Source organism: Phacochoerus africanus, chromosome 15, assembly GCF_016906955.1.
Source record: "Phacochoerus africanus isolate WHEZ1 chromosome 15, ROS_Pafr_v1, whole genome shotgun sequence".
Classification (NCBI taxonomy): Eukaryota; Metazoa; Chordata; class Mammalia; order Artiodactyla; family Suidae; genus Phacochoerus; species Phacochoerus africanus.
In genome coordinates this window covers 128,364,946-128,437,034 of record NC_062558.1, presented here as the reverse complement: position 1 = coordinate 128,437,034, position 72,089 = coordinate 128,364,946, and the positions used below count along the sequence as shown (strand labels likewise).

Here is a 72,089-nt window from a genome sequence, read left to right as displayed (position 1 = left end):
TTTTTTTAATAGGTATTAATGCTAATGCTGGGAGGTGATTTGAAAGCTTTCTACTCTAGAGAATATTAGCAATTATAATTTGCAGTCATTATTAGTCTAACAATTGAAAAAAAATCTACAAACATTAATGGAATATAGCGATAAATACTTGGAGTAATAAGTGCTTCGATCAAACAACATCTACATTGCAAGAGCTTACATTTAGTGATTTTGAACGCTTTATTTCATTTGAGCTGAGATGTAAAATACGTTTTTGTTTCTAAATGAAACTTGACCCTGAAATTTGAATCACAACCAGAAGTCTTCACTGTCTGTATTTTAATGTTTTGTATGTCAATCATCATTTTCTGCCTACCAACAGCCTGGTCCAAAAGAATTGGCCCCACCCACATCCCTAATAAAGGGGACATCCTCTACAGACTGTGGGGCCCCAGGTCTCTCCCTGCACCCCACCGGAACCCCAGGGGTGCTGTCAGAGCTACTGTGACATGCTCTGCCTTGAGAAAAGTTGAGTTGGGCCTCTGAGACACTTTCTCAGCCTTGAAGGTAAGTGCCAGCAAGGAGAAGGAGCATTAAGATGAGGAGGCAGAACCTGAAGAGGTAAAAGCTGTGAGGCAGAGACAAGGCGCAGAGTCCAGGTGATTGAGTGGGTAGCGACCCAGAAGCAGAGAGCCTGAGCAGAGAGGCATGTCACTAGTGGATCACTGATACAATGCACAAACTCCTGCATCGGAGAATCCCAAACCTCCCAAACTCCATCTCCCATCTCTAGGACCCCTATTCCAGAACAGGCTCCTTGGCATAAATGGCCGGGGAATTCCACATCTCTAATTTTGCTCCCCATGTACCAGTGTAACAAAACCATCCTAAATAAGTGAACTAGTATGAGTCTCAGGTTCCTGAAGCCCCAAACCCCTACAAATTATATGCATATGTATAAAATCACATATAGATTATTTATAGCCATAAATAATATAATTATTGTATAATATTTTATGCAATTATACATTTTATATTTATATATAGTATAACATAACATTTGTCTGTTTTTAATAATATCTGATACCAAACGTATAATAATCACATTTATATGTTATATATTATATATCATGTAACATTGTGGCTTCTTAAACACATCGCCAAACTAGAAAAAGGTCTTGGGTTGCAGAAATTTTATGCCTGAAGGGCCAAGCTCCCAGTTCCTTGTTAGAGCAACCAAATAAGAATTCTCTTTAGTGATTGTGCTTTTTAGAGAAGCACTTAGTATAAGCTACTTGATAACTTTTATAGTGGGAGCAGTGAGTGGATATAAAACATATTTTAAATATGATTGAAAAAATACACTAAATGAGCACAGGAAACTAGCTCTTGGTTTATCTTTTCATTGCTAAGCTTCAAATATCACAATGACATTGAACTATATACACCGAGCACTACAACAGAGGAGGCCATCTCTCTGAATCTTGGGGTTCTTCTAAGATGTCTTTGCTTCCTAAACTTGAATATCAGTTTTCCCTAAGGAATGAAGGCTAGAAGTGATTCACTGTATCAAATGTTGTCAATCAACCAATAAGATGAAGACTGAACATCGACCCTGGTGCCACATGTAGGTGTGGAGTGGAGAGGACAGAAATCTGATTGGCGCATGGGAGAGAGAAAATGGGAGAGAGAGAGCAAGTCTTAACTAATCTTTCAGAAACTTTCGCTCTAAAAAGAAATAGAAAAGGGGGGTGGGTGGTATCTGGAGGGGACTCGGGTCAAATGAGTTGTTGTAACATGAGAAATATTAGAACCTATGTCTGTTGATGAGACTTGGCCCTGTAGAGAAGAAAACACTGAGATGCAGGAGGGAGAAGGGATTGTGGAAGATGTAAAGCCTTGAGAAGACAAGGGATGAGACCCATTACCTGATTTTTAGGATCAACTTCACTGACATTACTTCAGGTTCATACACTTGTAGTTTCTATTACACATGTTAATGAATTTTAATGTTTAGTCCTAATGTACCACCATAATCTGATAGAAGAGTGGATCCAACACAACCCCATAAAGTCATGGAGGGGCCCCTCAAGTTCATGGGCTTTGGCAATCACTTCACTTTGCTTACAGTGTATTATACTTTGAAGGGAGGATAATATTTCAGGTCACAGACTCAGGTGCTATGTAAGAAATCTAACTATTCCCCTATTATTCAACGTAATCTCTATTGCGATTCTCCCATTTCTATTCCTGTCAAAATTTATCCAGAAAACTGGAATGAATGTAATCATCTCAGGCTTTTAACTCAGGTAGTAAAATCGGCCTCCCCATTCTTCTCCCTGGGCAGAACTGAAGTTTAAGGGCTGAACTGAATCTGAGGCCCCAGAGGAGAAGCCAGGGTGAGTCCATGGCTATCAAATGGCTATCAGAATCTGTTCCCACCAGCATCTCTCTGCGTACTGAAAGATGTGTAGGTACCATCCCTGGTCCTCGATCCATGTACTTCCCAGTCCTAACTTGGAAGATCATTTAGGTCCAACTAGTGGTTTCTTAGTCATTTGCACAGCTCTCTGGGGAAGGAGAATGTCCCAGAGCTTTTCTGGTGCCTCTCTGAGGACAGGAGGCTCGGGATTACTTTGGATCCTCTCTGCCTAGATTTCCTCTGTCCTGATGGTCTGCTGCCCCTGCTGCTGCTCCAAGCAGCATGGTGCAAGGGGTTGGGGGCTCTAGAAACTTGCTCACTTTCAAAGACCCTCCTGGAAAACAAGACACAAGTGGTAACTGCTTTTGGTCTGGAGGCTCTAGCAACAGTGTCCCTGATTTCCATGCCTGACAAGGGCGGGAAGAGAAATGTCCTGGAGACATTCAAAAATATCCAACAAGCTTGACCTTCTCTTCCAGTCTCCTTCCCCCCATCCTTCTCCCTGACAAGTTAAATCTATGTCAAGTCTATCAATGTTTATCATTTGCATTCTTCCAAAATTCTTTATTTATTACATGAATTTGGCTCTTGTTACTTCTTCCCCTACTGGTTGGTTACTTTGAAATGTCAAAGCTGATACTGGACCCTGGCACAGTAGTCTGCTCCTGGCTGCTGCATTATTAACATAGCATCAATCTTCTAACCACATGAGCTTATTAAGAAGGCACTGGGTTTTTCATTCATAATACATTTAAATTTAGTCTGTCTAAATATAGTATATTCTGTTAATATATTTGACCCATCATACATATTTAGGTGTCTACCAAGTTCTTATTTACTACTTTACAAAGTTGATTGAGTTGAACTTAGTCTGAATGATGGTAAACTAGAATTTTCTTGCTTTTAAATCTGTTCAACTCTTGCCCTTTCTAAGCAACTACTGATGCCAGAGAAAATGTGTGCGTACTAATAAGTAAGCATTTAATAGATCCAAGCCTAAAAACTACGATAAAATTTCATGTCTGTAAAACTCTTTACAGTTTCCAGAATGCTTTTGCATACATTACTGTATTTCACTCCCCAGCAAATGTCTAATAAATACAATTAGTAGGTTGAGGTGGTGTGTGAGCCTTGGTCTCCTGAAGGAAAAACCCAACAATTTCCCAACATTTGGTGATGAAAGCAGAAGAATTCAATGATATCAGAAGTGACTTTTATTCCCCCCAGTGGACAGGATTCACTAATACACTTCAATCCCTCTGCAGTTTCTGGAGGCCAAATACCATAGTACAGGCTGCTGCTTCTGGAGTATGCCATGAGTTGCCAAATAAATCAATTGTCTTTTGCTTGTCTCTGCACTTTCACTAAAGCAGTGCTAGGCTCTGGGATTGTGTCAAGGATGCCACGATAATGCTTAAAGGCAATTGAAGTACAAGAGTTGTTCAAAGGATATGAAAGATTTGGTGTCTAAGTTCCCTGCCTCATCCTGATGTAAGCAATGCCTAAAAAGCATCCAGCACACTACCTTCCTTCTTCTTCGGGATGGGATAGGAAAAAACAATGGTCATGTGTTGGCTGCAGCTTTAACGCTTTCAAATTGAGTGAGAATATGATGTTACAGAATTTAGCGCACGGTGAGCAATCGGCAAATATTAGCTATTATTATTATTAATATAGACATTCCATGTTTAAATTAGAGTGGTACAGGGAAGTTTGAAAACACTCATTAGTCGCTCGATGCTTATGTTAGTAGGTGTCCCAAAGGCTGTCATACTTTTGTTTTTAAGTTAATCACAATTCTAGGTAAAAATCTAGTATATTAAAGCATTACCTGGTATGTGATCTATAACTTAAAATTTCTAATTCAGCTACTTGTAATGATAGAAGGTACATAATTTAGGGAATCTTCATTATTTTTCTGCAACTCAAGAATAGGTTTAATTAGGTTGGTAGAATGATACTTATTTTTTGTGGGGGGGGGCAGGCACACCTGCAGCATATGGTAGTTCCCAGGCTAGGGACTGAATCAGAGCTGTAGTCTATGGCCTATGCCACAGCCACAGCAACACCAGATCTGAGCCATGTCTTCAACCTCCGCCATAGCTCACCACAATACCGGATCCTTAATCCACTGAGCAAGGCCAGGGATTGAACCCACATTCTCGTGGATCCTAGTCCAGTTGGCTACTGCCAATTCATGACAGGAACTCCCTAGAATGAAACTTTTAAAATTCAATATTAAACATTAAATGAAGGTCTGAAATATTGAGTTGTTTTATTTCTATATAAAATAACATTGGGTTTGGCTTGAAAGTCAAGTAAGCCAGGGATTCTACTTGTGGGCTCTCACCTGCTGCAGCTCCAGAGCCTTTACTCCTTGGTGAAGAAGAGCCCAGAACAACCGTGCTGCTAGCCGTGGCCTTGAGATATGAGGAAAGCCCTTGCAAAGAGAAGTGGAATTGGACCACCAACCCAACAGCAAGGAACATTTTTTGAGCGCTTCCTATGTGCCTGGCCCTCCCTGCCCCTTAGGTGATGCCTCATTTCATCCTCCCAACAATCCATTTTGCAGATGAGCAAATATAAATTTAGAAAGTTTACATAATTTTCCTCAGGTCACAGTGGTAGTTGGTACTCAATGGACAAAACCTTCCCTGGGATCAACATGCAATTGAAATTGAGTGAACAGTTTCTATTTGAATTTCTGTATCCCCTGAACTTTGGAGAAAATCAAAATCTCATTTTAGAAAATGTTGCAAGCTCTTGAACCCCGAGGTGCCTAGTTTGCTCCATTCTTTTCCAATGTCCAAATGTATACAGAAAAGGAAAACCCAAACCCTTGAAATTACAAAGATCATTTAGTCGAAACTGCAGCTCGGAAAAAACTTCCTTAATTTTTCTTAAGACCTCAGGTTACAAGAGCACAGTTACAGGCACAGAGTATACAGTCTAAATACCTATCCTCCTGCATAAGCCTGAGAAACAACTACAGTCAAACACAGTTGCTCCTTGGTGTGAGTCTATTAGGAAGCAGTTCTAGGTAATCTCAGATCCAATTTTGGAGGCGGAGGAAATTTACAAGTTGCTCTTTCACTAAAGAAGTGTTTAAGTTGCTCAAGGTCATACAGGCTGTTGGTTGGCTCAGCCAGATGACCTCTCGTTCAAGGTTGCTTCCATTATCACTTAACTCTCTGGAAGCAAGCATTGCTTTTAGGTCTTCATTATTCAATGGTTAATTTTGGCTCTGTAGATGGTCAAAGATCATTTCAATAACTGGAAAAATGATTATAATAGAGTTTTGAAACTGTTCTTCCCTATACCAGAACCTATAAGGTCTCTGAAGTTGACCTAATCCAGACTATGCAATCCTGAAAGATAAGCAACCAGTTTTAAGCCAAAACTATTTATATTATCAGACTTTCACATGGAATAAAACATTGTTCAGGCCGATTGAAAACTACTTAACAAAAATGGTGTATAGTCTGATCTTGGAAGAAGAAAAATTGGGTTTACCCTTCAAAATGCAATGCTTTTCCTTGGGCTTTCTATCAAACACACAAAATATAACACATACTTTAAAGTCCCTTACTTTGTTTTGCATAGATTAAATAAATAGAAAGGGAGAGAGCACTAGATCTTACGCAGGGGGAGAAAAACATCCCGCCAAATGTTTTTGCCAGCTGCTCACCAGTTTAATGCTCTCCAAATGAACATATATATTACTTCCAGAAATATTATAATTCTAATCTTATTATTTGTTTTAAAAAATCCTCCATCTTGGATTTTTAACTGGTCATGAAAAAATATTAACAGATGGTTACAAAGTACAAGGATGATAAGTTTATGTAACTCTGATAAACATTCCTTTCAGTCATAATCAAAGTTATCCATAAATCCATAAAAGTAGCCACGTTCTGAAAGACTTCAATAAGACAGTACGATGAGACCATCACAACTTGAAATGAATACCTGTATATTTGCAAAATCTTTTCCCAATAGCAATAATCTCTGCCTTTCAGTAATTTTTTACTGAAATAAAACTTATTTTAACTTTAAGTTTATTTTATGTTGAATATATACACACATAGAAACAAATCATATATATTAACATAAATTGTATTATATATATCTAAAACATAATATAAAAATTTTACATATAATACATGATATATAATACCTGGTAATATGTAGTATATACTATGTAAAATTTATAATATATGTCTAGTAATATATGTCATATATAATATGTAAATACATATATGTTTATTATTCTATCTATCTATCTACCTATCCATCTATATCTGTCTATCTATTTAACTAACTTTGAGAATTTGGGGGTGGAAGGGGCCTCGGAGGTACAGAAAGATTATGACTTGTCAAGTCTACAACTCCTTAGTTGCAGAACCAGAATTAGAGTTCAAGTCTTCCGATGCTCAGGCCCAAAGCGTTGGCCTCACTATCATTTTCAAACTCATAGTAATTTCTCAGCTGTCAAAAAGAGGTATGATTTAAAAAAAAAAAAAACCCTGCACAACATAATAGTATGATACCATGAAGAGGAAATTAAAAAACATTAAACCACATATATTTATGCACAAATATGTACTCTGGTCCACAGATTCTTACTCTTCACAGCATATCTTCATAGTCTGAAAAACCTACAAGTAATATGAGTGGAAGTTTTGTTTATTACTACAAGTGAAAAGTTTAAGAGTTTTCAAAATCCTTTACACTTATATGTAATTTCTTCTAAATCTTGAGCTGTTAGTGTCAATTTCCTCATGCAGATCTATTAATAAAAGTTACGTTTACTTTCTTTCTGTGATGATCATTTTCAATTTAGGAGAGAAAACTCTTATTTTGAAGACCTTTCTTCTCATGAATTAGGAGATCCTTCATCATAAATTACATAAAAAGGGAATCTGCTTTTAGTATGTTGGCAAAATTCAATTAGATAATTATAATGCAATTTGCTTCTTTGTGTTATGGATGTACTACTTAGAATTATTAAGCGATAGGGAATGCTTTAGTGGTTCCTATTATAAACTCTTACTTTACAAATGAATAAACAGAGATCCGAAGAAGGAAAATTACTTCCCTAAAGATATGTGGTTTAATAGGCAGACCTGGGATTGAGACCCAGGCTGCTGACTAAAGCTCTTTAAACTCCACACCACATTGCTTCTCCTGCATCACAAACTGTCCATACCCTGCCCAATTCCAGAGACAAATTAATTCGTGAAGAAAACAGAACAGTCACCAAAACCCCTCAATACTAGTTTATCATGATTATTTCAAATCAGCTGACCAAGTTTCCTTTTCATTATGTGGAGATTAATCTATGTATGTATTTCCACATAACTCTGAGTTTTGCCATATGCATATGTGTATAAATTTTATATACATTTGAGTTATGTATATAAATCTGCAGCTTGTGTGTGTGTGTATCTGAAATCTGAAGATTGTAATGGTACATTTGAAAAGCTTCTTGTTGCCCTCTGTCTCTGAAGTCCCATCTAGAAAATAATATCTGGCACATAATGTCAGTGTTTTGTAATATAATGTATATGTGGGCTATTTAAATACTAAGAGTGCTATGACTGCCCCACTATTGATTTGAAAGCCTCAATTTTAAAATGCTGATGCCCAAAGAGGGAAAAAAAATCTTTCATGATGCTTGGAATAAGTCTCCTTATAGGATTTTATTAAAGGTGCGGCACTTAGTAAATATCATTATCTGTTAAATCCTCCACTATTGGAGAATATATATTATTTTTACTTTTTGGCTAAATCGTTCTTAGTCATCACAGCAGTCTTGTTAACAGTTAGAAACCTCAGCATTTTCCTCCTTTAGGATACATTATTTTCCCGGCCGTTGATTTTGGAATAACACCAAATATTTCTGGACATATCATTAGTCATAGGATAATTTTAAAAAGTGATTCTCTTCAATTCTGGTATGTTTTCCTTATGAACGCAATTCTTTTTCTCGGTTTAAATCATTGTCCATGTATATCTTAAAATTAGTAAAAGGAATCTTTAAAATTGTAAGACAATAAACATTTTTGCACAACTACTTTGATCCCAGATCTTATGTAATTGCCATTATATTTCACTACAAGCCAACCGTATATTTGACCCAACTGACATGTTTTTACTCTTAATACAAATAATCAAAAAAGGGGGAAAAAAAAACCACTTTCTTGCAGGAAATCATTTTACAATGCAATTCAAGGTTCTATTTAGTTCATTTTGATTTGCTTATTTGCTTCCCAAGGAACAAAAAAATATACTATTTTCTTATTTTGGTTTGGAACATTAAGTCATAATTTCAGATTTTGCCAATTTCATCTTGAGCCAGGTTTTGGGAAGACTCAAAAGAAATTTAGGTTCAACAGGAAGAGGTTAGTAATTCCAGTTGTTCAGTTCTTGCCTTTACAGCATTCCCTGAACTGTGTTGGAGTCTGTTACTGCACTGCTGTGAACTACTGCTGCCAATTTCCACCCTAGAGATGGCTATATTTCAGAGATGAATGAAATGATACTTGTAAACAAGTTTACAATCATTAAGAAAGACTACCAAACAATTTAAGCTCTGTAGAAACACACATTCGCTCATGTAATTAGTTGCTTATTGCTTACTTAATTATAACCTTTAATAAAGACATGAAGACTTGTAAAAATGTAATTTATTAAAGTTGCAAACTTGAAAGTTTATTTTCATGATGTTTATTTTGTTATTATAAGTTTCCAGTGTCAACTGATTTCTCCCTGGAGATCTTGGTTGAAATCCCACCATTGACTATTCCAATGCACTCTTTTAAAATTCCTAAGAATATTTTTCTTTAAGCTTGACAACTGCTCACTCTGGGATCCAGATGCTATATTCATCTCAGAGATGGAAAATTCTCTTTTTTTTTTTTTTTTACATGTTATAGTAAATGTTCATCAGAATGACCTGAAACCAGGTCTTTTCATTCTAGATGGTGTCCAGCTCAAGATTATTCAAGATTCATCTCTAGTTTGTCTCCCTGAATATCTTGGTGGTAAATTAATCTTAGGCCTCTTTTTAGAGTGCCTATTTCATGCAGAGCTCACACTAGCCACTGTGTGCAGCAGCACTAAAAAACTGGGATTTCTCAATAAATGAAATCTAAAGACACTAGCAAGTGTTAGTGGGTCCCTGAAAGAATGTGCTGGAATCTGAGTAGTCTTTGGGGTTTGTGGTATTATCCATTAGCGTGAGGGGAGTATCTTCTTTCCATAAGATTAATACATAGTGTCATCCTCTCTTTCTCTTTTTCAACTCTCTTGCTGCTCTTTTAACACAAATATATTGGGCCCTCCCACACCTTCATTCAAAAGACACTTAATGAAAAGACTGTTTCTTGAGAGTTCTAAGTGCTGCAACTAGTATCCATGGGGGTTAGGGGGAGAGACTATCCAGGCACACAATGCAATGTTCTTCTCAAAGGGGAAACTTTTCAACCTTGCCTGAAAATAATAAACACAGTCCCTCACACTTTTATAATCATTTTAAGTTGGAAAAGTGTATGCACATCTATCATATGGTTTTACTCTCAAAATTAGTCTTGTAAAGGGAGAAAGGCATTAAGCCATTGGATCAGTGAGTGTCTATTGCCTGCTAAGCACTGTGAAAGGAAGAGCCACCACACACAAGGCAATTCAAAGAGCTAAGACCTTCCTTAGGAAGACATGAACAGAAACAAGTACAATAAACTCTAACAGAGAAATGGAGGGGCAAAAGAAGTTAGAATTATGTTCTGTAATTTGCTAGGAAATGCACATGTATTATCCTGTAATACCCCTCCCAATTCTGTAATAGCAATTTTACCAACAGTTTAGGGACCGGGAAATCTAGGCTCCCAGGAATCCAGGAAGCTAAATTCCTTGCCTCAGGAAGCTAGGTGCCCATCGAGAGCTTTGTACTGAATTTCCGGCAGTCAGGACCTCAAGCATGGCTCCTGACTCTTCATCAGCCATTACCCATACTTTTCCCACTGGATTAGGCTGGTTTCAGAAACTCTGCAGTCTTAACACATCCCAATTTTCTTCACTTAACAGAGTCCATCCGTCTTCGCCCTCAGGGTAAGTAAGGAATTTGTCAGTCGCCCTTGGTGAAGGAGGCTGTTTGTTTTCTTAGTTGACTTAGTTTTTAATACTTGCAAATTCACCACTGGGTTTGGCTTCTGAAGTTAGATGAGTGCCCAGGGGTTCCTTTTGATGTTAAGCCCTTACAGTTGTCATGGGGTCTCAGGCATAACGGAGAGCTATTTTAACAGTGAAAAAAACCAAGCCTCAGGGAAGGGAAATAACTTGACCAAGGTCGTTCGGACTGATGGTAGCAGATGTGGGATCAAAAACTAGGTCTGTGTCCAGCCCAGTACTCATCGTGACCTTTATTAATTCCCTGTGTTGGCTTTGGGATCTTTTTCTCTGCTTCCCTCTCTTCTGTCATCTGAGTAGGGGGTGGCATTCCAGTCAGTTAATAGCCTCTCTTTTCAAATAGAGAAGAGTGACTGAGGGTTTGGGGAAAGGTGTGTTTTTCGGCCAATGAAGGGGACTGATTTATTTCACCGCTATTCATCGAATGCCCGCTTGGTGCCAGGCACTGGGCATGCCGGGTACAGCAAGGACAGCGTCCAAAGATTGAAACCGGGTTTCTCCCTAGGCCGGCAGTCCCGGGCCTAGACTGCTTTCCTCTCGGAGCGGTCTTTCGCTGTCCCCAGAGACTCCTTGACGTGCGGGTCCCCAACTCCCCGGCACCCCGGATCGTGACAAGGACCGAGTGAGGTGAACCCGCTGGATCAACACACTGCCCTGGGAGCTGAGCTCGCGGCCTCAGCGCCCACGCGGCACACCCCCGGTCACCACGGCAACCAGGGAGGTGCTGACCCCTGACCCCATGGCTCCGCCCGGCCCCGCCCCACGCGTTCCTGAGATCAACATGGAGAAGGCCAACCCGGAAGTGCCGGCGCCGCCCGCCCGGTGCTAGGAGCCGCCGGCTCCGGGAAGGCTGAGCCCCGCGCCCGCCGCCTTGCTGCCCAGGGCCTGTCCCGTGGTCCTCCTGCTGCGGGGCGGCCGCCTCCCCTGCCCCTGGTCCCACTCCACCCCGCGGCGACCCGCCCCCGCCCCACCTCCGCCCGAGAGGAGGAGCCGAGGCGAGGGGAGGAGGAGGAGGGAGAGGTTTGCGAGAGGGAGCGAGGCCGTGCGAGCGGCCGGCGGTTCGTATTACCGGGGTCGGGAGGAGGAGCCCGACTGGGCCGGTGGACCTGCACCGGGGAGGCGCGGAGGAGGCGGGGGCGGCCCGGCCGCGAGGAAGCGGGCGGGAGCCGGGGGCTGGGAATCCGGGCAGGAGGCGCCCTCCCGCTTGCGCCGCCCGCAGCCCGGGCCTTGGCGGTCGGGCCTTAACTGCCCGCAGGCCCGGGAGTCCCCCCCCGCCGCCGCCGAGGGCCGGTCCCGAGGGCCGGCGGAGCGTTGAGGTGTGGACGCGAGGCGCGGGCCTCCGCGCGGAGGCCTGGACGGCGCGGCCAGGTGATGGTGGGGCCCTGTGTTTCTCCAGAGGAAAGGGGACCCCCAGAGCAGCCGTCTTTGGGCTGCCCCAGCGAGGCGTTTGGACGTCAGCCCTAGGGAAGTCGGGCAGCTGTGCGGTTGCCTGTCTCCGTAAGTGCCCTTAGGATGCAGTGATTAAGGAATTAGGCTCTCCCTCCCGGGAGGGGCACTGCCTGCGCTGTGAACTCGGTGCAGAGAAAAAGGACAGGATGATGCTTTCCGAGCAAGCCCAAAAGTGGTTTCCGACCCACGTGCAGGTCACCGTGCTCCAAGCCAAAGATCTTAAGCCAAAAGGCAAAAGTGGCACCAATGACACATACACTATAATTCAGCTGGGCAAAGAAAAGTACTCCACCTCCGTAGCTGAGAAAACGCTTGAGCCAGTCTGGAAGGAAGAGGCCTCTTTTGAGCTCCCTGGATTGCTAGTGCAGGGGAATCCAGAGAAATACATCCTTTTCCTCATAGTTATGCACAGGTCCCTGGTGGGTCTGGATAAGTTTTTAGGGCAGGTGGCCATCAATCTCAATGACATCTTTGAGGACAAACACAGAAGGAAAACAGAGTAAGTTATGTAATTTATTTTGAATTGGGGGGGAGCGTAATTTTATCTTCTTCATGGATTTTTCTGTTCTTGGAAGTTACTTGTCTACCTGGGGCATGGGTTTGGGGACTGAAATATGACCCAGTTTTAAGCACCATATTTGCATGAGTCTGAAGTAAAAATAGCCCTTGTGAAGAAACATTTTCATAAATGGAGTCTTTAATGATCCCTTACTCTCTCCCTTGTTCGAGGCAAACATCTTCGTTAACTGAATGTTTTGCACACGGTTTTAAGTAAATTAATACTGTTTCACTCCTTCTAAGAGGACAGGAACAGGGTTGACCAGCTAAAACAACATATATGTAAAATGTTATACTCTTTAAACATTACAGTTTTTCAGGAAATGGAACAGCCATCAGAAAGCCAAATCTGCCAGTGTAAGGTCTTTTAGATGGGTAGATAGATTGATTGATTTTGCAGTTGAATTCTTACGATGTCAAGTGATAAATTACCCAAGTTAGGAGTCAGTATTTTATTTCAGCATTATAAACACAGTTGGCTTTTATTTTAGCTCAGGCATTTTTCAGGGTCAGCACATCTCGATGGAGTCTAAAGCTGTTAAAAAAAAGTTTCAAAAGTGGGTACCAACATCCTCGACCTTGAACGCCATTACTTCCAAGTTCTGCAAAGCCAGGGCGTTTAGACCATATTACATGTTGTCAGATTGGAGATTGATTAAATTCTTGTGAGGAAATGATTTAATGACATCTTCAGTAAAAATCATAGGCCTTTTTAATCCGACTTCCAAACGTAGAATAGATATAGTCTAATTTAAAAAGCCATAATATAAGTTAAAACTAGGATGTTATGTCTTAAATTGAAAAATAGTATGTTTTCTGAGATAGGGATACCCAGCCCTTCTTTAAGCTTGTAATTTCTCTCTTCTGAGAGAACATTAAAGCTGATGGAATTTATGAGAGAAAAATATGGGTTGCATTGACAAGAGGACTTCAGATTTCAAAACTAACTTTGGCGTTTCAGTTATAACTGAAATTTTATTTACGATTTAAAAACTTTTATAATGATAACTTTCTTGAAGTTCATGTTTTCTTTTATTTTAAAACAACCACCTCTTGTTCCTTCTGTACATACCTTCCTGCAAGCTGCTCTGGATTGGAATTTTTATTTTTATTGAAAAAAATGTTTTTGGAGTCAGTTCTTTACCTAAGGTTTAATGTATGTCTAAATGGTAGAGTGAGAAATAACACTAGGAATGCAGAGGAAAAATGATAACTATTTACACTACCCGAAGAGGTGAAAATATTTTAAGGGCAGAAAAAGGTTTTAAAAAAGTGCAAAGTTGAATATATATGAATGATTTTAATGATGTTTGGTAACTACAAAGTAGCATGCAGTTACCCTGAGAAGTTCTTCATCAGATTTAAACTGAAAAGTGGATAGTCCCCAAATAATTTCTTTCAAATTGCCAATTTCGGATGGCCTTTCCATATAAGATTTAAAGTGTTTTGAATGTGAACTTTTAAGTATATTGCATCTTCTGATTTCATACTGTATTTACAGTACTTCTAATGTTAATGAATGATGTACTGCAGGCCTTCTCTGGAATATAAATTTTCCAAGTGAAAAATAGGCCCAAGTGTGAACCCAGAGATTCTGAGGCTGAAATAAGCCTTTAAAGTTTCTTCTTGTTTCACCCCTTATCTTTGGCAGCATCACAATACAATAAATTTGGCTGTAAGCAATACTCTTAATATTGTCGTCTCCCTACAGAAATTCTCTCTTGGCTACTATATAAAATGGATTAGAACTTTTGGGGAGGAAAACGCGTTTAAATGTTATCAGCAGAGCTTGTGATGTTATTGCCTTCAGCGTGGTTTTCATATGTTATTAATCCCTAATGTTTTCTTTCTTTGTGGCTAAATGGGGACCACGTATTTGATGAGGTATCTTTATTGGTAATATTTCTAGTTTTTTAATATATTGAACAGCTTCCTTTTCCAGCACAGCTGTACATATGGCCCAGTAAGAGACAGACTTGAGCCACCAGTGTATTGCAAAAAAGATATTTCATATTCTGCACATTGCTGACCCCTTGTCAGCATATTCCCAAGTGCGTTTTAGAACCTTGGTATGAGCGATGAAGGCCACCAGCTGATTTAGAAGTCCCATGAAACTGCTGGGTGTGAAACTTTTTACTTTTAACACTGAAGACAAGTATTTACAGCTTGTCTTCCAGTTGTGTCATGATAGGCAAAGAAGTTTGCCGACTGAAACTATTACTTATTTTTATACCTTGAAATTAAAAACCTTTTTTCTTCTTTTGAGGTGAAGGAAAAAAGGCCTGAGCCAGAACACTTTGAGTGGGGCATGGAAAGAGAACTTCTGTACGTTTAATGGGTGTCTGGGTTGGTTCTGGCACAAGATTTAAGGAAATAATACAGTATTTAATAATAGAATGGTAAAATCGTTCATGTTGTTATGTAATATCGATCTTTTCTTTCTTTTTTTTTTTTACAGCAGAAGTGGGTGGTGTTGATTTTTTTTTTTTTCCCTATGCTCATGAAAAGTAATAACAATCAGAGTCCCTAGAGTTAAGTGTGACTCAAACACATGCAGATTTTAGGACTTTTGTGTGCAGCTCTGCAGTGCACCTGCGTCCTGGCCTCTGGCACCCTTACTGCCAATCTTGTCCCATTTCTGACCACACAGCACCAATTGCTTGGGAATAGTTCCCACATGTGTGGTGGTTTTTGAACATGGACCTGTGCCCACTAAAAATTGAACAGAGGCCATATACAGTTTAAAGCCAGCACTCCAGAGGTGAAAAAAAAAAAAGTCAGCATTAATCCACTAAGCCTCAAATGCTGTGTCTTCATTTTATCTTTTTGAAGCCTGGGAAAACAAGTGCTATCTCTGGAATGACTCTTGAAGGTCTCATTAAGACTTCCCTATTATATCACTTTCCAAACAAAGCAGCTAGAATTATTTGTCATGCCTATATTTTAAATTAGTATATTTGTTAAAATTCTTTGTGTTGGTCTTTTTTTTTTTTTGAGGGGTGCAGAAGATGGAAGATACTGTTATTTGCAGTTTATACCCACACCCTCACTGACTTTATTCTTTAAAGCTTACCTAAGTCTTTGGCTTTCCTTACCAAAGAAAGCAGTGCAACACATACACAGAGTTGTTTTAAAAATATAGTTCTAGGAATGAAAATTCAGTAAACATTTATTTAGTGCAGGGCAAACTGCCTTCAAGGAGCTTACACTCTAGCAGAAGAAAACCTGCATTGCCTTCCTCTGGTTCTCGCATCTTCTGATTAAATACAGTGTCTTGTAATGTACAGCCTGGTATGCTTTTAACCTTATTAACATATGTGGTTCATTAAATACGAAAGAACCACTATTTTCATGCAGCTGTTCTTCATCAACTTTGTTCCTTGTTGACTTCAATCTGTCATCGAGAAGTTACTCATTGTCTGTGCCTCAGTTTCCTCATCTGTGAGAAAAGGGTGTTCCACTAGATGATTGCTTTGGTCTCATCTCTCAAATTCTGTGAATTTTGCTTACGCTCACTCCCTACCATTTATTGGGTTATTGATTTGTTTTTTCTCAGATTTGCTTTGATTTGTTCCGCACATGGAAATCCTACATGCTTGGTGTTTTTGTTTGGCTCTCTTTTATTTGGGGATTTGGGAGGGTACACGGCTTGCAAAGTGGATTCACCTGTTTTCTATAGAACCTGTGCTGTTAACAGCATTTCTCACGTGCCATCCATTAGAAGGGTTTCTCCCCCCATTGAAAATGCTGTTTTCCCAACCTGGGGGTTAGTAATTGGGTATATAATCTTGCTTCATTTCCAGGCTTTTCGAATACTCAACTTTGTGTTGCTCAAGGTTCTCTGTTCCACAGATTTTCTTGCTGTCATTTATTTCTAGTCCTCAAGTCTATAGGTTTCACTGTTTGCCTCAGAGAAGGAGTTTTTCTCCATTAGGGTCTCAGGTTGATGCTTTCTATTATAAACTACGCTGTTTTTTAAAAGTTGCTTGTTTTGATGTAACTAGATTCTTGATTGACCTGCTCCAAATTAATCAAGAAAATATTTCTCTGGCATGTTACTTGCTAAGGTGTAGCTAGTGTATATATTATTGCCAGTTTTCTTTTGCCTGGAAAGACCTGTGAACCAGTTTTCCACTTGAGAGTAAATGTAGCTTCTTCTGGTGTATCCTGTAAAATCAGGTCAGAGTCCCTTTCGTCGTTAAGAAAATTTAACACTTGTAGAGCCGTATTTAAATAATGACCTGTCTACAGGAATGGATATTGTACTTCATTGCTAAGTCGCGTGAACACGTTGTAGAAACTCTCTTCTAGGCTGGAGTTTGCAGGGTTTTGGCTGCCTGTAGACTGACCACTTGTGATACCAGCAACTGTAGAAATTTTCACAAGTAAAAATACTATAAACAAAACCAAAATGAACTTATACATCATTAAGAAATGGGCAGTGTAATTCATTAAGTAACTAAAAGCATAAGATTTAATTCCAGTTAAAAAAAAGGTTTATTTGGTATTGTCACAGCAGCAAGAGTTAACGAAACAAATAGATTGTAAAAGGAAGCATATTAACTTTCTTCTTTCCTTAAAAACTCATTGCAAGATTTATTACTATTTTTCCTTTCTTGCACTTCACTTATTTTGCATGTTTTATTCAGAAAAAGGCTTTGACCTATTTTATATGAATCTAAATTACATCACATGCAATTTTCACGATTAGCAAACTATATGGTGTAGTCACCCATATTAACAAAATTCTTTTAATAGCTTTTACAAAAGAAGCATTTTGAGAGGGACTCAGTATTTACTGTTTTCTTAAAGATGTCATTAATCATTTTATAGTGCTCAAACATCATTTGTATTGATGAATTATTTCAGGGTCTCTACCTTAGTGTCTTTTAAAGTTAAAAAATTTCTTTAACCATTAGCAACAAACATAATAGCTATTATTGCTAAGACTTTTTGATGATGAGTGATTTCTCAAATCATGAAAGAAAAAGTTGTCTAAATACCTTTCCAAAAAAGACTAATTCCTTCAGTATATGCCACATGGCAGACTTCCCATTTTTTAAATGAAGCAGTGGGTACAACCAGAAACCCTTTGGCTGATGATTCTTCCTTGGTGCTTAGATTGCCTTGATGTAGAGTAACTTTACCTAAAAAGCTATTTGTATTATTACAGCGGAGCTCAATAATTCCCTCTTCAGTACATGTTACAACTCAATTTTTCCTTCTCTTTAAGGTGGTTTAGATTAGAATCCAAACAAGGAAAAAGAGCCAAAAACAGGGGTGAGATAAAGGTCAATATTCAATTTATGAGGAACAATATGACAGCAAGTATGTTTGACTTATCAATGAAGGACAAAACAAGATCTCCTTTTGCAAAATTAAAAGATAAGATGAAAGGTAGAAAAAATGATGGGACATTTTCTGATACATCTTCTGCAATCATTCCAAGTTCTCACATGCCTGATGCCAATACTGAATTTTCAAGTAGTGAAATACAGATGAAATCTAAACCAAAAAAGCCTTTCCTTTTGGGTCCTCAGCGACTCTCTTCGGCGCATTCAATGTCTGATTTAACTGGGGCCCACATTTCTTCGGAGAAGCTGAAGTCGGGCGCCATCGCTCAAACTCATCTTCTCGGACGCCAGATAGAGCCCTTTGGAGCAGTTCCGGAAAGTGGTAAGTGACACATTCCAGTTGCTCCTCTGTGGTCTGAGCTACCCTTTTACTTTTCAAAGTTTCGACTTCTAAAGTTAGAGAAGAAAGGTGGGAGTTTCTTGCTGGTATTTTCTAAATTTAGTCATCAAATATTGAGTGCCTCCTCTACTCAAAATTGTTAAGTTTATTGAAGGCGGAGTGGGTCTGCCTTCAGTGTTGTATTATATTATTAGGTAATAAAAATGAGTCCTGGTCTCTTTTCGTGGCCTGGCTTCTTCTTTTTTTAACTGCCATTTCTTCCATCTTAAAAGCCAGAAGCATAAATGAATATCCCATTTCATTAGAAAGTTCCTAGGAAAAACCTTTAATGTTCAGAAGTAAGAACGTAAATTTAATGCTAATGATGAAAGAAGTCTGAGAAGTTATAGCACTGCGGGGCCAAGCAGAACCTTTAGTTTTGACATTATCCTTTGTTTATGTGATTGTTTCTTGCTGAGCTGAGTAAATTACTAATTGTTTAGCCAGATACTAATTGTTATGAGCCTACATACCACTGTTCCTTAGCATTTTAAGATTGTTTTCCTTGATTATTTTAAAGGTTAATATCTTTAAATAGCTAATTGCTCTCATTCTAAAAGCAGCAGTATGCACACAGGATGTGTCAAATAGTGGGATGTAATGTGTCACTGATTATGTACTAACTACAAAATTGTTTGCAGGAAGTCTCAAATCTCCACACAGAAGAACATTAAGCTTTGATACTTCTAAAATGAACCAACCTGACAGCAATGTGGATGAAGGTGAATCGTCTTTCGGAAGACAAAGTGACCCATTTACAAATGTGACTGCTTCATTACCCCAAAAATTTGCAACACTGCCAAGGAAGAAAAATCCATTTGAAGAAAGCAGTGAATCCTGGGACAGCGGCGTGAATTTATTTTCAAAATCGGTTGAAGTAAGAAAAGAAAATAAGAGAGAGAAAAGAGAGAAAGTTAGCCTGTTTGAAAGAGTGACTGGAAAAAAAGATAGCAGAAGGTCTGATAAACTTAACAATGGGGGATCCGATAGCCCTTGTGACTTGAAATCACCTAATGCATTTAGTGAAAATCGTCAGGACTATTTTGATTATGAGTCAACTAATCCGTTTACAACAAAATTCAGGGCTTCAAATATAATGCCATCTTCAAGGTAAGCTTAACAGGGGGAAAGTTTTGCTATTTTGGAACATACTGTACTTGAAAGTATCAAATGTTCCTTTTAAATTCCTTTCATTTTACTTGAAAAAAATTCTTATCTTATTTTTATAATTAATTTTGGAGCTAGGCAATGTTGCATACATCTTTGGAATTGAACTTTTTTTATCTTAGAAGGATAAAAGATTCTTAATCCGTACTGAAGTTTATTCTTACTTAGCCAGAAACTCACCGAAACTTATGGAGAGAATAGTATAGCTTTTGATGAGACGTGGTGAGAGTAAACCACCAGTAGGTGTTAATTCAAACGAAATCGAGGTATGTTGTGTTTCTATACCTTATTTTCCAGAAATTAGTTATGGACCAATAGCAGCCTGCGGACTATTCTTGAAGACATGCTGGCTGAAGTAGTAATAGTTTTCATAATAGGTGTTAACTATATTAAATGGCTCTTTGGAGTAGTTTTTATTTGTGAATGTTTACTGAATGCTTATGTGAATCTTGTGGGTACTCTTGGAGTATCTGTAGTGATGACTCAGTCACAGAAATAATCTATCATGGTAAAGTTTGGGCTCAGTCATGTATGTGATACTTTTCTAATTCCTTAGTACAAATTGAAACTATGGTTTAAATAAGATGATGGAATTTGCAGGAGTGGATGGTAGAATAGCTGATTAAGGAAACTTCAAGCAAAGAATAAAATGAATTTATTGGAGTCTTAAGCGATTGTCAAGGAAGGGTGTGCTGGACTGTTTGCCAGGTAACATAGACGTTCTTTCCTGGGGCAGGAACGCATGGCGTTCAGACTCCCGTGGGAAAGCTGGCTCAGTAGGTCTGTGACGTCTGTCAACCTCAGCATCTCCATCTTTGACATAAGGAAAGTGATTCTTACTTGTTAGGATTGGGGGATGATAAATGATACAGTACATAGTACAAAGACAGGCCCCAAATAGGGACCCCATAAAGGGTAGTTGCTGTTACACTGTATGTAGCCATGTCATATTTTATTCAGAAACAGTGCTTTGTTTTTGTCCCACTATAAACAGAAAAGAGTACTAACAATTGCCCTTTTAGGCTTGTGATCCCCCAGCTGTCTTCTGATTTTCTAATGATACATTAAAACATGCATTTAGAGTTTTCTAGGGAAGGTTTGTACTTCTTTTGTTTTCTTTTATCAATAAATGGGTATTTGCTGTGGCTTTCGAATGTATCATTCCCTTTTCTTTATAGGCTGTACTCCAAAGAAATGCTTTTTTATCATAGGGTATTAATATTTTATTGACGAATCCGTGGTTTTGATGTGCTATTCTCAAATATTTCATTTTGATATTTTATATGGTGTGCTTCACATTATTGTGTGTCTTAAACGACGGAAGTTAATAGAAATGTGTTTCCTTTTTCCCCCTCCTTAACTGAACTGTTTTTGAAAAAGATTGTCGCAGGCAACTCTCTGAGATAACTTAGAGATTGGCTAATGTACGTAATTTTAGAGTCCAAGAAAAATGGGATATGGTAGGAAAATAGTGTTTTTAAATTATGGCAGCATGGAGTTCCCACTGTGGCATGTAGGTTAAGGATCTGGCATTGCCATAGCTGTGGCGTAGGTTGCAGCTGCAGCTGGGATTCAGTCCTTGGTTGGGAAATCTATATATGGCGCCAGTGTGGCCAAAAAAAAAAGAAAAAAATTAGGGCAGCATATGGAAAAATAGGTACCCTCAAATTTTTAACTGACTTGGGCTGTTTAGATGGACTTAAGAATTAGTGTTTTAAAAGTGAGTGTGGCATTTTGCCAAATTTAGACTTTGTTTTGGGTTACTTCAGTGTTAATGCTGTGTCCATCAAAATTAGGGCTGTTTCATTTTATACATATAATGATTGCAAGTATGTAAGTTTTTTTTAATCTTAAGATTTTTCTCTTCTTCGTATTCTTGAGATGCTGTAGCTATGAAGACAAACACATTTGTCGAGTCCTAAGAAGTTATTCTTCCTTTTTGTGTCACAAGCCATCTTTGTGGTAAATGTAAAACATTTACAATAAAGGGGTAGCTCTCAGTAGTAGTATATAAAAAAAGAAAAATTGAATATAAATAGATCCAGGAAGAGAGTTCAAATCAAATTTTTGGGAAATGATGTTGTCTCGAATGGAATTAGAAAGGATGTAGTCGGGGTAGTTTGGTTTTTACGTATCAGTGTATTTGTATTTATCCTCCCGATATCATTTCTCAGTTATATGGAATATTTTAGTTTTCTCACATTAACATCTAAGCCAAATGCACTTTTGAAGCTATGAACTCACATTTCTAGGACACATGCTGTGAATTATTTTTTTCCAATAGTGCTAAATAGATCTATTTATAGAGTCTCCGGGACGCTTGTGACCAATGTTCGTGAGAATCCTGAACACAGTTAAGGGTAGAATATGTAGCTGTGGAGCTGGATTTTGTTCTCTGGGTGAATTGGCTCCCCCATGACTGCAGGTACAGGGGAACCACATTATTACCCTCTGGGCGAATAGTGTGTATAATTAAAACTGGAGAATTTTCCCTATGCCAAAAAAAATTTTTAAGTACTAAAGAGCACTTTCTTAAAAGTTAGTTATTACTTTTTTGTAAATGAAGTCCAACCTGAAGAAATCACCTTATAATCACAAAAAACACTGCATTTTGCTTCTGTTCTTCGAATAGGTCCCATAGTCTTGCGTAAAAATGAGAGAGGAAATGAGTTAGGCTTTTTGTTGGGTTACTTCAGCAAAGGGCAGGACTCTTTGAAACACGTTTTCCTACATTTACTAATTCTCAGTCTCTTTCCTCTTACATGCCCCCCAGTGCTCTGAAGCCTTTTTTGATCTGTGGGAAGAGGTGGTTGTTGCTTGTTCGGCAGCATTTTCTTAGCTAAGTCTTACTTTCTGTGAGCATCCCATTGTTCACTAATGGGACCAGTCCCTTTTTTTCCTCTCTCACCTCCATGAACAGCATGAGGGTAGGGCCTTCATTTCATTCATCTTTCAACCCAAATCTCCAGCATGAGGCTTTGTAGGAAGCAGGTGTTAGAAAAGCCTTTTTTTTTTTTTTCCCCTCTTTTGAATAAGTGAACACAGTATAGCAGATGGATTTCTTAAAATGCTACTTTCATTCCCTCACTCCCATGGACTCTTGCTTCTAGCTCAGTGTGGGCCGTGACGTCTTTCTAGTTGACCAAAAACAGATCTGTAAAGGTAGGTGTGTGCATTTTTATATACAGCCAGACATTATTAGAAATCTGAGTTTTAAAGGACTACGAAAACTTAAATTTCATACCCTAACTGATGCATTTCTGAAATTTGCGAAGAACTCTGTATTTGTTAGAATAGGTGATCAGCTGCAATAAACAACCTCAGATCTCCCTGGCTTGTCACAGTGAAGTTTATTGCTATTGTCACAATCTAACTCCCTGGGGTGGGGATGGGAGAAGTGGGGGCTTTGATCCAAGCACTCATTCAGCTCTACATGGTCGCTCAGGGACCAGGGCTCCTTCCTTCTTGTGATGCCACCATTTCACACCTGGGCTCCAAGACCATGCAGCAGGGAAAGGGGGTGGAGCGTCACATGTGGGGTGTGTTTATGTTTCACGAGTGGCAGTGGTACCCATTACTTCCACATGACTTCCATTGGGCAGCACTTAGTCATGTAACATGGTTTTGCTGTGGACCCAGAGGAGACTGGATTGGGCGCGGTGAGTATACAGTATTATGTGTGCCCTGGGTGCCAGTTCTAAGCAGTCTGCATACTGTACTGCTCGCCATGCTGTACAAGTCCTACTACACGTGGACAGGAAGGCATAGTTGGAATTCTTGTAGTTTTCAGGAAAATGTTTTATCAGTTTGTTATTGGTGTTGTTTGTGTTTTAAAATCGCTCTTCCTCTTGCTTTTTATTTGTGGATCACAGGTAGTTTAGCACCATCAGTGTCAACTAATTTGTTATGTGGTTAACCCCACGATATGTAAAATAATGCTTTCTTTGGCATCAGCAGTATTTAACTTGCCAAAAACAAATACTCCTGAATGTTACACCATTTTCAATCATTTGTTCACAGCCTTTTCTTCTTTAATGCTGGACTGTTTTTCCCCAGTAGAAAGTGGAAGTAGGTGACTGTTTCTCCAAGCCACATTTCCTTTTTTTTTTTTTTTGAACAGAGACACAGCTAAACCATTTAGTTAAGTGGGAACATATAACCAAGTTCTGGCTTATGAAAGACTTAGTGGAAGAGATACACAGCCGTCCATATCCCCAGATTCCACATCTGTGGAATCAACCAATCTCAGTCAAAAATATTTGGGGAAAGAAAAACCAGAATGCTCCAAAACGTAAAACTTTCATATGCTGCATAATGGCCACTACACACATAGCATTTACATTACATTTGCAACTAGTCATGTAGCGTTTACATCGCATTGGGTGTGTAACTAATGTAGAGATGAAGTTAAAGTATAGAAGGGAGGACGTGTAGGTTGTTTGCAAATACTGCGCCGCTTTATATAAGCGACTTGAGCACCCAGAGATTTGAGGAGTCCCCTGGGGTCCTAGAACCAGTCCCCCACAGATATCGAGGATGACTGGATCCCAGTTTCAGGACTAGTCCTCCATATTGCCTTGTCTTCCTCCCTACCCTAGACCAAAGGTTGGCACCCTAGGCTTGTGGGCCAAGTCTGGCTTGCTGGCTGTTTCTGCAAATAAGATTTTATTGGAACTCAGCTCACTCATTTGTTTATGACTGCTTTTGTGCTATAATGCTGGAGTTGAGTAGTTATGGAGACTCTGTGACCTACAAAGCCAAAAAAGGTTTATTATTTGGCCTTTTACAGAGACTACTGAACCCTACACTAGTAGAATGGAGATCTTTGAGAAAGGCAGAGCCGTGAGATAGGAATAGCCTGGGTCCCTGAATGCATATGGAGGTCTCCTAACAACCAAAAATAACCAGTGAACCTTGTCTTGAATGATAAATTCCAGAGTATTAAGCTACTGTGATTTTGGCATTTATTATAGCACTTAGCATTATATCATTTAGCGTTTATGGCATGTAGGCCATCGTGCCTCTTGTGCTGTTTAAGAAAACCTAATTCGGAAAACCATTTTGTTTGCAACACTACCTCCAAACTCCTCTTTCTAATTTTCAGGGATTTTCTTAATGATAAACTTTTATTTTCCTCTCGGTGCGTTAATTTCCTTCCTTCACTGCTCTACCCGAACCTTGTAAGCCTTGCCAACTCCATTCCTTGGCTCAGTTGTGGAATGCACTCTTTGCTCATCTCTGAGTGTCCTAAGCCCAGCTGTTCTTTTTTTTTTTTTTTTTTCTTTTTAGGGCTGCACCCATGGCATATGGAAGTTCCCAGGCTAGGGGTCGAATAGGAGCTACAGCTGCCAGCCTGTGCCACAGTAACACAGGATCCGAGCCTCATCTGTGACCACAGCTCATGGCAACACTGGATCCCCGACCCACTGAGCGAGGCCAGGGGTCAAACCCTCATCCTCATGGATACCAGTGGGATTCATTTCCACTGCACCACAGCAGGAACTCCCAGGCCCAGCTATTCTTGATGCTAAAAACTCTCTAATTCGGTCTTGATTGCTCTGTGGAATTCTGCTGATGTAGAACCGAATTGCTGTACGATGTTTATCGTGTCTAGGTTTTAGTCTTCCCAGCTGACCCACTAATCCTTGTAAACTTCTGACCAGTTGTGCCGAATCTTCTCGGGGGTGGGGGGGCATCCTCTGGGTCACTGTGTATCCTCAGTGGTGATCATTGAGGGCACCTGGGGATTTTTTTTTTTTTTTTTTGTCTTTTTGTCTTTTTGCCATTTCTTGGGCCGCTCCTGCGGCATATGGGGTTCCCGGGCTAGGGGTTGAATCGGAGCTGTAGCCACCGGCCTACGCCAGAGCCACAGCAACACAGGATCTGAGCCGCGTCTGCGACCTACACCACAGCTCATGGCAATGCCAGATCGTTAACCCACTGAGCAAGGGCAGGGATCGAACCCGCAACCTCATGGTTCCTAGTCGGATTCCTTAACCACTGCGCCACGACGGGAACTCCTATTTTTTGAAACTACAGTTCGTTGGGCCCTGCCTCAGACTGAATTCAAATCTTCAGTGACTAGGTCCTGAAATAATCAGCATTTTAAAAAAACCTCCTGCTGATTCTCAGGCTTAAACTATATTGTTGATCTAAACTATATCATCTCATAAAAGTTCAGCAAGTACTTTTTATGAACAGGAATCAGAAGTTGTGCTAGTAAACTCATAGTTGAATAGACAGTTTAGTCACATTGGCTTTGTTTACAAATAGAGGGGTCAGTGAGGGATCATTGTGACTAAAACAGGAATGTGGAGAGGAGTGTAGATTTGGCTGAGTAGCTGAGAAACACCTAAATGACCGTAGGCACTGAGGACCAGGCAGAAATGTCTACACTGAAATTTTTATGGCACCTGTGGCTGAATTGTTTCTCAGGATTCAGAAACACATAGGCATTAGTAGTGATCAATGGCATTTCAAAAATATGCTTGTGTTTGTATGCTACCTGTAATAAAGGGAAACTGTGATGTCTGTTCTTCTGTGGTTCCAGGTTAGGACTGAAGAACTCCTCCTGGTTTAGGGAATTCATTAATATAAGGAGAAAATTGGTTGTGTGTATCCGATTCTGAAATTTAAAAAAATAGTAAATAATGTAAGTACAGTCTGTAGGATGAGCTAATGTTTGATGGGAGAGGCAGCTCATCAGCAAGCAGGACCTTACAGGAGACTTTTTTGCCAGAGTTTCGTTTTTGGAACATCTTTCTCTTTACAACCTGCACAAAGAACATGGCTTTCCCTTCATTATTTTCTGCCTTGTGTTTTCTGCCGTATTGAGTACCATGTAGCGAATTGATTCTGCGCTGTAATAACTTAATGGTATGCTCTATCATAATATTCCTATTATTAGAGCATGGATGCATATATTTCCCTTTGCAGTATTTGTGGTGGAAGAACCACCTGTCTACTTCTTAGCTCTGAACTGAGGCCAAACAGTTATTTTTCAGGGCATATATAAATAGTGCCTGAGATCAAGACCTCATATTTATCACTAATATTTTATAATTTTATGTGACACTATGCCTTTTACTTTGGGAATTAGGTTAACCTACTTCTCTTTTCCCTTCCTCCCTCCCTGCTTTCTTTAATCAATTCCTGTGATGGTTGTGTCATACCTTTCTTAGAAGCTGCAACAAATTGGTTACCAAGAATTACATTTAAATGTGTTTCTAATTTTCACAGATCAAAAATCACCATAGGCTTTTAAGCATGTAATTGTTATTGTGAAGTTGTATAACATGCCCATAAAAAAGGATAGACTATTTACTATAGAGTTATGTTTTTCTTTTAAAAAGTTATAGTGAACAAATCCTAAAGGAAGGATCTTGTTCATAATTTTTAAACCTTCATTTTTATTGTGCTCCTTATGAACATTTTTTCCCTATATAAGTTTAAAGCTGTCTTTGGCTTAATAAACCTTAACCCCACATAAAGTTTATTTTAGTAGCAATATTTATTTTTTGGTCCCTATTTGTCTAATGTTAAAAATAATCTGTTACTCATGGCAGCCTGTAAATCTTTTTACACAGCTGAAAATTTGTAGCTTCATTTATGAGACAGAAAACAAAAACTTTTGAGATGATTTTTGGAGCCATTAATCCATTAATGCCCAGGGATTTACAGAATGTATCTAATGAAACAATGACTGGGTGCATGGAATATGCGATGTGATTAGTTCCCTTAACACTAACTACAACTTTTATGCCCAACTCCCCAGATACTACTTGAAACTTTTTTACTCTTTGTCGTCCTAATACTCATTATAATAGCTCTCATTAATTGGCACTTCTCCCAATGGGTTAATTTGCAGATACCAACCATGCCATCCTTTTGCTAACTTACTAATGCAAATTGATATTTATAGACTTCAAAATTGAAAACCAAAAAAGCTCTAACCAGAAAAGACAAACTTTGCTAAGTTGTTATCACTATTATTATTTTGAGCTGAGAGATTGAGGTACAGAGAAAATCTGTGAGAGAAGAAAATTAGCCAAAAAAATCCATAAAAACTACTGTAGGCTAATAAACTGATGTGAAAATTTCTCAATTTACAGCACTTGACAGGTGCTAAAAGAAAAGCATCTTTAATTTTAATGTGTTGTTAGGACCTCTTTAGAGAGACTGTACAAGTTATTAACAAGGTCCTCTGAGACAGGAGACGGGTAATTAACAAGACCTATGGAGATATAGTTTAGGTAATTAACGAGCTCTTAGGCACTGGACACAGGATAACACATAGCGAGTCCAATAGTTAAAGAGAACAGGTTGTTATGATATGATCAAATACAGGATATAGCATGCAAGTCTTCTTGAGGTTTCTGATAGGGAAGTATTAAGATTATATTACAGTGACCCCAGTGCACTAATTTTGGTAAATCAATATGTAAATTTTTTTGTTTAACTTTTAAGATAGAATTTGAGAGGATTATTTCTTTGTAAAATCAACCAGCAAGGAAGCTTGTTACATGTAGATTAATAATCTTTGTTAATTACCATTATTGACCATGTACATTTTGAGAACAATACAGAAAGACATAAATGATGTGCTTCTAAATTGTTTTAGATTTTTACTGTTCTGTTGATTTTTCACTGTGGCCTGTTGGCTAAGATTGCCTCTTCCAAATTGGCAATCCGCTTTCCTTGTCCACTTTACAACGGTCAAGATCCAGGCCAGGGAGAGGACTGTCCTTCTTCGGTTTGGTTTTTATGTGATATGCACAAGTCCTTCCAGTCATGCTCTTAGGGTGCCTTCACGTCTGAGACTGGGTAGTCCCAATTTCAGATAACTTGGTCTGATTACTTCCTGTGTAAACTTGAGATTGTTGGGGTATGAATTCAGTTCTGATTCAGAAAACTCCCACATAGCGAGCCTTTATTATAAACATGTTACATTGTCGAGATGAAGAATATGAAGCAAGCCCTTGTAGGTCTCCTGATTGATTCCATCGCGCCCTCAGCATGGCTCCTGCGGTCGATCCAGATGACTTTCTCCAAATTTCAGATAATCAAATGATATTTTCATTTTCATTACTTTTGGGTGATTAGCAGTATTTTAGATATAACAATATTTGCTATATACAAGGAAAGCAGAGGTTATTAAGATCTAAATCCTGCTCTTAGAGCTCATAAAAAACAGGCATGTAAATACGAGGTCTGAATTCCACGCCGAGGACTGGACATTGTGTAGGCATTGGGGGACTATGAAAAATTTTTAAGTTGGTTGTGATACGATCAAAGAAACATCTTAGGCAGATAGCCCTACAGCCTGGGGATCTCCCGAGGACAGGAGTGGAAGAGGAAGGAGGCCTTGGGGCAAGAGAGTGAGTCAGAAAGTTACTATGAGTGTTGAGGTGGGAGCTGATGGAGGGTACTTGGCAGTGAGGATGGAAAAGAAGAGAACATCCCTGAGATATGTTTCTGGGCTAAAATATAGATGAGATTTAACTCTTCTGCTTTGCGTGTGTGTGTGGAGGAGAGAGATGGTGAGGAATTGGTAAAGGAGAAAACACAGGGATTATCCCATTGATGTGTCTTCAGTTTGGTGTCTTAAATTTGACAAACCACAGCGTGGTAAAAACTGTATTTCAGCAATGTCAGATCTGTAGTCTTTGAATCAGACTTGGCATTTCCGTCTTGATGGAGAGGTTTGAGTGTTTTGTTTTTGCTTCTAACAAGGTGCTGCCTTGTTTATTTAGAATTTTGTTTTAGAGAATAGGAATTATGTGTTTTGAGTTATTCGAGACAAGTGAGTGAGTGTCAACACAGGAATAGTTCTTGAGAGTGATTTTTGAAAGCTGGAAAATTCTTTGGCTTCTTTGACCGTAGGAATGCACATTTCTGCAACTACTTATGGACTTAATGCAGTTAAAATGTGTTAACCTCGACACTATAATCACTATAAGTGTTTCTCTCCATTGGTTCCTGGCTTTACCACATCTCGCCCCTTTGGACCCCTTTAGTTAGTTTCTTACTGGGAGGATGAGTCCTGTTTCTTTGATACGTCCTTTGCCCTCCCTCTGTGCTCACCATTTCTCCCAGCCTCCTGCTTCTGTGTTTGGAGCACTTCCTTTCTGGCCACTGTGGTTACCTTTTTTCAAAACAGTAAAGTGTTAATTTTTGAAATTTAGGCACTGTTGCTATGTATTTACTATGTGGTGGTGGTGTTACCTGGGGCCAGGGTATTTTTAATGCTGCTGGTGATAGAAACTAAAGCAGTTGATTGGATTTTGAAATGAACTTCCTTGTATGCATTTAAACTAGTATCTGAGAATATTAGAGCCCAGACATTTGACATTTGTCTTCTTGAACTTATATTTTAAGAAGTTATTGCTCTGATTTGATGCATTAAATATAATTCATTGTTAATATATAGCAGGTAATAATTATAATGTGATATAAATGTGTAAGAATTAATGTAAATATTAAAATACAGCATTATGTAAATATTTTAAGTATACATCAAATAAAAATGTTTTATGTGTTTTATTTATTTATTTATTTATTTATTTATTTATTTTTTGGTCTTTTTAGGGCCGCACACATGGTGCATGAAGATTCCCAGCTAGGGGTCGAATCGCAGCTGTAGCCGCTGGCCACAGCCACAGCAACATGAGATCCGAGCCATGTCTGCAACCTACACCGCAGCTCATGGCAGCACCGGATCCTTAACCCACCGATTGAGGCAAGGGGTCGAACCTGCATTCTCATGGATGCTTGGCAGATTGGTTTCCGCTGATCCACAATGGGTACTCCATATTTTATGTATTTTAAGCTTAGAAATCTTTCTGACCAAAGTGCTAATGCCACTTAAATAGCAATTACATGAATCAGTTTGGGGAGAATAAAATTTAATTCAAATTGCCAATTTTTAAAAATGATTGCAACAAACATGTTTGGAAGGCTCTACCAGGGCCGGGGTTGGGTGGGTGGGTGGTTTGAGACATGATTCATAGGTAACGAGTAGCCTCACAAGCCAGGGAGAGGGATACGGAAGTAGTGACCTGTAGTCCAGGTAGAGTGACTCTGTTGAACATAGCGTTTGTTGTGAGACAGCGAGGAGGAACGCTTTGCTAGAAACTGGGAAGTGGTTCTTCAAGGAAGAGGCCTTTGAGCTTTTGCTCCGGACCATCGAACATGATTTTTGGGGAATGAGTAGACAGGCCAGTTGTTTTAGTAAATAGCAAGAAAGCGTATTGAAAAAATTGTGAGATGTGTTTTGAAGGAGTGTTTTATAAATAGTGACTCTATCCTATTTTATCATTAGGTCTCTACTAATTACTTAGTAATTCCTCCATTTCTTTTCTTATTGGAGTCATGGAGCTGAAGTCTACGTCTGTCATTCCCTGCCTGGTAGGTTCCTGAGGAAGTATGTTTGCTACTTTAAGCTACCAGGAGCCAATTAGTGAGTGCCCTGCCACAGCTCTGCGTTAAGTATAACAACCTCTTTGTTAGGGAGCCTGGTGTGGGAATGGGGGTATTCGGGTTAATCACATATCTTGTTTACTTGAGGTGTAGAATATATGTGTTTTGTGTAGATTTTTTTCCCTTTCAAAGATAATAAATGCCCCAAATAAATAAAAAAATGGAAATCATACTGAACATAACTTTTGATTCAGAAGATATATTTGATTAACTACTTCCGCCCAAGGATTTTTTTCAGTGTGACATGAAAATATAAGAATAGTGGAATATCCTCAAGAGAGTATAGGATAGGTATTAAGAATTCAGGTTTAGGACTCAGGCCTGGATTTGAGTCTGTTGAATAGCTGTCTGACCTTCCTTAACCCTTCTGAGCGTCATTGTAAACTGGGATAACGACCTTGGTGTTTTGGAAGAAATTAAATAATGTTTGCACAAAAAGCGCTGAAGGTATGTTTACCACATAGTGAACCTGGAAATGGTAGCTCTTGCTATGATCTTATTACAAAGTAGCCACAGGATATATGAAAATTGCTTTAAATAAATGAAATCGTTTACAAGTAATAATGTATTCTCAACTTTAAAAATCTTAGCAGAATTCAGGAGCTCATGTTTTTCCCTGACTGATGAAGGTCATACATTTAGTAGACCGCAATGACCTCGATAAAAGTTTTTTCCAGGATGTATAATCTTCAGTAATAATCTTTGATGGAATAAACTAAACCACGTTGAAATTAAGTATTCTGTGTATTGAGTAGAAAATTTATTTTCTTACTTTCAAGGCAAGGTGTTGTAATTGTATTGCTGTAAAATCCTGTGTTCAGAAATTGTCCCATAGCACTAATAAAGACAGTGCAGGGTAAACATCTAAGCTTTGGCTTTACCTTAAAGCATGGTGAGTTTTTCCTCAACTCACATGATTGAGTTTGGATTAAATCGTTCAAAACTAGCATAGTAAGAAGGACAGAAGCTGCTTATGGAAAACTCCTCAGAACATTTCAAAGTCCCCGTTGGAGAAGGGTCCTTGCCTTGGGAAATTCACACGAGTAGCAGTGTTTCCTTCTAACCAAGCTGTAGAAATTGCCTCTTTCATTTCTTATTCAGTGAAAGTACCCTCTTTTGCCTTTGTTTTTCACCAAGAGTATAAGATTCTACTCGAGTAGTCTCCAAACTCAACCTTCTTTTTCTTTTTCTTTTTTAACTGAAGTCTAGGTGATTCAAATGTGTCAATTTCTGCTTCGGTGTTCTTTAGTATGCCTGAAATAATTGTGTTTTTAATGTTGTCATTCTGTTTTTTTAAAATAATATTCCTCGCTTAGGAAAACACATGTAACCAAAATTTGAATGTAAGGTGTTTTTTGGATTATCATCAGTTTATTTTATGAATTCTCCTGTATTTAGAGAAGGGTAGGGTCATATTGCTTCCTTGTGTCTTTAGATTTCTAGACAGTATGTATTAGAGTGACATTCTAAAACAAATTTGTATGAGAACTTGGTAACAGGGAACAGACATTGCTCTTCTTTCCATATAAGAATTCCATTAATATCATGAAACATGGATTCATAAGGCAGTGTCTCTGGCTTTAAGATCATAGGCAGGTAGATAGAAAATATGTAATTAATTGTCCTAATTAGCAGTACTGTTAGTAAATGGTGATGGAGAAGAAATTAAATGGGTAAGGTCAGGCAGCTTTGGTGTCATGGAAAAGGTAGAGTCTCAAAGGCTGGCTCTATGAGAAGGGAGAGGAAAGGGTTTTCACGAATGGAGATTAAAGTGAGAAAAGGCAACGGGGTAAAAATGAGTGTTGTCATGGCCCTCAGGGACCCAGCCTACCTACAGCTCTTAAGGTTGGAGGTAGTAGTGGGGATAGGGGCCTTATGACTAGAAACTCCAAGTGCTGGAATGAAGGATTTGCCCCTAACTCTGTAGTGAGGATACAGATTTTTCAGCATGTGAGTCACGTGATGGGGGTAGTTTTAGGAAAACCCAGAGAACAGTGCCGTTGCTAGTGCACTTGTGATCTGGACCTGAATGGAAAGGGGCACCCATGGAATCACCGAAAGATGCCAGTGAGACTCCATTTGCAAGTGTGATTTTAGATTCAAAACAGAAACTTTCTGCAGTGAAAAGCAATTGTAATTATATAGCTTATGGGGAGTAAGACAATAGGGAAATTATTGTGGCATCAGAAATTTGCAAGTATTACACTCTTTAAATTAGTAGGTGCCTATCTTTTAAATGTTCTTGAGTAGTAGTTTTTTTTTGTTTTTTTTTTTTCCCCCACTTCATTTGTAATGAAGAACCAGTCAGAAAAGCTGGCTGAGAGATATAGTATAATGTGTAATTTCCAATAAAATCATTGTATTTATCTGTTTGAGGGGGGTGCCAGACAATGTATTTTTATACAAAACATAATTCTTTTTTAGCAAAATCTTATCATAGCCCTACGAAACCAGCTGAAGAGTATTTTAAAGTGGAGCTTTCAGCCTAGGGTGAAGTGTGACCAGAAATTCCCCCACTCAGCCCAGCAGCTCTGGTTCCAAGGAGGATACACAGGCATTTGGGGTTGGGTTTATGTCACCCAGTGGAGGGACCCCAGGCGCCCTGTTTGCCTTGGGCACCTCTTCTCGAAGGCTCTGCAGAGATGACTGGTGTTAAGGAAGCAGGTGACTCATTATGGGGTGTTCCTGAGCCTTGGAGGCCTTGCTGGTGACCAGAGGGTACCGAGGCTTCTTTTACAGAACTTGGCTTTGTCTCAGATATGGGGCCTTTTGGCCAAAGGTGTTGTGGGCCCTCTGGCCTTTTTTGTCTAGTCCAGGGGGCCCCAGGGCCAACTTGCCTTGCCCCCATCTTCATGGAAGGGTTGCCTGTGCTCAGGTTGTCCTCGACCTCTCCTCACAAGAAAAACCTGGTCAAGGATGCCGTCTTGGCCTCGATCACAGACAAAGCCCATGCGGGGTCTGGCCCTGTCGAGGGGCCCGGCACCTTGTTCTCATCACTCCTGTCCAGCTTCACTGTTTGGCTTCTAAAATAAACAGAACTTGATCCACACTCCCCCACACCTGCATTTAGGCTTCAGTGTAGACAGTGGGCGAGGGTCTATTATATTAAGAGAAACATGATGGTGGAATGGAATAAAATGTAAAAATCTGAACTTTTAAGCTAAATTTAAGATGTCAAGGAAATTTTATGCTTGTCCAGATTGTCATGTATCCAGGGTACTAATGAAAACAAAGTTTGAGAAGCTTGGTTTTAAAGAAAATGGAGAACTTTTGAGAATTCATGTATGTGGAAGTTTGTGAATTATTTGATTGACTATTTTAAATGATTATATCTTGTCTTCGCCAGGAGAAAATAGTAAGTAAATTGATTGAACATGATATTCTTGAGGAAATATGCCTTAATTTCATGAATAGCTTTCAATCTTCAAGTTTTAGGACTTATTCACCAAGATACTCCTTGCCATTTTGTGACCAGAAAGCAGCTAGGTCTAGATTTGTTGGCCATGATCTTAGGTGTCACTGACCACAATTTCTTAATTGTCTTGCCTATGAGATCTCATAAAAGATATCCTGTGAGAATAATAACAAGTAAATTACTGTTAATCCCCATAGACATTTATGTATTAGGTTCTGTTTTGCCATCTAGGCATTTAGTGTACATGCCCTGTCCCAGGAGAGAGAATGGAGTATTTTCATCTATAATATCATTAATTTGATTTGGTACAGGCTTTTCTGTCCATTACCCCCTACACCAAAAAAAAAAGCGATGGCATTCCCATCGTGGCGTACTGGTTAATGAACCTGACTAGGAACCATGAAGTTTCAGGTTCGATCCCTGGCCTCGCTCAGTGGCTTAAGGATCCGGCATTGCCGTGAGCTGTGGTGTAGGTCACAGACGCAGCTCGGATCCTGAGCTGCTGTGGCTCTGGCATAGGCCGACAGCCACAGCTCCAATTCGACCCCTAGCCTGGGGACCTCCATATGCCGAGGGAGCTGCTCTAGAAAAGACAAAAAGACAAAAAAAAAAAAAGAAAGAAAAGCAATATGGACTTGCACTTGGCTCTGAAGCTTTACTGGCATGTGTAATAGACATATTGAAATGTGCAAAAGGTTGTGTTTCCTAATGGAATCTCTCTTTGGACACTTCATTTTTTTAGTGCTTTAATAAAAGGAATCATTAAAGAACATTTTTAAAAACTTTGACATTGAACCTCTCTAAAATAAATATTTTCAGGATTTACCAGAAAAAAATTCAAATTAATCTGTATTGTGGTCAAATGCCTTAAGGGGTAGACCCAGTTGGTAAATTGGATAAACTGGCTAATTAAGTTGATTTTATTGCAAGTCACCAATGTGAACCTTATTTCAGTTCATATTGGCAGCTTTAGGTATCAGCATAATTCCTTTGATCTTAAAAAGAATAGAAAAATATTCCATTGATATGCTGTTAGGTCTGTATAGAGGTAATCTTTGTTATTCAGAAAGGTGATTTCCTCTGTTCTTAGGGGACTTGGTATCTTGTTGTCAGAACCTGTATTGATCTACCATTGATTTTTCTCAGTCAACCATTAGTCCAATTTTTAGAAATTTCTCGTAAGCACTGGCTATTAATTTATTCCACATACGTTTGTTAAGCATCTCCCCCACACTAGGTTCTATGTCAGATGTTCAGACTAAAAAGATTGAGATCTCATTCTTTTCTGCAAGCAGTTTGTAGTAGAAAGGGGTAGGGAGGCCAGGGATTAAGATAGATAGCCAAAAGGCAAACTTTAAAAAAGAACGATTTTTAGAACAGTTTGAGATCACAGCAAGATTAAGCAGAAGGTGCAGAGATTTCCTGTATACAGCTTAACTAGAACTCATTCTTAGCCTTTCCCAGTATCAGCATCCCCCCCTAGAGTGGTGCCTTTGTTAAAAGTGATGGACCTACATTGACACATCATAATCATACGCAGTCCATAGTTTACAGTAGGGGTCATTTGTGGTGTAATATATTACTGTGGGTTTTGATAAATGTATAATATACATCCACTTTTTTTTTGTCTTTTTAGTGCTGTATCTGCAGCATATGGAGGTTCCAGGCTAGGGGCTGAATAAGAGCTGTAGCCGCTGGCACGGCAGCTCACGGCAACACTGGATCCTTAACCCACTGAGCAAGGTGAGGGATTGAACCTGTGTCCTCCTGGATGCTAGTCAGATTTCATTTTCACTGAGCCACAATGGGAACTCCTTGTCATTTTTTATCATACAGAGTATTTTTACTTCCCTAAACAGTCTTTCCTGGTCTGCCAGTTGTTGATCCTCCTCCTCAAGCCCTTGGAAACCACTTATCTTTTACGGCGCCATAATTTGTGTCTTTTCCAGAATGTCATGTAGTTGGAATCATGACTGTTTCATACTGGCTTCTTTCACTTAGTGATATGTATTTAAGGTTCCTCGATGTCTTTCCCTGGCTCGATAGTTCATTCCTCTTTTTAGCACTGGGTAATATTCCGTCGTCTAGATGGACCTACTGAGGAACATCTTGGGTGCTCCCAAATTTCGGCAGTAAGAATAAAGCTTCTGTAAATACTTGTGTGCAGGTTTTTGTGTGGACGTAATTTTCCCCTTCTTTGGGTGAGTTCTGTGGTCGCTGGATCCTATGGTAAAAGTTCCTGTTCCTCCACATCTTCAGCATCATTTGACGTTGTCCGTGTTAACTGGTTTCGGCCGTTCTGATAGGTGTGTAGTGGCATCGCATTGTTTCAGTTTGCTTTCCCCTGATTGTATGATGTGGAGCATCTCTTAATGCATATTGCCGTCTGTATTCCCACTTCTTTGATGAAGTATCTGTTGGGATCTCTGGCCCATTTTTAAATTGGGTTGTTGGTTTTCTTATTATTGAGTTTTAAGAATTCCTCGTATATTTTGGATAACCGTTCTTTATCAGGTAAGTCTTTTGTATACATCTCCCAGTCTGTGGCTTGTCTTTTCATTCTATTAGCAGTGTTTTTCGCCCAGCAGAAATTTTTAATTTTAATGAAGTCCAGCTTATCATCCTTTCTTTCATGGAGCATACTGTTGGTGTTGCATCTAAAAAGTTAATACCATACCCAAGACCATCCAGATTTTATCCTATGTTATCTTCTAGGAGTTCTATAATTTTGCACTTTACATTTGAGTCTGTGATCAATTTCGAGTTGATGTTCATAAAGAATGTAAAATCTGTATCTATGTTCATATACTTTACATTGGAATAGCACTTGGGCATACAAAACGTCTCACTTGAACTCTCTTTTAGTCCTCAGTCTTTGAAATAGGTAGTGGAAGTACTGTTCCTTAATTAAAAATAAAATATAAAATTTAGAGCAGTTAAATAGGTTGTACCTGGGTACTGGGTGGTGGGCAGTAAATTTGGAAAAGTAAATATGATCAACTCCAATAGACATTGAAAGCCAGGCTAAGAAATTTTGTTATTGTTCAGGAGGAAGTTAGAGGCCAGAAGTTTTTTGACAGATGAATAATGAGGTTAGACTGAAGCTTTAGAATGTCCTGCGCAGCCGTGCTGTTGCACAGACTGGATGGGATCGAGAAGGAGTGGCAGAGACTGTGAGGAGGCTGTTGTAGGAGTCCAGGCTGTTATAGCAGCCTAGGTGGTCATGTGATCTTGCGATCAGAGAGGAAGCAGTGAAAGTGAGCAGCTAGGAACCAGTGAGGGATCTGTGTCCAGAAGCCGAATGGGGTGAATTGGCAGCTTACTGATGAGGTGCACAAGCTGGAGGCTGGAGTCAAGGGTGTCTCGGAGGCTTCACCTGCGGCGATGAGGAGAATGGCTGTGCCAGAAGGAGGATGATCAGACAGAATTGATAGAAAAGTCAAGATGATGATTGGTTTGGGCGAACTTTGAGGTACAGGTGAGATAGCTGGTCTGATACCTTAAACAGACATTTGTAAAGGTGGTATTACAAAGGGTAAAATGATTGTGGTTGGAGATAAAAGCTTTGGCAGTCATCAGTCCAGAGTAGTTGAAGTAGTGGCAGGACATGAAGTCACCAAGGAAGTAGGAAAAGAGTTTGAAAAACAGAACCTTACGAAACACCCAGAGTTTTCCCATCTGGGGTGAACGAGGAAGATGACAAGGAACAAGAGTAATCAGAAACCTAGGAGAAAACTTAGGCTACCACCTGTCACAGAGGGAGGAGTTTCCAAGAGAGAACAGTCATTGGTATCAAATGGAGCTGAGAAGTTAAAGAAATTGAGGCTGTTGCCTTAAGTAAAAACAGTTTGTGGGTAACCTTCATAGAAGCAGCAACGAGTACCGGTGTGGGGGATGTGTTTCAGATTAGAAAAGGTGAGTCGGTAAAGTCACAGAGGCAGCAGGAGTTACTTGGGAGGGATTTGGGGAGGATTAGAGATGGGCAGAATGAAAGTGGTGGCACGTCTGAGGGGTCATGGGCTGTAAGTACGCTTTGGGATAAATATCCATAGATGAGGAGTCTACCGGAATCATAGCGGCGGGGTCCGAAAAGCAGGTCCCATAGGAGCAAGGCAGTGGGAGAAGCCAAAGGTGAGATGAATCGCATGGGCTTTTGATTGGGAGATCTTCCTGTGAGTGGCCGTGTTCCACCTTCTTGGTTACTGTTCCTTTGGAAACATGTCTTGGGAAGTTCCATTTGTGAGTGTGTTATGCATTGTAAGGCAGTATATGACTACGCGGTGGTGTTCACATCCTGGTCGGTCACTTCAGTTGTGCCCCCTTTCAAAACTGCAGTTTTCCTTTGGCTTGCTTGCTTGCTTACTTGTTTTCCCATTTTTAATTGTTAAGTGAAAAGTTTATGGCATTGAAACTTCTTGTATCAGTTAAAGTCCCAGCAGGAACAAGTGACACCCTCCAAATGAGCAGTTGAAGAAAGTTTAGTGAAGAGGTCCTTTATAGAGGGGTGGCCAGGGTTAGGACACCCAGGAAGGGAGAGTACAGCGCTAGGGTACCGCAGTGTCTGGAAGGGACTGCCTGCTTAGGTGTGACGGAGCAGCTGGCGCTGCAGCTGTGGCTGGTTGAACAGAAGCTACTGGTGAAGCTGCAGTGCAGCAAGGGGTCTGAGGAGGTGGTAGGATGGGGCTGGGCGGAGAATAAATGCCCAGTCTCCCCTTCTTCCTGCCCTTCTGTCTTACAGCTGCCTCCCAATGGCCCAGCACAGCTGGAAGCCAGTGGGTGAGGGGGGGCAGGGTTGCACTGTCAGGGTGCAGGAGGGGCAGAATGGAGCAGGAGGCCAAGCAGGAACACAGAAGTCACAATCTGTTGCTCTTCGGCCTTTGCTCTCTCTCTTTAAGATTGTCTAAGCCTTGGAGTTCCCATCGTGGCTCATCAGTCAACAAATCTGACTAACATCCATGAGGATGCAGGTTTGAACCCTGGATCCAGTGTTGCCGTGAGCTGTGGTGTAGGCTGGCAGCTACAGCTCTGATTCAACCCCTAGCCTGAGAGCCTCCACATGCTGCAGATGCAGCTCTAAAAAGCAAAAAAAAAAAAAAAAAAAAAAAAAAAGATTGTCTCAGCCTTGCACTTTTCTTAGTCATGCTGTTTGGAAGACACTTGAGGAAGCTGTGCTGGCCTCCTTGAACCAGCCATCTCCAGGCTCGCAGTGGCCGAGTTAGAACACTGGCGTGGGAGAGGTGCCCGTTATGGCTGAAGAGCTGGCATGGTGGTGTTTGGCTGCTTTTCTTTGAAGGCTGACTCTGCCCCTTAGTAACTGTGTGACCTTGAGCAAGCTTCTTAACTCCTCTGTGCCTTTTTCCTCCTCTGTAACTCACATAGTGGGATTGTTCAGGGATTAACTGAGTAAACCTGTAGAGTGCTCTCGCAGGCTCTGGAACTGCAGTTCCTGTCCCGTGACAGCAGTTGTTGTTAGGCCTGCTGTCCGTGCTCTGTGCCCTTGCGTCACCGCGTGTTTTTCTTTTCCTCTTTTCAGACCCATTAAAGGTTTTTGTGTCATGTTACAGTTCTCAGTTTATACCCTCCCCCAACTGCATTTGTCACTAAAGTAAAGCTCCAGACCTACAGACCCCACTCTCAGCTACACAACATCAGTGGGATACTTTCCTTTAAAAAGAATGAACGTCAGCAGTTCCCGCCATAGCTCAGCGGAAACAAATCTGACTAGCGTCCGTGAGGACAAGGGTTCAATCCCTGGCCTCACTCAGTGGGTTAAGGATCCGGTGTTGCTGTAAGCTGTGACGTAGGTTGCAGACGCAGCTTGGATCCCATGTTACTGTGGCTGTGGTGTAGGCTGGCGGCTACAGCGCCTGTTGGACCCCTAGCCTGGGAACCTCCATATGCTGAGGGTTCGGCCCTAAAAAGACAAAAAAAAAAAAAAGAATGAATATCTGAAGTTCTTCTGTGACGGTTTAAAGTTATACTTATTTCCATACACAATAAGGAATTTAATATGATATTTGCGATAGTTACTCCTCTACCCCCCCTTTCCTGTCTCTCCTCCCCCCCCCCCCCAGACAGATGGGACACTTAACTGGATTTTGCAAAAAACTTGAGTTCACTTATTAAATATAAAATGGGTCAAACTGTAGGCCAGAATGGACTTAGCTTTATAATTCCAGTAGTAACAAGGTTTGGAAAGGGGTGTCATGGAAGATACAATAACAACTTGTTTCTAAATGCCTTGGAAAGAGCTTTAAGTGTTTTTACATGACTGCTTCTTGAAAGATTTAAAAACCCAGAGCCAGGAATTTACACAGTTTGCATTGTCTTATACTGACAAGGCAGCTAGTTAATCAGTTCTGGTAGATCTTTGTTTTTCTCTGGGCTTTTTTTTTTTCCTTACCAAACTTTTTCACGTTAGTAGTCTCTTCCCTTTCTTAGGTATTCTTGCTCCAAAAGAGAGCAAAAAGAGTTTTCAAAAGAGAAGAGGAAGGACAAAGGAAAAAAAAAAAAAAAGTTCACTATCAAAATGCCTTGGTGATTTCTGCAATGGTTAGATTTCTCTACTTTATAAAGATCGGTGTGTTTTTCTGTGAAGGACTAGTCCATAGCAAAAACTGAAGAACACTTTCAAGTTTCATCAGTTTACTTTTACTCAGTATCTATCCTAACTTCAAAGTAAATTAATTAATAAATGATGTTATCGAAGAGATACTGTGATTCCTTGAAATATATTTTAGTTCTGTTAATTTTAAAATTTGGAGTTTAGTAGGAAAAAATCTTTAAAATTTGTAAATATCACAAGGTAGAAAGCTTTTGTAAAACCTAAAAACTTCAGATTGTTAAGGGAAAGTGTTTTATTACTGTAAAATAATTTTAAAAATATGCATTTAAAAATATTCTTATCATTCTTTAAAATCCTCTGCTGCCCTTTCAGTTCTGATTTTGAAAATTAATTTTTGTGTAATTCTGCAGTTTAAATTTGCCCAGACCTTTTCAGTGTGAGCCTGTCTAAGTTTGTTTTCGTACCTGATTAAAAACACCATTTTCCTTAACTTGTCAACAACTCAGTTGAGCAGTCAGGCTGTATTATTCACTATCTTGTCTGACATGCGGACGGCAGTCCAAAGAGAAAGGTAGCACAAATTGGTGCCACACTTCATTAAATAGAGACATTTTATTTTTGCCCAAGCTAATTCAATCCAGTTCAGTTCACTCTTTTTTCCCCCTTAAGGACAGATCAGAGAAGGCAGCTGTGAATGACTGAGTTGGTCATGTGTTTGACACGTCAGTCTGTGAGTATAAAGCGGACCGCAAGGGAAGGGTCCTGCCTTTGGATTTCAGACAGTGCCCAACACAAGAGCCCCCCTCCTCAGATCCACACCACGGCCAGCGGCAGCCGGGGGAGGGGTGGGGTGGGGCCTCAGATGGCACTCAGGTGCAGGGCACAGAGGGCCTTGCCGTGCTCCTCACCCCTTTTCCTGACAGCTGTGGCCGTTCTTGAGCAATCTCGGACCTTTCCGCTGGCCACTGAGTTGCACTTCAGTTCCATGGGCTGAAGCTGTTGATACTACATGTTGTTAGTTTTGTATTTTGGTAAAATAATTGTCCAAACTGTCTGTTTCTTAAAAACTCTTATTACAGTAAATGTAATACCAGCATTTCTATTTCTTAGTTCAGTAATTTCTTCCTGAGGCATAAAATGAAATTTACACAGATCATAACGTTGTTTACTCTTCAAAGATGTGGCCGGATAGGTATAAGAAACATTGAAGTCACGTTGATGAAAGAAGACTAAATGTCAAAAAATGGCCTGGTGCTCTGTGGATCAGCTCCAAGAGCCTCCGCTTTGCCTGACAACCCTTCAAGGGCTCCTTTGCCGCTGCCTGTGTTCCAGTCTTTTCCGTGTCCTGCAGTGGCGCAGCTGTCCGGCAGCCCAGACAGCACGTCACTTCAGAGTGCTCTTTCTGTGGCCTGCCGGACCTGGCCTTCCTGGGACTCTAGGTCCTGCTTTTTCCTTGACGTGGAGCTTCCTTGATTAGTTTCTGTGGTAGAACAGTTCCCTCCTCTGGGTGGTCTAAGAATCTAACTCTCAGGGCTCCTCCCCACCCCCCAACAAGGGCAACTCTCCCGGGTGTGTTCTTGAACATCTGATTAATCCTTGGGCTTCAGCGGTGCAGCCAGTGCTCACTGAGTAGATCTATGTGCAGAAAACAGGGCTGGGACTGTGTGTCCCAGGAGGGCAGAGCCTAGAGTCAGACACCACCACCTCTTCCTCTCCGGACGACCTCGCACGACATCCCTCACGTCCTTGTGACTTGGTGCCTTCTTTTGAAAATGAAGATCATACTTACCTTAAGGGTTATAAAGATTAAATGAGTAAATTTTGGTCAGGAGCTGAGCACAGGATCTGGCACAGTCTGCGTGCTATGCAGATGTTTGTTAAAGAGAATAATGTACCGAACCTGTTCCCCCTGCTAGTCACCGCTGAGTGTTTTACATGCGGTCCACTCATTTCACCTTCCCATTGGTCTTACATGATAGAGGCTGCTTCCATCCCCACCTTACAGACCGGAGAACCCGGATGCACCCAAAGGCAAGACGCTTGCTCAAGGTCACCTAGGAAGTGTCAGGCAGAACCAGGATTTGAGTTCACACTCCCTGGTTCCAGGCCCTTCAACCCCTTCTCTGCCCGTCAGCACTGTGGTGAGCTGTCAAACAGAATGGAAATCATGTGTCCTTGCGAGTATCACAGTCGGATGGAGAAAGATTTAGCAGAATGCATTTCTTGACCTATTAGAGAACAACGTGCTGCGAGATAATAGGGCAAGGAGAGCTCAGTCCCTCTGGTCTCTCATGCTGACCTCCGGGGACTCAACACCAGGCGGCTGGGAACCGCGCGTGTCATCAGCTGCTCCTCGGCACTCTCAGCCGAGGTGTACCATGCGGTAAAGTCTTTTGGATTTCATTTTTGTTTTCTTTCCAGCCACTCTTTTATCAGGCTTTTGAGGCTTTGCTGATACAGTAACTAGTCTGGGACCATAGAGAAACCTGTAAAGACGGTGAGACAAAGGGAATGAGAAAACACATACATTAAAATACATATAAGGAGTTATAGGTGGTAGGTAGGAGTTCTAGATAGAAAAGGTCAGCAACCAGTGCTGGAAATCCTAGTCAAAACAAAGGAAACCTGTGTTTCCTGTGAGAAATTCCCTTGATGTGGTTGTACATGCATGTATGCCCTGCAGATTTATAGTTTGGGATATGCACTTGTAATAATAGCTATTTTTCAGTGTCCAGACATTTTGTGCTTATAAACAAAAGTTTTTAAAGTGGATTTCTTCAAAAGATTCCAGTGATTTGGCTGATAAAGCACAGGTAATGAAAAAATATATTTTATAGTTAAGTGTTTTTGTTGGGGGGGGGGGTAAAAATGTTCCTAGGATAGTAATGCTCTGTAGAGGTTCTGATAGCTAATACTCCTAAGTGCTGGGTGAGAATTAAACTTGAATAGCAACGATGAAATATGTACTCATCAGACGGCTTTGAAGTTTAGCTTTTTTTTTTTTTTGGTTGCAGTCCCCTTCCTAATGGGCATGTTTCAAAGAAGAAAATGCTTATAGCATTCAGCTGTGGTGTTATTGTACTCTCTGCATGGAAGAAATCCATTTTGTTTTGGTCCATTTGGGTATTTAAATTTCGAAGACCAGCTACTTAGAAATCCATTAATAATAGAAATACAACTCAGAATTCACACAACTCAGAATTCATTCTCCTTGATAGGATATAATATTTAAAGGTTAATTTTTCTTATACCTATAGAAATAATTGTTTTAAAAGTTGCTTTCAACTCTTTTGTTGACAGTCTTTCCAACCTAAATTTAATTCTCCAAAGTTTTGTATCCGAAAGCCTAAGGTGAGTGTATGTTAAATGAATCATAACATCACAGAATTTCCTTTTATAAAATATCTCACTGGGTAAAATGACTTATATTTAAAGATGTTTAAATACTACTTATTTAGAGGTACAGTTCTTCAGTTCTAATAATAACTGGAGGGTTTTCCTTCAACTTTTAAAATTATAGATGCTTTCGAATGTTGAGTAAATATTGATTTTCTTTTATATCCTGCTTTAAATTTCACTCAGGTAATATAGGAATTTAGAAATTGTTATTGCACTGTTGATTAAAATGTTCTGCTTTTGTATTTCCTCCCACGTGGACTATGATACACTTTTAACATTTATGTTTGTCTTTTATTACTCAGTTTTCATTTGAATCCAACAAGCAGTGAAGACCTCAGGAAAATCCCGGTAAGTTGCCAGGGGTGGTTAGTGAATTTATTGAAAACCAAGCTGCAAGCTGTCTTTCTGTCTGGGACACATTTCTAAAAAGGCCTCCATCTCCTCGAATCGCTCAGTTACCTATGGGTTATAGCTTAGTGTGGTAATTTGGGGAGCAAGAAGAAAAGCAGAATTCAAATTTTTATATACCATAGGGTGTGCGTGACTTGATTTAATGGAAATGTAAGCAATCGTGGTTATAACTGAAGCCTATTTAGAAGGTACCGATTTTATTTGCAGACTGTTTTAAAATGAATATGAAAGCTCTATGTGAGGGTCAGCATTATGGTTGTGAAATAAGAGCATGTGGAGAAAACTAACCTTTTGTTGTTGTTGTGGCTAAGACTGAAGGAAGAATAAAGCTGCTGTCAGCATTTAACAGCAGGAAAAGCATCCTGTTGAGAGAGATCCAGTTAACCAGGAAAGTGTGTGCGAAAGAACATTTAGGACACTTACCTTCCAAGTCAGGACAAAACCACATATATTAACAGGTGTGGTAGTGGCCAGCTAAATTAACTGACATATTTTGCAGTTATCATCTCTGTTCAGAGTTGCAGTGCATCTACAGTCAGTTCTAAACTGTATTAAACCTAGAGAATGGGGTTTGACAAAAATACGGGCACATGTCTTGGTAGAAAACTAAATTCTCACTGAATAACAGAAATAGAGCCTTTATTCCAAGAGGCTGGTGGTTGCTGTTTGAACCATCTGTCCTTAATGTGTGTGATCCAGATGTATAATAAGAATTTTTCAAAGCAGTAACATATCACAATTTTCTAAGATGTGATATGCCTAGAAGAAACCATGGTGGTGTATAAACCATCTGAGACATAGTTGTTTGTCTTTAAAATGGTAGAAAACATTATAGAGACAGGGGACTTTGTACTGTGTTTTTGCTGTTTTATGTAAATGATTTGTACGTTTTGATGTTTCATAAATACCCAAGTCTTTATATTATGGCAGTCTGGCGAGAAATGTCAGAATATATGAAGTCAGCCTTTGATCAGATAGTAAAATGAATTCTATCAGGCAGTTACTTAATCTCAAACAAAATGCAACATCAAAAAATCGATTTAATGTGTAGCTATTGTTTATTAAATAACCTTAATTACAATTTCTATGTGCTTGTAAATGTACTTTTCCAAATCTTGTAATTTATTGCTGTAAAAGCATCCTTAGAATTCTTTAAAGGAATAAAATGTGAAAATTGTTTTAGTTAAGGGATTTAAAGGTGATAAAAGAACCCTTGATGTGTGATTATTTTTCTCTGGAATACTAACTATTCTAAATGACAGTTAAAGGATTACTAGGTGTTGTTAATTTACTGCAATACAATTAAGAGGAGAAGGCTCATCCTCATACTGATCGTTTTTGAGGAAAAGTATTTGAACAAGTTTTATGTTGAAGATTATAAGATGTTTGAAGTAATTTACATTAAGTTCTCCAATAATAGCCATCCACTAAGTTATTTTTTTCCCCTTCTGGACATAGTATTTTGTAATTAAGTTTGTATGTCTTATATGCTAGTGCCAACACCTGTCTGTGAAAGCACAGTGTTTAAACAGGAGCAGTAGCCAGTTGAAAGGGCAGTGTGAGCTCTTTAAGGCCTAATTAAGAACTGAAAGGGAGATGAAGGGAGTAGGACAAAAGATGTGAAAGTAGCTGAGATGATATTCCCAGAGCAAAGTTCCTCATTAGAACAATAATGAGATGATCAGAGAATGCCAAGCCTTCATCTTATCTCTCTCTCTCTCCTCTAGTTGCCTTGGATGTCAGTTAGTACCCCACCAATATTTGGTTACCAGGACAACCTTTCTTTAAATCTTCAGTTATTTTGAGTCTTGATAATTTGCTTTTGTTGAAATTTAAATATTGTAGAAAAAAATACATTTCCTATTTTAGGCTAGGCTAGACTATGCGTAAAGTAAAAATAGATCACAAGTAATTTTTAAAGTCTTTTGCACAACTATCGTTTAAAATTGTGATTAGAAAACTTCATGTAGTAATTCTCTTCTCTCATTCCGCCTTAATTTTCTTACATCTGCATATGGCAATTTTTTTAGGAGGTTGGGTAGGAACGAATAAGGATTGATTATGAAAGGGGAAGAGACAAGAAAATTTACATTAAATTTCATTATAAGAAGGCATCTTAAAAATGATGAGCCATCTGTATGTGATGCTGGAGGAAAAAATAATGAGTAGTTAGTCCCGTGGTAGGTTATTTGAGTCTTTACTGGCTTAGAGATTTCTCAATTTTAGTTTTTCCAAGACTAATATTAAAAGTATCTTTTGAAAAAGTAATTTTTATATTTGCCTGAGAGTTTGCCCTTTAAGCAAAATAATTTTTGTAACCAGAAATATTTTATTTTCCTTTTGTATGCATTAGTTATTATTAACCTTTATTTTATTTGGAATTACATCAGCAAACAGAGGGATAGATATATTTATTGAGTGTATTAGTCAGTTTAAGAATCTTATGAACTAACATTGGAAGGTTTACATGATTTTCAAATATGGGATAAAATCTGCGACTAAGCATAAAACTGTTTTTAATTATTTTATATTCTTTTTCAGAATATAGTTTATGGTACATGTGTTTCTAAGATGTTTTCTTGCTTAGAAACCTGATGCAGAAATTTGGGGTAAAATTTTCACATAAAAGGGCAAATGAAAAATTTATTGAAAGGATCAGGAATGTATTTCCAAGAAATCTGTTTATCGATAGTATTAGATGGGCATGTGTGTGTATGGGAGGGGGGAATAAGCTAAATAATGGAGCTGTATATTCTAGATTATTACTGTAAAGTGTTGAACAATATGCTGGGATAATTATTTTGAGAGATTAAATTTTAGGTTGATTTGTATCATAGTATTAACTCAAACTACTATGTCACAATAAGAGGGGTTTTTTTTTTTTTTTGACATGTTTTTCCTCCTCATTGTCTGTAGAGAAAATGTTAAAAAAATTGTTTTAACAACATTCTCTAATGGTATTGGTATAGTATTCAAAATAACAATACAAATAATTTTCTAACTGTATATTATCACTTAGTTTGGAGAAATCAGTCCCTATATATATAATTTGATTAAGAGAGACTTAGTCTGATGCTGTTAGTATGTTAAATTAAGGAAAAGTGTAAAACCATCAGTAATGAATACCGTAGAGTTTAATTTCATTAATCTCTGCAGTTCTAACAAGAACTCCTATTTTTCAGTAAATGTCTTATTAGAAAAATGAAATCATGTTAGTTGGACATTATTCCTTGTTAAAAATGCAGTTCAGAAAAAAATCACTTTGTAGACCACGAAATGTTAAAGTGGAAAGGGACCTTGGAGAACATCTCATTTATCAGAGAAGGCACATGAGACCTAGGTTGGTTTCTGTCTCAAATTTGTGCAGAATTACTTAGGTTAAAGTAAGAAACTTTAGCTTTTTTAAATTAAGGTTTAAGATACACATTCCTCTATGGTATGTCTTATGTTTTCTATAGAAACCTGCTTAGTATAATAAATGTTAATAAGAATGTGTTTAGGAAATTGTAAGTTTTATGTCTCTAGACTACTCATGGCCAGTTAAATAAACTAGTAAATATGTGTGTGTGTACGTAGTCTTACAAAAGATTAATCTGAAAGAAAAGAGAAGAAAAAGTAAACCAAGACCTATCTTCAGAATTGCCCTTTAGTTGTTATAGGGCAGTGTTCTGAAATGTTTAGAGAGACGAAGGCAATGCCGTTCATGAGGTCCTGCCCGATCCCAGTTTCTAAGGTTAAAAGAAGTTATTTTTTAACATGTCTTACAGAACTTGAACTTACTTCTTTCTAGCGTCCTCTCTTGTGTTAATCCTCTCCCTATAGAGGCTTTTATTAACTCTTATCTTTACTATTTAAATAGCTTTGTAACCAAAGGAAGTTCCTCCAAATGGTCTTACCCCCTGCTGCCATTTCCCTAGAACTTAGCTCTAATCATCTTTCCTGTTTAGAAACTTTCGGCGGGCTCTCTATTTGCTGCAGCACTCTGTCTGATAGGATTCGACATCCTGGACGGTCTCTGTGGAACTCACCATTTCAGCCTCTCGCTGTGCCTTGTCCTGAACCTTCTTTTCCAGCCTTACACCGCTGATCACCTGTATTGACCTTTGCTTCCTCCCTTTGAACAGGCAGAGCCCACTGCTTGAGATGCCCATTACATATTTCTGCCTGGCAAAATCTTTGAAGGCCTAGTGCACACCTGAGAGGGTCTATGGATTGGAGAAGTTTTCAGTCCTGAATTTTTTTTTTTTTTTTATCCTAGAAAAGGGAGTGTGCTTGGGTAACACAGTAGCAAATTGCTGTCTGTACTCTGGCTTGTTTCTCTGGTACAGCAAAATCAGGTGTCCAGAGGAGGAGGGGATAAAAAGTTACACTTTGGCTTTACTGATGAAAACTCCTAGACATATATTAAATTAAAATAGATCCTAAAAATGAGTAAGGACGAATTTAATTTCTGAGACAAAAAAGGAAAAAAGACCTTCCTACCTGCACCCCATCCCCGTTCTCCATCCTCGACTGAATGTGTTAGATACTATTAGTCCTTAAGAGCAAGAGCAATTTCCTCAGTACCTAAGTTTATTTTCCTTAAAGCCAAATGGAAATGTTTTGGAAAAAAGTGATGAACCATTTTAAGTCGTTGAATTTAGTCATAGAACTGTGTAGGAAAAGGCATAGATTGCTACTTTATACTTCGGCATTGTATCTTAGGTAATGAAAAATCTAAATGTTATACACTTTAAATAAATGAAGTAATAGTGCCTTTTAAATTAAATTCCTGCGAAATATTTTTCTTTTAATATTAGAATGCTTTGTAATAAAAACGAATTAAATCAATGCCCTTTTTTGGTTTATGTTCATACTTTTGTGTAAGAAGAATTTTCACTAACAGGTTAAGGCTAAACAGTAAATTACGTGAATTGCAAGAGTGCAGATATACTCATCTTAAGTGTTAACATGACTGTAGTTGAACTGTGAGTGTCCTGACAACCAAGGCAAAAAGGGAAATAAAACAAATTGTATAGGTATTAGTACTAAAAGGAGGAAATAGACTGGTTACTCAGGGGAGAAGAAGGTCTGTTTGCCTATAAGTTAAAACGGTAGTTCCTCCCGTGGGGTTCTTATAAAGGATGCCCATAAGGATTTAATTCTTAATGCCTTCGACATTTCGTAACATTGCAGAAGCAGATCCGATATTGCTTTTTCCTGGTAGCCATCTTCAATAAAACGGTAAAGGCATGATGACATTAAACTACAGTTCAGTGGAAGAAATCCCATGAGGACTAAACCAGTGTCCAAAGGCATAGTTTCAGTAGCTTCTTAAATTTCTTATAGTTAATTCTTGCAGATCTTTTGGTTTTGTCTCTTCGAATTATGTTTATTACAGAACATTTTATCTCTTGATTTAATCTTAAATTATACGGTCATTTTCTTATATTGGGACCTTGTCCACATGGTAAAAATAGTTTTAGAAGAATTTAGGGTTGTGATCAAGGCTTTGGTGCATCTGCCCTGGTCGTTTCCTCAGAACAGGGGCCAGCCATTCTGTGACCGGTCACATTGGTTCTAGCCAAGGATAGAGAGAAATTTGACGAGGGTTTGAAGAAGTTGGAGCACAAAGCCATTCATAATTTGTCCCTGATATTGTCTCTCTTAAGGTGACCATCTTTTTCCTGTTCTAGGACAGCAACCCTTTTGATGCCACGGCGGGCTATCGTAGTCTGACCTACGAGGAGGTGCTGCAGGAGCTGGTGAAACACAAAGAGCTCCTCAGGAGGAAGGACACCCACATCCGGGAGCTGGAGGACTACATCGACAACCTCCTCGTAAGGGTCATGGAAGAAACGCCCAGCATTCTCAGAGTGCCATACGAGCCGTCCAGGAAGGCTGGCAAATTCGCCAATAGTTGATAAGCTAATGGGACTGCATTTGTAACTGGGGGGAAAAAGAAAGGAAGAATGAGAAAGAAAAACAGAAGAAAAGCTTGTTGCTGAGAGAGACCACACTATCAGGTTTCATTACGTACTCTCCTTCATTGTGAAAAAATTGTTTTACTTGTAAATATTAGCAGAGACTATCAAGAGTGACCTTTGAAGTGAGCTAAATAATTTCAACCTTTAGCGTGAAAATGGGCCAGATGCTCGATGAATAAGCAGTTCCTTAGGTGCTGGTGCCGGCCCACTAACCTCCCGTAGGCCTAGATTTTCTTGAGAAGTACATGACTTATTCCTCAGGAATAGATTTCCCATAAAGCAGAATTGATACTGTGGTTGGTTTCTCAGAAGTCAATTTGCAGACATTTCGCTGCAAGAATACTGCTCATTATAAACACTACTTTAAAAAAGTTCCTATTTTATATACATATAGATGTACATGAATATCTGTTCATGTATCTTTGTATATAAAATATATGCAATACCTCTTATATATGTGTGTTTTTAGAACATTTTAAAACAACTGGTTGCCTCTAAAATTAGGATACCAATTAGGATTTCTTAATGTGAAAAGGTATGTGTGCTGCTCTGTCGATGCAAAACAAATCATCATTGCTCCGATAATGGTCTATTAGCTTCTTGAAATTACTCTTGACTACGTGAACCTCAGTTTCAAGATGAGCTGCTACTATTTCTCCAGCATCAGTTTTTTTCTCTTTTTCCAAAAGTAATGATCCAGAGTCCTATTTAAAAGAATGACATATTTTAGGAAACTTCAACAGCATGAATTTCTTGAATTTTTTGCCTTAACATTTGAGTTTCGTTTGAGCTCTAAGCAGAAGATAAGCAAATATGATTTGTTCAGATTCTGAATGTCTTTAAAATACTAGCAAAGAAAAGATTAGGAAGTTATAGCTGAAGATAATTTGGGGGAAAAAAATAGGTGATCATCTGATGCCTGATAACCCAAAGCAGTGAGCAAATTATAGGAATGAAGAATTAGGCTTGGTTGCAAGTTATCTAAATAATGGAACAGATGGTTGCATTTGGGTTCTGAACCAAAATAAGAGTTGCTAAAGGAGAGGTGAGTGTTTGGAACACATCTTTACTAGTACAGCTTTTTACATCCACCCTTTAGGAATTGCTTTATCACAAGATTCTGAGCGGCTTTTCTTTAAAGTCCGCTCTCCTGAAATGTTGACTGCTTTCATAAATTATCTTTATGTATTTGAACAAAATTAGTCTTTAGAGTGAGAGATAATGAGTAAAAATATCACTAATCCTCCACTGCTTATTTTTTACCCAGAAAGTCTGTGGTACTGTAATATACTGAATCTGTGTCTTCAGAATTGAAAATGAAAAATTCAGCAGTATATGGAGACATACATTCCCCAGTCTTTTACCAAACTGTATTTTTTGTCTAGCATTTATCTCTACCAAGACTTCATTGAAAGTTAAATACGAAGGACATGAAATAGTTTTGTTCAGTTTAATGTTTTAAATCAGATAATATTTGGCCGAGCTTATATTTGTAAGCTAAAATTATTATTATGTGTATTTTCTGGGTTTCTTTACTTTTCCTATAAGAGCATACATTTTGAAATTCTGACAAATTTTCCCAAATGCAGAAAATTAGATAATTCTTAAAATGAGGGAACAGAGAAGGAAAAAATAGCTTTTATCAACTTTTTCTTCCACTTACAAATTTCTGTAATAAACCTCACAATCTGATGTAGAATTTTATTTTCCCATTTGAAGTCTTGGTAATTATTACTTTTTTAACCTGGTGCCATTTCTAGTTATCGTTTATCAAATGTTACAGAAGTCTGAGCATTTGTTTTTTCTTTTAGTGTAATTGAAGTTCTTGCACTTTTCAAAATACTAAAATCCATGTGTTTTCAGTATTATGACAGGTTATCTGCAGATATTTTAGTATGCTTTGGCCAAATTTACTCTTTATAGAATGAACCAAGATGTCAGTGTCATATTGGGGGTATATGTTTTATGTAAATAGAGCTCATGAAAAAGTATGGTTCAAGTACTACTCTTCTTTTTGTAAGGAAATTCGTCTTTAAGGAGAGATTCTTTGCTTGTATAAAAACTCTTAAGGATTAGACCTATCCCTGTGTGGACTCTAGGGAGAACTGCATCAATATTTTTATCTTTAATTCTGAGACAAGAATTGGATTGAAAGCTGAATCTGCATTTACCACTGCCTGAAATACTTTGTTCTGAAGCTTAGGAACTTTCTTTCAGTCATGACCTAGAGTGAAACTTCCTATATATTTTCATAATCAGTCGGTCAATGTAATGAACTAAAAACAAAAAGTAAAAATGGGTTCCTAAGTAAACATACCAGTGTTTCCTGTGTTTGTGGGCAGAAGTGCAAATAGTTTTCATTTCTCGCTTTGTAGGAAAAAAGGCCAAAAAGATCACATTAGTTTATTTTTTACAAAGTATAGCTTTTAAGTATTCTAATGATATATTTTGTTAGTAGCTTAGAAATGGAAATAAAACATATACTCATTAAATAAAGCACAGCACAGTAGACTTATAGACAGATTTTACTTTTGTGTTTATACTTTAAAAAGACATGCTCAAAGATATTTCCACCAATAAGAGGATTTTTTTAAATTGCAGAATTTATAGTAGTCTCAAACCTGTCTTAAAGCTAGCATACTTCTGTTATATCACTAAAAATATTTCTGCTAATATTTCTAAAACAGTATAGTTTTACAGCCAGTTCCCCTTCCAGTTCTAAAATTCCGCTTGAAAGTATTGAACACACTTCCCATCACTTATGCTTCAAGTTTGTTTGTTGAAGAATAGAGGCTAGATCTTAGAATTGTATATAAAATGACATATTACCCATTCAGGAAAAATATTTAAGTATTGCTTTTTTGCTGCTGTATTCTGCATCGAGCCTGGTTTTGCCATCCCCCCATGATTATACATGACTATGTCTATTGCTTTCAGCATAAGTGAAGATTTAGTTGTAATTTTCCAGCTGTGAAAAAGTTGCCTTGTGTTTAAAAGGGTTTCATGAATGGAAACCTCAGCAAAACTCAGTTCGTTAGTGACAGACTTGCTTTGCTCACATCCTTCACCAACTCCTCCGCCCTCACACCCCACTGCCTACCACCCCCATACGGGTGCTTGTTCTTTAGCGAAGAGAATCTCAAAAAGGAAAAAAAAAAAAAAAGAATTGCTGTCTTTAATATATCTCGTAATTGTTACACTAAGTAGAGCTTTTATTTTCCTCTGTAGCTTTTTAGGAAAAAAACAGCCTACCTTGGATTTGTAAAACAAGCTGCAACTTTCTGATGTCTGTGTGCTCATATGTCTTATAGATATGGCTGGTGTCCCTTGTGTGTGTAAGTGAAATATGAAGCATGCTCATTCCCTCGCTCTCTTTGAAGTAAAAGGGAAAGGATCGCAGTGCGGCTGGCTCGTGATTGTAGATGGAAGGGTCTGTCAGCACACACGGAAAGCCCCCATTTTCACAGATTTATAACTTTAATAATCCAGATGCGATCATTGCAAGTATTTAATATGCAATAGGTAGCACCTTAACTAATTAATCTGCATAGGAAGGGTTTTCTGATGTATTTAGTAAGACGTGTGGAAGCTCTTCAAGCATTAAACTAGAGTTGACATTTTATTTCATTTATTTTCTTTGTCAAAAAAATCCATTCTTACAGTGGAGTCGAAATCTGTAACAAATGATATGTTGGGCCTATCAATCTTCAATCTTCCAGGTGGTTTGTATTTTGAGGTACAGAAAAAATGCTGCAGATCTAGAACTGTATATATGTAGCAGGTATTTGAAAGACACAAGCATTATTTATAACTGAAGAGTATTACACTTGTTAAGTAAAATGCTCCAGTAACTTGTATACGTTTTTGCAGGTACGAATTCAAAAGTATGTAAGCATTACATGATGTGACAGTTGTATAATTTATGTAATCTGATGCATGAATCGGAATTTTTATATGATATATGATTATTGGTTTATTATAGTTGATTAAAGTGTTTAAGCTTAGTTTGGTTGTCATAATTTCTTATTCCAGATAAAAAGCACGAATATGCGTTAATACTGTCCATGAGCCCTCCTTGTTTTTGGAAAATACAGTACTTAGGATGCCTCTTGTTTGATGTATTGCAGCAGGTATTCTGTAAGACCTCCAGCCTCGCCATGGAAATAGGTTTGAAAAGTCATTCAGAGAGTGGTTTGCACCTGAGCGTGGACACCTCAGCAGCTGTGGCTAGAATGCCCGTTCTGTATGGGACATCCTCGCACGGGGATAAAGCTTACGGTTCGGTAGAAAATTCCATCCGAGTATTTACACAGAGGCTAAGGCCTGTGCCAAGTGCTTTTCCTTTATGAATTATTTCACTTATTTTCAACAACCCTCTCAGGTAAGGACTGTACAAGGTTTCAGAGGAAATTTAAGACAACTAACAAGGATCACTTTAGGGAGCTCAAGAGTAGCATTGGCAGACCCACGGCATTTCTCACCTCCTTTTACCGTCCAGCTTGTGGCAGAGCCCACTAACTGATGACCACCTCGGGCCCTCTCAGCCTGCGGTCCGAGTGTGCACCTGCCCATCCGTGATGCTCTCCGAAGGAACCAGGAGTGTAAGGGCTCGGGATGATGTGTGTTACACGGCCGTATTATCCCAGATTATGAGATGGGATCCACATGTAGGTGTCTTGGAGGTAAGTCACACGCACTTGGCGCATGGGCGTTCTCTGAAGGCCGGCACGCCTTCCTGGTCTCTGATTGCCCTCAATTCTAGAGGCTCATTTACTGTATCTCTTCACTTCCCCACTGTTTCTCTAGATTGTCCCCCCCCCCTTCTGCCTGTCCCCAGCACACACACATTTATTTTATTTTGTGTGTGTGTGTGTGTCTTTTTGCCTTTTCTAGGGCTGCTCCCGTGGCACATGGAGGTTCCCAGGCTAGGGGTCTAATCAGAACCGTAGCCGCCAGCCTACGCCAGAGCCACAGCAACGCCGGATCCGAGCTGCATCTGCGACCTACACCACATCTCACGGCAACACTGGATCCTTAACCCACTGAGCAAGGCCAGGGATCGAACCTGCAACCTCATGGTTCCTAGTCAGATTTGTTAACGACTAAGCCACGACGGGAACTCCCGACACATTTATTTTTATTTATTTATTTTTTAGTCTACCGAGACAAAGATACTCGGGGTAATTTGGGACTAGAGAGTTATTATTAAAGTGGCCCTTTTCCACATAGGTTTTGTTTGAACGCAGTGCCTATCTCAGAAATGTTTTTGTTCAGCTTTCAAAGTCATGGGCTTGTGACCTGGGACACCCAGCATTCTAGATTTCTCCCCAAATAATTTTACATAACGCAAAATGTTACACCGTCACATTTTTGTGATTGTACAGAGTTCATACTTGGAAGCAACATTCTCACATACCTACGAGTTACATCAACTAGAAGTGCTTGGTTCGGTTCTTACTCTCCTAAAATTTGATTCTCAAAATTTCAGGGGTCTCATCACTTGTTAGACATAGCAAAAGCCAAAATCAAATTTCTCTCTCAGAGGTTTTTCAGTGCTGTGGTCAAGTGTGAGAGATGGTCTAGTTATTAATATTAGCACCGAAGTTTACAAATGATTCTTTAAAATAAATTGGAGGAGAGTAAAGACGATCGCTGTTACAATGTCACATTTTCGTGTGCTCTGGTGACCGACCAGAAGGTGTATGGGACGGAGACTGGCTGTTCGGCAGTTCCCAGCAACCTTTCTCGTTTGTGCCACAACCTTAGTGTAGGGATTGCACACTCAGATGTTTAAGGAGCCAGGTAAGTACGGCAGATGGTGAGGTGGGCCAGGTGTAGGTGAGCAGGGATTCCTGGGGACAGTGGCAGCCTGGAGGGCTCATTTGCCCCCTCCAAAAGGGGGCAACAGCAGTCGAGCCCCAGCTCCCGGTGACCAGGTGGACATGAACGCAAGGCCAGGGTTGCTAAACCAGTGATCTTTCCAGAGACTGAAAATACAGGGTTTTGTGTGAAGTATGATTTCCAAAGGTTAGCAACTGATTCTTTAAAAACAAAAAAACTGCAGGCCCACCAGTGTTCAGTCTCTTATTTTTGATGTACCACCATTTGTCATCATCAGAAAGATGCAGGATGTAGTCGTTTCCTTCCCCCACCGAGGATCTTGCATTAATCAAAACCTAGTTTGGCTCGGGGTACCTGTGTGTGTGTTTGTGTGTGTAAGTGTTAAGACCACGGACTCGGGGGAGGGGGGAACTGACTGTGAATGTTCAGTTATGTAAGATGACGGAGTTGTAGAGATTGTGCAGTGTGGCGCCTACAGTTAACAGTATTAGACACTTAAAAATTCGTTGGGAAGTTCCCATGTTGACTCAGTGGTAATAAACCCGACTAGTATCCACGAGAATGCCGGTTCAATCCCTGGCCTCGTTCAGTGGGTTAAAGATGCAGCAGTGCCATGAGCTGTAGCGTAGGTCCCAGACGTGGTTCGGATCTGGTGTGGCTGTGGCTGTGGCTGGCAGCTGCAGCTCTGAATTGACCCCTAGCCTGGGAACTTCCTTATGCTGCACCTGTGGCCCTAAAAAAAAAAAAAAAAAAAAACGAGAGAGAAAGAGAGAGAGAGAGAGGGAGGGAGGGAGAGGAAAAGAAAATTTGGGGGAGTTAGTAGTTAGAAGCCATGTTAAATGTTCTCACCACAATGAAGAAGAAGGCTTTCCCAGGTGTGCATGTCCCTGAGCCTGACAGATGCTTTTAAGAGGAGAGCAACCCAGGAATCTTGAGTTACAGTCCAGGGGTCACTGCTCTAGTATCCAGAGCCTTTTAGAATATTACCCTAGGATCTGAGACATAGCCTTTTGTGGCAATTAGGATTTTTCAACATCTTATTTAGGATGGTCTTGTCTTTTGGCAAAAACTTTATGAATTAGAAACTGTTAGTGTTTCAAAGATCAGTTTAGCATGTAATACCGTGTTAAGGTCAAATCATGTACGCCATGTGACAGTTTCCAGGAATATAAAGTCAATGTATTTTCATCTGAATTTGTTTAGGGTATAATTTATATACATTTCAACTGAAATATAATGGCGATTGATTTCATAGTTTGATTTTGTACATCAGCCATTTAAAATTCTGCTGTACTTTTGGGCTCCAGCCAAATCAGGAAGGGTGGGTGGTTAGATCACTGGTTCTCAAAGTGTTGTCTCCAGCACAGCAAAGGCAGCATTGCCTGGGAAGTTGTTAGAATGCACACCCTCAGGTCCTACTCCAGACCTACAGCAGCAGAAGCTCTGGGGGTAGGACCCAGAAAACTCTATTAACAAGCCTTCAGGGGTTTCAAATGCACATTCAAATCTGAGTAGCACTGAGATAGAGATCCAGCTCCCCCCCCCCCCTTTTCCTTACCTTAATGTAGTTTAGAGAATCTTTTTATTGATTTATTGTAACTTTCCATGCCAGTCCTGGGCTTATTATGAACCTGTTTTTTTAGTCTTTTGATGACATGAATATTTTGTGTTTTAAAGAACCAAACTTCAAGTCTGATGAAACTTCATGGAATGCTTATGAGATACAGTGCATTATGCAAAGTAAATACGTAGTTAATACTGTTGATTCTTCGATTTTGTTTGTGCAGTAAGATTTGGTATTGTGATTGGGAAGGCAGAAATGCACCTGGGCCTTAGTGTGAACCTGCCAGAATGTCTGCCTTTGTCCTGATGTGGCGATACCCAGCTTGGTTAAGGAGGGCATCTTGCTCAGCCTCACAGAGGCCTTGAAAACAGAGGAACAAGGTAGTAGAGAGGAAACAGTATGTAGCACGTACGGGATGTGGTAGAATAAAGGTTTTGAATATATGTGTGAGGTTGGGCAATGGACCGTACGTACTATGACAAGTGAGGCCAACTTGTGACCTGAAGTGAGAGGTTTTATTTAACAGTCACTTGGTCAAATAGTTCATTAAAAGGTTACATTATTTTCACAAGTCTGGGTTGAGTTCTCATTTCTAGGGAAATCTACAATGTAAAAATCTTGTTATGTCTTTGATCAGATTCTAGAGATACCAGATGCTTACTCTTTAGGTTAAAAATAACAATTTAAAATAAGGGTGGTATGAGGGAGGAACATCCAATAGCAGAGTATTTTATTGGTTTTTATCCTTCGGGGGAATAATGGCTGGAACATTAAGAGTGTCAAATGGATTCAAAGACATCTGCACTCTGGCAAGAGTTGTTGAGTTTGGGGTTTTCTCCCTTTTTGTTTCAATCATCACACAAACCTGCCGTGGAAACGTCAGTGCCGAACTTCAGACGAGCCTCTTACAGGAGGGGAACTAGAGAGCATGGGTCATTAAAATGACAGCTGATTCTGAAGCCTCAGCTTGAACCTGTGCAACATCATGCTCGGATTAGTCTAAAGAGTAACAAAGTTGGCCTTTGAATTTCGTTTCCTAGTTATGAAGGAGGCATTAATGAGGGGGAAACAGCAGAGAAAGCCAGGGGAATTGGGTAGAGAAGGCAGCAGTAGGCCAGGCTCCCAGGAAAACTAGTTGCCAAACTCCGATTAATTGAGTTTATAATCTGAGACCGCATAGGACAAGCACCTCTTTGAAGAAAGAATTCGTTTTGTCGTAAACAGTCAGCTGATCCAATAGCGGTATTTAATGTTTTTATGTTTACATTTAAAGGTTTTTTTTTTATTAATGTACTGTTATTGAACATCTTTCATGATTTATAAGCTGTAAAATATTTTAATCCCTGGCTCACTTGTTTACCAAGCTCTTCACGTAATGCTATAATATGTAGCACTTGCAACCATCTGTTAGGAATACTTGAATAATATGCACACTGTGAAGATATGTGTAGCAAATAAAGCACAAAACACATGAAATATTCAGGAAGAGTTCATGAAGACAATCCATGTGTTTTAATTTTTTTAAAAAATGTGGTCTGAAATCTAGCAGGAAGACTTTCAAAAAACGAAGCTCTCTTTCTGGGCAAATTGCTCTGTTGAGTGGCATGAAGATGTCATTTTTGACTTCAAGTGAATAGATTTTAAATAAAAATATTGGTATTAGTACTAATTAGAATTGTGCTTCTAAGCATCCTTAATTAAGCGTGAGAAGTTATTGCGGGGTAACGACAGCAGCCGCACGGGAACCACGATAAGCAGACTGCTCTGTGCAGCGGCCAGAGACAGAGCTGTGACTAGGACAGCCTGAGTGTCTCGAGGTTGTCCCTGGAGGGAGGGCTTGGGGGAGCACCAGGGTTAATTTGGTAGTCTTGGAAACACTGAGCTGGGTGCAGTGAAATCCTGGGCCTTGGAGGATACCTTAATCCTGTTGGAGGTTGAAGCTGTTTGTTTATTTCTTTCTTTAGAATTAGCGGAGGATGGGAGCAGGCGGGCACCGTGGATGAGTCACCCAGAACAGGGGACCTTGTTGTGAAAGATTGAAAACTGAGGTTTCCAAAGCCACCCAGCTGGATGTAGACACCTGGATCCTTAGTCCAGCCACCTGTTAGCCAGAAGGGACTCTAAGGAGCCTTGTTGTTATTAAAGGGTCACATCACCTTACGAGCTGTGCCATGATGCCTCCTTGGAGAGTGTGCCAGAACGGTATACACACGGCACACAATTTAGTTCCCACCAGGCCACGGGATTGTCTGGCCAGTGGTGAGTCTTAAGTCCTGGTACTTTTTAGCAGTGCCTTCTCTGAATGCTTTCGTCGCTTGTGTTTTGATACCTAAACCAGGTGTCCTCAGATTTAACCTTGTTTGGTGATTGTTACTTTTTGGTTTCACAATAGCAGGAGAGACCTCACTCGGGTGTCCCTCAAACCCCCAAAGCACATCCATCTGTCAAAAGCTGGGATAAGACCACAGCTGCATACCACATCTTACTTTCTGATTGACTGTGGCATATAACTCACTATTTTTATATATTAGCATATTATTTCAACCTTTTGTCTGATCCTTATTCTTTCAGCGTAATTATAGACACCCTAGGTATTTATTATGATCTAGCTAAAATAATTGGGGACTATCCCTTCTGTTGATTCCCACAGACTAGCCAACCATTTTATTTATTTGTTTTTGTTTGATGCATTCTTTAATTAAAAAGCATGTTTTCATGTCCTTTAGTAGAAAATACATCTATCCATACATGAAAGGATGATGTCTCGAAGTTCCTGTTATGGCTCAGTGGTAACAAACCCAACTAGTATCCATGAGGATGCGGGCTCAACCCCTGGCCTCGCTCAGTGGCTTAAGGATCCAGCACTGCCGTGAGCTATGGTGTAGGTCACAGATGCAGCTCGGATTCCACGTTGCTATGGCTGTGGTGTAGACTGGCAGCTTTGGTTCCGATTCAATCTCTAACTGGGGAACCCCCATATTCCTTAAGGGCAGCCCTAAAAAACAAAACAAAACAAAAAAATGTTTCTTTAAAAATCTTAATTTTCAGGAGTTCCTGTTGTGGCGCAGTGGTTAACGAATCCGACTAGGAACCATGAGGTTGCGGGTTCGATCCCTGCCCTTGCTCAGTGGGTTAAGGATCCGGTGTTGCCCTGAGCTGTGGTGTAGGTTGCAGACGTGGCTCAGATCCCGCATTGCTGTGGCTCTGGCGTAGGCCGGTGGCTACAGCTCCAATTCGACCCCTAGCCTGGGAACCTCCATATGCCGCGGGAGTGGCCCAAGAAATAGCAAAAAGACCAAAAAAATTTTTTAAAAATTTAAAAAAAAATCTTAATTTTCAGTTCCTTTTTTAAATTTTTAAAAATTGTTATTGGAGTATAGTTGATTTACAGTATTGTGTCAATTTCTGCTGTACCGTAAAGTGACCCAGTCACACACATATTACATTCTTTTTCTCCTCTTATCTTCCGTCATGGTCTAACCCAGGAGACAGGAGACTGAATATAGTTTCTGGTGCTATACACTAGGACTTTGTTGCTTATCCATTCTAAATGTAACCGTTTGCACCTACCAGTAATTTTTACATGCTCCGTCTTCTAGTTGAGTGTGATCATTATGTAGTAGAGGCCAATCATCTTATGCCTCTCAGTTGTCTTTGCATTGAGTTCTTCCTCTTTGTAGAAGGAATCGTTGTGTTGAACAAGCTTCAGCCAAGTTTCTCTTCGATGGGCAGGCACTAGCGCTTGGCATTCCCTAGTAACTACATGGATCTCAGGTACCATGTCTACCTGGTAAGTTTACTCCTGTCTTTATTATTTTCATATCCATATTTTTCTTTGTCCTGACTCATTTACTTCATCATTTTGAATTACAGCTATTTTTGTAAATCACCTCAGATCTTTTATTGGATGGGGCATCATATGAAGAGTTTTTTTTTCCTGGCACGTCTTCAACTGCATGCAAAGTACCCCGTCTGATCTTTGTGTTGACCTCTAGCAAACTGCATCTTGTACATTTGTTTGTCCTTGTATGTGAGTCTACTGGTTATTTAAAGATATATAGATATATGCATACACACACACAAAGAACTCCTGGCAGAGTTTGAGCTTCTAGTCATTGTAGCCCCAACATGGCTGCCTAGCATAGAACCTGGTATTTAGTTGGTACTCAATATTTGTTGAGTGAGTGATCAAATTATTAAGATCCGTATGGTTGTTAGGAGTATCTGTTATAAACGGTGATTTTTAACAAGCAGTGGGAGTTGGATCTAGAGAAGAAATGATTGCTACCAAAACATTGCCAGTGTAAACGGGAACAGGCAGAAATAAATGTCTATCGTAAATTATAAGCTTAAAATTTAAAAAGCATCCTTAGGAGTTCCCATCATGGCGCAGAGGTTAACGAATCCGACTAGGAACCATGAGGTTGTGGGTTCGGTCCCTGCCCTTGCTCAGTGGGTTAACGATCCCGCGTTGCCGTGAGCTGTGGTGTAGGTTGCAGACTCGGCTCGGATCCCGCGTTGCTGTGGCTCTGGCGTAGGCCGGTGGCTACAGCTCCGATTCGACCCCTAGCCTGGGAACCTCCATATGCCGCGAGAGTGGCCCAAAGAAATAGCAAAAAGACAAAAAAAAAATAAATAAATTAAAAAGCATCCTTAATCAGCCTTCACTCCTTTATTTTAGCAAGGGCTTGTCATACACAACTCTGTTTATTTGTTTAAGTTTGTCGGCACTCGCTGCCCATCTGTATGCATGCCGGACAGAACCAGATAGCTGCACACCTTTGCTGCCCTCCCACTTACAGGCCACATAGCCCATTTCTGGTCCTCGGTAAATGCGTGGTAGAGAAGGGAAGGAAGGCAGTTTAGAGGCTGGTTCTTTGAAATATGGTGTAAAAAGTTTTTTCCTTTTTTGTCGTATGTGATTTGGATGGCAGCATGCTGAGATTTTAATTATCCCCACTTTAAAATATTGCAACATGGCTATTGTAAAAACACTTTCCATTGTCCTTGATGAAGGGAGGAGCTCCTGTTCTAATTTGGCTTATATTTGTAATTAATGAGGAAGAAAGAACCCTTGAGTGGTCCCTAATTGAAGCAGGGACTACATCGATCCACTCTTGTTTAGGAGTCTTATCGAAACTCTAGATAGAAAAATGGTTTTCTTAACTGTATCATGATGCAGAAATAAATCATTAGTGAGGACACGAAGCAAGATAGGTTTTTCTGATTGCAGTACTTTATTTAATATACATGTCTTTCATTGAATAGTCAGGAAAAATGAGTCCAAAATAAAACCTCAGGGCAGTAAATAGATTTCAGTGTGAGTGTTAATTGCTCCATCAACAGTTGCTGCTGTGTCAAGGTAGTTGGTGAAGCCTCATCTGGATTCTCCCATCCACCCATTGATCCAAACCAACATCCATCCTCCCTCCCTTCCTTCCCTCTTCTCAACAAACTGAATACCCGCCATGTGCAAAGCACTGTTCTAAATGCTAACGATAGAGTTGAGCAGGCTGGACAAAGGGAAATCGGACCCTGATCCTCCGTCAGTGATGTCTGCCAAGGGCCCATGAAATCTGTGCCTCCGCCCCTTCCCCCCATTTTTAAGGCGCATTTTTGAATCTTTTAAGGCCTATTCGAGTTGAAGTAACCAGTTAATAAGTACTCTGGAATTAATCACAGCACCACCAGCTGGTTGCCCTTGAGTATTATCTTCTTGTGAGTGTAGAACTGCACGTCATCTGACAAATACTGATCTTAGACTTTGAGTTAATGGTAGATATATCTAGGAGTTCCCGCTGTGGCGCAGTGGTTAACGAATCCGACTAGGAACCATGAGATTGCGGATTCGATCCCTGGCCTTGCTCAGTGGGTTAAGGATCCAGCACTGCCGTGAGCTACGGTGTAGGTTGCAGACACGGCTTGGATCCCGAGTTGCTGTGGCTCTGCCGTAGGCCGGTGGCTACAGCTCCGATTCGACCCCTAGCCTGGGAACCTCCATATGCGACGGGAACGGCCCAAGAAATGGCAAAAAGACCAAAAAAAAAAGTAGATATATCTAGGGGCATAAAGAAATAATGATGAGCTCTTATGCAATTTTTCTAAACTCTCTTAGTTAACCCATGAGTTTAATTTTGAAAGAAAAAAAAAAAGTTGTTAAAACCTGAGGTTGTTTCCAAGCAAGATGGGAACAAACAAAAAACCACAGAGAATTATCTCCAGTATAGGGACATTTCTTGCGTAATTTAAGGTTATGATGCAAATGGTCTATGTTTTCCTTTTCTGCATTAAAAAACTCATGTTCATTCTCCACTTGGATTGCAACCGTATCTGAGAAATGAAAGGCGAATGAAAATAAATTTTATTTAACAAGTCTGCATCAACATTTATGACATGCGAGTTTTTGGTTTGGAGAAGAGTACCAAACTGCCAAAAGGATTAAAAATTGTATATAAAAGGAATTTTTTTTTTTGCCAGTAGCTTCTAAGCTGAATAAACTGAAAATTTTTCATACCCAGGATCTAAGGAATCTGATTTAGTTTTTTAATTGAGAATATTTACCTTCAAAAGCTGAAAAACAAATATCAAAGCAATGGGAAAGAGGTGGGTCAGTCAATAAATAGACTTAAGGCAACTGAATTCCATTTGGAAAAAATACAAATTTAAATCCATACTTCACAATTTATACCAAAATTATTCTATGTGGATTAAACCTTTAAACATAATATATGAGATTACCAAAACAATGTGGGAGTTCTTGGTTCTGTTTGGTTTGCTTCCTTCATAATCTCAGAGCAGAAGAGGCCTCTCAAAGCAGAAGGGTTTTGGATTCAAGCTACAAAATCTAAATGCTATAATTGAAAAGAGATTTGACTATAGATAACTTTTAAAACATCTGAACAACAAAAAATCCAATAAAGGCAAATGGCAAAAGCAATTGATTACAGCACAAATGACAGACAAGTTCTGATTTTTCTATTACGTAAAGAGCCCTCCTATACTCAAAAGAAAAAGACCATTAGGAAAATATTCAGAAGGCAGGCAGAGGAGAAACCCAGGTAGCCTTAGAAATACCTGCAAATTAGAAAAGGCAAAGAAGATTCCATATTTCACCTGTCAGTTTTCTCAGCTGTGTTGAAGAACAGGTCTGCCAGGAGAAAAGGACATGGGTACTAGTCATTTAGGGTGTTACTTGAAACAAGCTCCTTAAAAGGCAATTTTACAATGTCTGAATATCTTAGGTGCACATCCCTTTTGATCTAGCTATTGTATTCCAGGAATTTATCTTACAAATATTCTGTAGAGCATATACAAACATGTATTTGCCAGGATATTGACTGCAGCATTGTCGATTATAACAAAAAACTGGAAATTGGCCACTAGTCAACTTTATGGTCTCTGATGGAATACCACGCAGCAAGTAAAAAGCATGGGATCCATGTATAAGCTGGTGCACTGAAATATCTAACTACTTAAGGAGGAAGAAAAAGGCAACAGAAAAGGATAAAGTGCTCTACAAATTTGCATTTTAAAATATGTATGAATATGTATGCATTTGTAGGAAGATTTCTGGAAGAATATTGAGATGGTAGTTTTCTCTGAAAAATAGAACAGGGTTTGCATAGGAGACAGATTCATTTTCAGAAATCCCTTTTTGTCAGATGCAGGTGCCATTTTCAGAATTAAATAAGCAACATCTTTTGATCCATTTCAGGAATATTTGACCATTCCCTCATTTTAGACTTCAGCCACCCTTATATAATTTGGGGGTTTGTCTTTGGAAAATCTATACAGAGGCTCAAGCAAACCGCTGCTCTGCTGAGGTGAGTGGTCACCATCTGGTCAAGAATAGGAGTCAGGCGCCTCCCTTTTCAGAACCCTTAGCTTTCCCACCCACACATCTGGCATCCAGAACATGTGGGGCCCTTCCCCTTAGAGCACAGAATCCTTCGTGACCCAAGCTCTCGGAGAAGATTGATGCTGCTCTGCTGGAGAACCAGAGTGGAAGGTGCTGCCCATCATGTTTCTTATGATACATTTCCGGTAGAATTCGGTCCAGGAATTTCTCTTTTCATTTTTTGTTGAAGTTGGACAGTGATGTTCCAGAATTGACTGTCTTTACCACCTGGCTTCCCTTGCCTGAAATCTTAGCATCAAAATCAGTGTTCATAGGTGGGTGTTCAATAACTCTTCCAATGACCTGCTTGTGACCAAGGTATTTATTGAAAATCTTCTAGGGGAGGAACCGTGGTATCAATGTAAATTGTAAAGAAATGAACAGGCTTAATGCCACGCTGATAAGAGCATCTTCTGTCATGTAAGTGAGATGAAACCTTTAAGGTATGTTTTTCTTCTAGGAAAGATGGTATCTTCTATGTAATATTCTTGCCAAAGATAATTTAATTTGAATCTAATCATGAGAGAGCAATCGGACAAATCCAGAATGTGACTTATTCTAGTCAATTATTTTTAAAAACCTCAATGGCAAGAAAAACAACCAACAAAAAGAGGTTGCTCCAAATTAAAAGTCTCTTGAGCTATAACCAAATGTATTGAGTAATATTATTACCCAAATATTGGATTCTGCATTAAAAAAAAGAAACAGTAATTGGGACAATTGAGAAAATTAAATATGAACTATATATTAAATAAAATTGGCATTAATTTTTTCCAAGTATGTTAATGTTTATGGCCTTATTATTAGGAAATGCATGTTAAAATATTTAGAAATAAAGCATTTTGGTGTTTGCAACTTATTTTCAAAGGGCTCAGGAAAAACAGCCAGAAAGCTAAAGCAAATGTAAGAGAATATTGACAATTCATAAATCCAGGCGAAGGATATATGGGTGTAAAGTGTATTCTTTCAGCGCTCCTAAGAAAGTTTGAAATTTCAAATTAAAAAAAAAAGGAAAAAAATCTCATTTGACTCATAAAATCATACTGTTTGTAAACAAATGCTTAGGGCAAAAAAGGAAAAAACAGAGAAAAGACTTTTTTAGGTCAGGCTCCATTACTTTGTGCCACCCTCCCGGTCTGACATTTATCCCTTATTATTCCCAGGGGAGGACCGGCTCTTGGCAACACCTTTGTCCTTGCTGGTTCATTTGACCTCATTGACTGACAGCAGGCCGCGTAATGGGCAGCACCCGCCCCTCTGTGGCCTCCATTTCTGCTCCAGCCTCCTCGACCTGCCTCCTTGACACCTCATCCTGGTAAAAGAGAGTATGTCCGTCAGGGTCCCAGGTGGCTTGTTTTACTCAACCTCTGCCCCCGACCCCCTCGGCTCTGGCTCCCCAGGTGTCTCTGCATGCAGACCTCCCCCCACCTTTATCTAATTAAACTGAAGTGGTGCCACCTGGCAGAACCCTCCTTCCTGGGCCTCTAGGTGGGTTTTCCCTTTTTCCCCTCTGGGGCTGTCATGAATTTCTTGTCAGCATCTTTGGCCTTTTCTGCCCTCCTTTTCCCCTGAGCTGGGTCTGTGGCTGCCCCAGCTGTCTGGCTCTTAGCTGTGATGTTCAGAAGCCTGAAAGACCCAGTGGGGACTGCCCCCCACCCCCCCAGTCAGTAGGTCTGGTTGCACTAGCTGGGGCACGTCCCCTGTGCATGCTCACCTCCTCTGGGTCGCCTCTGTGGCAGGAAGGGATGCCTTTGCCTCTTCCTCCCTGGGGGCCCTCCCGCCCCTTCTCACCCTGATGACGACCTTTTCACTTTCACACTTTGAAATTTAATGCCAAAACCTCTCCTATCATTCCACCCCGGAACCTCCAGGATCCTCGAAACGACACCCAAATAAATCTTCGACAGTCACGGCTGATTTAATGACTTAACGTTTTGGACCCATTCAAGCAAGGAAGCAACTCATGGCTCAATTCCTGCCTGGCTTTCCCAGATTTGAGCTGTGGTCTGGCCACTAGGGTCGAACTCTTAGTGACTCTAGTAGAAAATGTATTGTGAAGAGAGATGAAAGCTGGACAGTCATGCTTTGGGCCAGAACTTATTGCTCATCTTGGTGCAATATTTAGCAAATGAGCACTAAACATGGGATACAGGTAATGAGGTGGAATTCACACTGCCGCCTTCTCTTGATTCTTGTGTATTCTTCCTTAAAGTTGCCAACTTGTGAGAGGCAGAGAGGAATAAAGATGGATGAAGGATCTGAAAAACTGAGTTCTGACCCCAACCTGGTCACAGATGAGCTCTGTAATTTTTTTCAGATTCCCAAACATGATTGCGTCCATTTCTCCATTGTGTAAAATGAGGAAGTGGGTTGGAGGGCTGCTGGGTTTAATGATCTCAGATCCCCTCAGCCCTAAACTCCATGTCTGGGGTTTTACAGTCTCCACTTCTATTTTTGTTGTTTTTTGTTTTGTTTTTGTTTTTTTTACAAAATGCCTTTTAAACCCTGAGAGGTCTTAGTGTTTTTCGTAATTCAAGTAGCTCAGTTTTGAGCAACCAACCCTAATCTGAACCCAGGGCTAAGATCATACAGGAGGAACTGTGTGAAAATCAAAGCCCGCAGCTTGGGGGAGACACCTGCAGAGCGTCAACGCCCAGGTGTCTTCCTTATTGATCTGCATCTCCTGGGAGCAGCTCTACAAACACCCTTGGATGCCCATGCTTGCGTGTCTGCATTCTACACCACAGAGCTCTGCCTGGTTTCATCACCTCTCCCTGAGTGTTTGATGATGGTAACTTTGATCTGAGCCCTAAGTCCCAAATCAAAGTGATCGTTTGTTTAATATTTGTCACAGATCCGGAAATTCTAAAACCCAAAACAGAATAGAAAGCCCTACACCAAGGCTATTTCCTTCCAGTCAGCTAAAGTCATTAGGAAACACTGTCCCGATTTAAATAGCTGCTTATGCTTAGCATTCCTGAGTTTCTCGGCAACCGGTTACAGAACGAGTATATAAATCCTGATACAGAACAGAAAGGAAATGCAAACTTATAAGTAAAAGTATGACCAAGTAATTCCTTTGCCAGTAACATAATTTAATCTAAATAGAAGGCAGATTTAAAACATGGATCTAAGGAATGACGTGAATTTTAAATTTGGAGGGGTATTCGCTTACTCTTACAGTCTTGTTACCTTAATAAGAATGGAGAATTTTAGCCCTAGGGAAGCCCATGTCATTTAAAAACCACATTCCCCCCTCCTCCTCGGCTTGTTTTTACTAAGAATTCACTTCCACAGGTGTATGTCTACGGAGAGACTATGTTTCTGCTCTGCTTCCAAGGAAAAAGCCTTTGTAACGCTTCCAGCTTCTCTTTGCTCCCCTCCCCAGCCAGGAGGGGGCGTGGCTTACCCTGATTGGTGGGTTTGGGAAGGGCCCTGAGCATCCTTGGTTGGGAGGTGGCGGTGTGTCCGCAGGATGCATGCTTTCTCGGGCGTCTCAGTCACACAGTGAGTTCAGTAGTGGGACCTCTCGTTGGCCAGAGCTGCACCAATTCCATCTAATTCAGGGTGAAAGATTCAAAAGCCCACTCTGTCTTCTCAATGCCTCCATGCTCTGTAATTTAGCTTTATCTTTAATAAAGTTTTTTTTTTTTTTTTTGGGGGGGGGGTTCTGGTTGCTGACTCCTCTGTGTATTTCAGGGAGAGAAGAAAAGGATTCACTGTGGCCACTGCAATTTCACTGAATCAGTAATCCTTACCTGCAGGGAGGAAGGCTCATTTCGAGGAACTGAGTCTATAAACAAGGCTAGGATGTGGGTCTCTGTCCTGAGAAATCTGCAGTCTAGGATTATGAAATTCAATTTTATTAGTTCTAATTGTGGTAGGGGTTCTTCCTCACTTTTAAAAAAAATCTCTTTGGGTGTTATCATTCTGTCTTATAAGTAAGTAAATAGCGTTGTGTTTCTAATTTGAATTGTGGCAGAGCTATTCTGGTCCTCTTTGTATTACTGTTGGGTTTTAACAGCTCACATAGAACAAATTTGATTGTGTTTATATTTAAACCTTCTTAACAAGGGAAACAGAAGGATTAGATTCAATAAAAACAGGAGCAGCATTCTGAATGTGTTTAAACAAGTTTTCCCCACTGATAAATAGAACTATCGAGTATCATTTTCAACTAGACTGACAAGAAAAAAGTCATCAGTTCCCCTAAAGAATTTGTACAATGCTCCAGGCAAGTTACAGCTGGATCCTCTTATAGAAATCAATCTTTCCTAGTAAATGACTCATAAGACCATTTAAATCTACGAAGCTTTTCAGTATATTTATTCAATTAAAAGGATTTTCAATATTTTAGAAAATATTAAATTATCTATAATGTTCTTGCAATGGCAGAATGGAACACAAAACAGCAGCCCCAATCCAGAGCTGACAGCCCATGTGTCGGTAATGTTTTTCCAGCCTTCAGAAAAATCTCCTGTAGGCTGATGGAAGTTACTTTGGTGCACTAATGCTGACAAATTTACTTATCATTCACGATAATCACTTCTGCTGCTTTAGGGAAATTTTTTTAAGTACCTAAGTATTAGAGAATTACATTATGCCATACTGAAAAGGAAGAAAATAACTTCTATAATGACAAGGCAACACCAAGCAAGACTCTGGACCAGAAAATCATAATATGCTCTTATGAAAGTAGATAACATATCCAGAGTGTATTTCATCTCAAATTGGAACTGCGACTTTTTTTAAGTCACCTGAAAAAGTTTATAGCTTATGCTTTGGGTTTCTATTAATTTTATTTTTCTTTGAAATTGACAAAAACATCATAGTAAAAAATATATCTGATTTATTCCCACCCAAGAAGAACATTTTAGTAATTGAACACTGAGCTGGACAGATGGAGGAATACAGTGGTTAGAAGGGCAGTTCTCATCAATCCCTCCTTGTCAGTAGGTGGGAATTAGAATTTGAGAGGCATAATAAGATTTTGGCTTTGTCTATTTGTGCGCAGTGAGTCAGCGATACGGTGGGGAGAATCACCTTCTTTTCAGCAGGTCTGACGATGAATGGAGTTTTTATTGACTTTTTTTTTTTTTTATGGCCCAATCTGTGGCATATGGAGGTTTCCAGGCTAAGAGTCAAGCGGGAGCTGCAGCTGCCAGCCTATGCCACAGCCCCAGCAATGCAGGATCTGAGCTGCATCTGCAAGCTATACCATAGCTCACAGCAATGCCAGATTGTTAACCCACTGAGCGGGGCCAGGTATTGAACCTGCGTCTTCATGGATGCTAGTCAGGTTCGTTAACTGCTGAGCCACAATGGGAACTCCCATAAAGAGTTTTTAAAGTCTGTCCAGGTTCCCAAGAAAAATGATTATTTTAATTCTGGAAGTACTTATAGGACTCAGAGCAATGAAGTATCATTTTCTTTTTTTTTTCTTTTTTTTTTTGTCTTTTTGCCATTTCTAGGGCTGCTCCCTCGGCATATGGAGGTTCCCAGGCTAGGGGTTTAATTAGAGCTGTAGCCGCTGGCCTACACCAGAGCCACAGCAATGCAGGATCCGAGCTGCGTCTGTGACCTACACCACAGCTCACGGCAATGCCTGGTCCTTAACCCACTGAGCAAAGGCAGGGATCTAACCCGCAACCTCATGGTTCCTAGTCAGATTCGTTAACCACTGTGCCATGACGGGAACTCCATATCATTTTCCATTAGGCTGAGAAGAAGAAAGTTGGACAATGCCAAGTGTTGATGGGGATGTAGGAATATATGCATCTTCCTACCCTGCCTGTGAGACTGGAGAGCCAGTAAGCATGAGTGCCTATGACTCAGCAATTCTGCCTTTCAAGCTACATCCCAAGCAAATGCTTGTACAGGTTCCTACAGGACTGGTACAAGGATAGTCAGTGCAGAGTAGTTTCTCATAGCGGACATGGAAGCATTTGGGGAGAGTGAGCATGGGGTTTGGGGGGGGGGCACCACAAATGTTATGCAGCATTTAGAAGTAGCAGAATAGATATCTACACTGCAACACAGATAGACTCGAAACAAGCAT

The 72,089-nt window shown here is 39.7% G+C and overlaps 1 protein-coding gene across 1 annotated transcript; it reads left to right on the top strand.

The window, feature by feature from the left end:
* The first annotated feature begins 11,642 nt into the window (after positions 1-11,642).
* RAB11FIP2 (RAB11 family interacting protein 2) lies at positions 11,643-54,733 on the top strand. Its single transcript, XM_047760076.1, has 5 exons — positions 11,643-12,536; positions 17,829-18,271; positions 18,970-19,438; positions 44,655-44,700; positions 50,439-54,733. The coding sequence occupies exons 1-5, from the start codon at positions 12,184-12,186 to the stop codon at positions 50,664-50,666; spliced, it is 1,539 nt and encodes a 512-aa protein (XP_047616032.1). The 5' UTR covers positions 11,643-12,183; the 3' UTR covers positions 50,667-54,733.
* The last annotated feature ends 17,356 nt before the right edge of the window (positions 54,734-72,089 follow it).

What these genes read in the sequence shown, in the direction of transcription:
- RAB11FIP2 (XM_047760076.1), top strand. Translation starts at nt 12,184, where the DNA reads ATGATGCTTTCCGAGCAAGCCCAAAAGTGGTTTCCGACCCACGTGCAG. An exon ending in AAACACAGAAGGAAAACAGA is followed by an intron (nt 12,537 to 17,828) that starts GTAAGTTATGTA and finishes CTTCTCTTTAAG; the next exon opens with GTGGTTTAGATTAGAATCCA. An exon ending in TGGAGCAGTTCCGGAAAGTG is followed by an intron (nt 18,272 to 18,969) that starts GTAAGTGACACA and finishes AATTGTTTGCAG; the next exon opens with GAAGTCTCAAATCTCCACAC.